Consider the following 72,089-nt stretch of genomic DNA (forward strand, 5'->3'; position numbering starts at 1 on the left):
ACACAAGGCACCAGGGTTCTATTCCAAATAGTCACTATCATTGACTTTGAAAAAGTAACACCTTTTTAAAGACTTAGTTTCTCTTCCTAATTTAATTCATGGTCTTGTTATTGAAGTGTCATTGAATTGAGTATTTCTAAGAGAGGACCATAGGATTTAACCTGTAGGAACATATTCACCATAATTATTGCCTGTAATTTTTCAAAGTCCTAGATCTGTCTACCAAGCTGTGGAATTTTGTTATTGATGCTAAGCTCAACAGTAGAAATATGAATGAAAGCGTAGTAAGCATATAAAACTCCTTATTACCTGGCTAGTGTAAGAGTAAAGAATTTCTGTGAACCTAAAGCCAGATATATATTTATATAATATATATGTGAAATGTATTATATATATCTGGAATTAAGTATAAAAATAGGTCCGTTTCTGCCCATATCCTCAGTCTGACTTCACATTTCCTTGTACATAACCTGTGATATTATTATTTAGGACTTACTATTCTTTGCTACTTGTATTCCTTACCACTATCTATGTGATAAACCTCTATTCATCTTTAATACACAAATTAAAAATTCTAGGTTGATATTAAGATATTTGAGTGACTGAAAGATTTACTAGTCTTATTCCTAACTGCCCAACAAGAGTAGTGTTTGAAACCAAAAAATAAGAAAAGAACATATTCTAAGGCCAGAAGTATTTTATATGACTTCTTATAACAACAGAGATAAGACAAAAATGTTAACAGCTGATTTGATATTAACCATCCTAAATAAATCTGTATAATTGGGACAAAATATTAACCAAGAATACTATTGAGCTTTTTAAATATCAGCAGATGCTCCAGCTTAATAAGTAAGTTCTTACTGGCCTCAGTGATTGCAAAAAAGCCAAAATCAATCAACACATTCTGAGCGTCTTAAAACACAGGGTGTAGGTAGATTTTTGCTGTTGATTATGTTCGAGCATGAATCTACAAACAATAACTAAAGCATGGGTTCTATGACAATACACTACAGCTGAAGTGAAGAGAAATAGTCTAGAAATAGTCATAAATACCTATGCATGAAAAAAGTAATAAGGGCATTTTCGCATTCCACAGGAATTAATATGTACTCAAGTTGCCATTCAAGTGTGAAAATATAAAAAAAGTTATGCTTAGATGTCCAAGATTTCAGTAAATGGAACAACCAGGTACTTGTACTGAGGAAGTTGATTGAAAATATTTTCAAAGGTCACCAGAAAACAAAATAACAACGCAAGAACGGGAAACTGCAGTTGAAAAATACTGGCAGTTATTCATAAAATCATCCTGAGTCTTTGACAGTCTTATATATCCAACTGTCAACTTGACACATCTACTTGGATTTTTAATTGACATCTCACACACAACATGGCCTAAACTAAATTCCTGAAATCCCCCTCAGAAAACTTCACTTATTGCCTTTGCCGTCTCAGTTAACAACAACTCCATCCTTCTAGTTGCTCAGGCCAAAAACCTTGGATTCATGCCTCAATTTACCTTATGCCCTTCATGTCATCCGTGAGAAAATCCTTTTGATTCTATGATGCTGTGATGTACCATCTGGATTCCCCTTCAGGACAGAAGCATTTATCCCCCCAGCTGCAATGAGCAGTGTTAATAGACAACCCTAATCTCTTACTCTTAAAAGAGGAGCCCTCCTTAAGAATTGTCTCCACTGATGGAGTTATCTTGCTCAAAGTCATTCTCACAGATCAATACAAGGGTATGCTTCCCTTGCTTCAACTCTGGACAACTTTACAGGGCCATCCCTCTCAGCTTCAGAGCTCCATTCAGTTGTATGAAGCTTTCATTGACACTGCATCACAGCCCAACCTCCCCTTCTGACAAATCCTGCTTCCTCTACTTCCTTCTGACAGATGTTGATGCCAAGAGCACTCCCTAAGAAAATTTTTGCACACTAACCTTCATCTTAGCGTCTGCTTCTTGGAGAACCCCACCATTGATAGTTGGGCCAGGAGTGGTCCGAGAGACCAAATACTAAGATAGGATCTTCAACTGTTCAGCTGGCAATGACGACTCCATCACTTTTGGTATGTAGAGCACACGTATTCCCTGGAACAGGTAACAGTGAAATTAAAAAAACTTTAACTATGGTTAACTGGGGTGGTATTCTAGTGAAAGGAAATGAATGAGTAGGTGTGATTGTGTATCAGGCATTTGAGAAAAGTGAAGGGAGTTGTTTTTATAAAGACAGTGGAGGGACTTCCCTGATGGCGGAGTGGTTAAGAATCCACCTGCCAATGCAGGGGACAAGGGTTCAGGCCCTGGTCCAGGAAGATCCCACATGCCGCGGAGCAACTAAGCCCTTGCACCACAACTAGTGAAGCCCGCGCACCCTAGAGCCTGTGCACTACAACTACTGAGCCCATGTGCTGCAACTACTGAAGCCCACACGCCTAGAGCCCGTGCTCTGCAACAAGAGAAGCCACTGCAACGAGAAGCTCATGCACCGCAGCGAAGAGTAGCCCCCACTCACCACAACTAGAGAAAGCCCACACGCAGCAATGAAGACCCAATGCAGCCATAAAATAATAATAATAAATAATAATAATAATTTTTTAAAAAGACAGTGGAAATAGATAATGTTAAATATAATTGACACTCGGAGAAAAGTTTTTAAAAGAGGCGTAGAGTGATTAATTGACAATTAAAAGCTAAGTGTGAAAACCAGAAAGCCTCTTGGGAAGCTTATAAAAAGGCTCCTTCCAGGACCTGGGGCCAGCCAGACTCAGGAACTACTCCTAAAACTATCAGAGCTCAAAGAAAGATTAAACCCAAAAAAGGGTAGGTCTGCAAAACCAAGATGAATGGATGAACAAAAGGCGATATATACATACAATGGAATACATTTGAGCAAAAGAAGAATGAAATCCTGATACATGTTACAACATGGATGAATCTTGAAAACATTATGCTAAGTGATAGAAGACAGTCACTAAGGACTATAGCTTGTTTTTTCAATTTATATGAGATTTTTAGGAAAAAACAAAAAAGACACTATAGATACAGAAAGTAGATGAGTAGTTAGTTGCCTGAGGCTGGGAGTGGGAGTGAGGATTGGCTGCAAAAGGGAAAATGGAAACTTTTTGATGTGATGGAAATGTTCTAAAAGCGGATGGTAGTGATAGATTCACAACTGCACAGATTTACCAAAAATGATTGAATTGAACACTTACAATAGGTGGCATCAATGATATGTTAATTATTCCTAAATGAATTTGTAAACAGTAGAAAATAAAATCCAAATAACAGAAAATCAAAATGAGAGAGAGACGTTAAGTGTTAATACTATACATGAATTTTTCTCTGACTACTTTTGGCTGTATTTAGTCATCCCTCCTCTTTGCTCTCATCTTTGATTCATCCATTCAAAAACATTTATTGAGAACTACTAAATATCAGTCTTATGCTAGTATCTGGAATGCAAGGAGAGCAGGATGTGATTTGCACTCTAAAGGCATTTACAGATTACTGTGGGAGACATTCAAGAAAATCATCCTGTATGGGACACTGTATGACATTCTCCGACACTGCTATCCACAGGAGCTAAAGGGGACAATGGGAGCGGTTTTCAGAAATACATATATTACACAATTTACCTGATTGAATATTTATTAAACATCTTGTACATTTCAGTCTATTATTGATGACACAAATATTATACTGGAACTTTAGTGTGGCAGTATCTGGGAATTATTTTAGAAGTAAAATTTGCTTTATTTTTCTTGAGACCATTCAGATGTGAGAATGACATGAGATAAGGCATTAGATTTGAGAAACAGTAAGCAAACTCCACATGGACATATTATTACCTAGGGAAGAGCTGTGTCATTTTATATACCCCCAAATATATTTATATATTTATGTATAATATCCACATATCCACAATACTGTAACATTTCATTTATTCTTGTTTCACACTTCTTAGATTTCATCTTTCTGGAACTCAGCAGGAACCAGGAGATAAATAAATAGTAGATGATCCAGATCATTCCAAACAAGGCTACCAGTTTACTGCACAATTATTGCCTCCTGTTTTACACCAGAGTCTTTAAATTACAGTCTTATTTATTTAATGCAAAAATTCCAACAAGCAACTCAGATAGTTTGCTTTTTGTTTAATTTTGATTCTCAGTGCCCAGCATATCAGAAACAGCAGACTATAAGTAGGCTATAAGTGCAGGAACTGTTTAGATACTAGTCCTATGACAGCAGCAGTGACAGAGGCACAAAATGGTAGAAAGGAAGGAAAATAAAGCAGAAAAGGAGAAAAACTGTTTTCCAGTATAGGTTGGAGATATGTGTTAATAACCAACATTTGCATAGTACTTTTCAAGTTCCAAATTATTTGCAAATGTGTTGCTCATTTAACTCTCACAACTGTCCTTTGAGGCAAGCCTCATTACCTTCATTTCACAATTGTTGATTTGAGCCTCAGATCACCAGATATTGCACAGCCAAAAATAGGAGCTCCAGGTCTAGGTCAAGTCCAAGATCAGTATTCTGCCCCCATACCCTAACGATGACCCACAAACTGTTATGAAAAGTTGAAAGTGGAGTCAATATTATATGCTTATAGAGCATAAAATCAACACTATATACTGATTTCTAAAACAATCTGTTCTGATTTCCACCTAAACAGGTATATGTAAGATATCTTAAAATTTCTGTTTTATTGAATAGCTCTTCTGCCATTATTAACAGCCAAGATACCATTACAGAAACTTGAAGTAGTTATTCATTATACCAAATAAAAACCATGATGCTGCCTTTTTTATCATCCAGTATTTTTACCTAATCTGGACATCTTGAATGGTCATTTCCATTTTAATAGAACTCCCTTTGGGGAATATCAATATGAGCTATAATTCATTTTCTTCATCTGCCATGGGAGTTTTTCTAATACAGAGTTTTGGTAATTGCTCTAGAAAACATGAAAATGAACTCTGTCACAATAGAAAGATAAGCATATATATGTTTTACTGTTAACTGTGTGATTAAAGATCATACACACAAACACACCACACATCCATAATAATAAGGATGTGGGATCTATATGTAAGCTGAAAAAAAATTGTGACATTTAAAATAGAACAAAATCTATTTTCCAATTTTCTTGCCTTTCTCTCCTCAGATTCTGAATTCTTCCTTCTGTCTCTATCAATTACAGATGCCATTAACTTAATCTATGCTAGAAATGCACCTCTATTTTCTCCAAGTTCCAGAAATTATAATATATACTGTTTTCCTTTTATATTCCTTAATATTCAACCCACCTCTTTCTTTCTCAATTGGTGAGCCACGTACATGGGAATTATTTTTATAGCTATGTTCTTCCAACTCCTACTTTTTTTTTTTTTGGCAAATATTGAATATATGGCTAAAAGTGGGAGACCTAGTGTACATTCATGAGAATCAAGGTATGACCACAATTTTTATGTTTTTTTTAAACAAGCAGTAAAAATTAAAATTTTACCCATATGGCTTTCTTTTGGATCCTCTTTACAGTGGGCAAAATGACTTAAAGATTATTATAATGACATTTTATGCAAATTACATTTTTACATTATCTTAATGTGCCTATAATGATAGCTACTAAGTACTCAGCTTGAAACAATTATACCACCTGCCCCTCAACACTAACTGAAATAAAAGAAGATCTTACCATTTCAAGTCAAAGATACACAGAAAGGACATTTTCTCTTTTCTCTCTTGATACAACTTGAAAATAACACATATTACAACAGTATATCATTTTCTCTTTCACTGAAACATCCTGTTACCCACCTTTTCCCTTGATACATACAGTGTTTTTTTTCTTTTTTTTGGTACGCGGGCCTCTCACTGTCGTGGCCTCTCCCATTGCAGAGCACAGGCTCTCGGGCGCGCAGGCTCAGCGGCCATGGCTCACGCCCAGCCGCTCCGCGGCATGTGGGATCCTCCCAGACCGGGGCACGAACCCGCGTCCCCTGCATCGGCAGGCGGACTCCCAACCACTGCGCCACCAGGGAAGCCCGTGGCTCACCAATTTCCTTCCAGTTGTAATGAGACCCACAGATTTGCTTTTTTTGACCCATACAGTATTCTAAAAAGTATAAAAAGAATTACTTGAGTAGGGCATTCACTCACCAGTTCATCTCAAGCCTCCCCATTCTCTATTGTGTTTGTGGTAGCTACAGGGATGCTCAGATATTCTCCAGGGATACCCTTCTCCCAGTATTCATGCCCACACTGTATCAGAGTTGCCTTGTATCACCAGTAGAATCCAGAAGAAGTAATGGTACAGCACTTCTGAGATTCAATTATAAAAGACTGTGGCATTTTCTCTCTTGAATCATTTGTTATGGGAGTAGCTAGCTGCCTTGTCGTGAAGACTCTCCATAGAAGCTCATGGAGTGACACACACACGGCAAGGAAGTGGAGTTGGCCAACAACCACACGAGTGAGCTTGGAAGCATATCTTCCTGCTTCGAATGACTGCAGCCCCAACCAACCTGATGAATGCAACCTCATGAGAGATCTTAAGACAAAACCACCTACTGAGGCCACTCCTGAATTCCTGACCCACAGAAACTATGAAATAATCCATACTATTGTTTCAAGTTACTAAGTTTGGGGGTAAATATATTATGCAGCAGTAGATAATGAGTACAATTTTACACCTAGAACATTCACCTGCGTAGTACTTAAAGGATTTTGAGAATGTAACCTTGTATTATTTAGGATAATTAATGTTAGTGGCCACAATACACAAATAGACCAAAGTCTGCTTCTTGCTCATGTCATAGTCCAATTCAGATCCATTGGTTCTGCCTGGTGACTTTCCCTCAAAAGTGCATTGTGGATCTGGATTTCTTTTTGAAAAAACCCACTACTAAAATTTATTCACTTTCAGCTGTACATGAGGGAGAGAGAGTGAACATGGAGAACCCATACCCGTCCTTAACTGCCTTGAACCATAAATAACACATCACTTCTCTCGCATCCTTATAGGTAAAAACTCAAGTATACAAGTCTAGCCAAAATGCAAAAGAGGAAGGTAAATGAAGTCACCTGGATCCAGGAAGAGGAAATATTTTACAGGTGACATTGTTTCTGCCACCTGGCTCCTGCTTTAGAGCCAAAGTAATGAAAAAGGGATGTTCAATACATTCAAAGAGAGATTTTGTGCTATTAAATACTCCTTCAATTTCTACTGTTTATGGTTTATTGACAGGGTCAGAATATTTTTTATCACTTTGTTCAATTATTTAAAGAAATTGATTTCAAGTTTGCCACTTACATAAGAGTAACTTTTAATGTTTCCTCAGAAACTACTTTGAATGAACTTTGAATATAGAAATGATTGCAATGTACCAGTTATCTTTTTCTGCACAACAAACAACTACAAAACCTCAGCGGCATACAGCAGTAAACACTCATTGTGCACACACTCCACTGGAAGTCAGCTAAGTAGCTCTGCCCATTTGACGGGCCTCACTCACGTGTTCTGAGGTGATCTGGTGGTCAACTGATCTAGGCTGACTTTGGCTGGGGCGTATTGGGTGACTTGGCTGTGCCCAAACGTCTCTCATCCTCCAGTAGACTAGGTCAGGAATGTTTTCATGGTAATAACAGAGGCACAAGAGAGTGCATAACCTAACGTGCAAGCTCATTTCAAGTCTCTGCTTAACATCACATATGCTAATATCCCTTAGGCCAAAGCAAGCTAAGAGCCAGGAGCCTACAAAAAACACAGAAAAGTGCATGGATATAGGCAGAGGTGAGGGATCAGGACGTTAATGTAATCAACCACAATATACGCATACACTGAACTATAAACAAATAAATAAATATAAGGAGCACACAATCTTCAGTAAAGGCAATCACTGTCTATCTCTAAAGATGGCACCACTGGAACGAATTGGATTTCTTCACATTCAGTTGCATACGTAATGAAACTCAGTATCTCAATTTGCCAAAATTGACCGCGAGTATGCTCTCATTTAAATCTAAGTAATAGGTCTGGTCAAAAAGACTACATTGATATTAAATTTGCCTTAATTAGAAAATAAATAATGAAAATTTTGTATGGACTTATGACTAAACAAAAATAAAATTTAAAGACATATTGGCTGTTAGATTTCCCAATAATATTAAGAATTTCTCCTCTTCATTTTTTGAAGTTTTTTCCCCCAGGAGAATTTTTTAAAGGAAATATAATATGTTCTGTCTCTTTTGGACGATGATAATCATTGGCAATGACACCACCTAATAAATCACTTAAGATGCTTTCTTTAATTAATCTGAGCTATTTTTATTGAGTGCACTATATTGCCATTTTTGCTAGTTGCTAGTTTTTCAATGACTAGCAAGAAAGATTCAGTCAGTCACAAAGTTTATAATCTAGTGGAAAGTATGAATAAGTCAATATTTGCCATTCAGTGCAATACACTGTAATTATACACAGATGTCTGTGGTGCTTAAGAAAGCAGGAGAGCAACCTAAGCCAGACACGAAGAAAATTTTCAAGAAGAGATTTAAATCTCAGTTCGAATCTGGTCATGAGTAGTCAGCTCATGAGAAGGATGTTGGTTTCTTCTGGGCAGTAAATATTGAGAAAAGAAAGATTTATAAAGACATTTAAAATGTATAATCAACCGACTAGGTGATTTATTGGAAACTGGGCATAAGGTAGAGAAAACAGTTAAGAAAAATGCATAATTTTATTATTAGGGTAACTGAATTTATCATTCAATAAGATAGAGAGACTTCTGAGGAACAGTTCTGATAGTAGCTGGATACAATCAGTTTGAGGCTTCTATAAGAAATACAAGTGAAAATATCTATAAGGCTACTAGCTTCTTGCCCCTGAAGATGAAGGCAAAGGCTGGAGGTAAACATTTGGAAATGTTAGTTTATATGTTAGCTATATGACAGATGGCCTATAAAGTCCTGGGAGTAGTGGAACTGCCAAAGAGAGGGTTGTCCACTTAAGCAAAGGAGATAGCCTAGAACTGAAACCCAAAGAACTCCGACATTCGAGGGACGGGCAGAATAAAATTCATCCACAAAAAAACCCCGAAAGGGAGCAACAAGAATTTATAGAAAGAAAACAGAATAATATGTTGTGATAAAAAACTGAAGGAAGAGTTTTTTAAAAGGAAAAGAAAATGATCAACATTTTGGAATGCTTATGTTTTATCAAATAAAATAAAGTTTGAAAAGTTGGCTTTATCAACAAGATAGCTGTTGATGTTCTTGACAAGAGTATTGGCAGGAGTGTGAATAGAGACTAGAATGTAGTTGACTGAAAAGAGATGGATTTTTTGAAGCAGATACTGCAAGTGTGTTTAACATGTTCAATAAAGAGAGACATGAAGAACATCTTGAGAACAAGGAGCTTTTTTAAAAAAAATTAATATGAGAAACTCAAATGTTTAAAAACACTACTGGTTTGTAGAGGAAAAGGTTAAAGACCCAAACGCTGAACTAAGTAAATCAGACAGCATCTTGCAGAGAAATGAGAGCAGATAGGAGGCAGAGCATAAATGTAGAAATTAACCATATTAAAGAGGATCACCAATTACATGGCATCAATAGTGAAATAGGAAAGCATTTGTGCGAGGACAAAGGTGATTTTATGATTAATGTGATTAATGGGGACACCTGAAAGCATTCCACTAAGAGTTATGTTGAAGAAAAAAGGTTTTCATGGTCTGTACTACTAATTAATATTGCTTTGGAGGTAATAACCGAAACAATTGGATAAGAGAAATGAATATGGCTTATAGAAAATACTCATAATGCTTTCGAGTGAAAAAAAGGGACCTTTTCCTATAGGATGGCAATGAACTTCTCAATAGCAACAAAGAAACTAGAAGAAAATGAAACAAAAAGTTTGAGGGACAGTTGTTGCAAACTATATTCAGCCCAACCTGTCAATCAAGGATAAAGAAAACAAAGATATTTTTGACATACAATAACTCATACCACTTTTCTCTCATGCTGTTTTTTGTTTTTTTTTTTTTTCGCGGTACGTGGGCCTCTCACTGTTGTGACCTCTCCCGTTGCGGAGCACAGGCTCCGGACACGCAGGCTCAGCGGCCATGGCTCACGGGCCCAGCCGCTCTGCGGCATGTGGGATCTTCCCGGACCAGGGCACGAACCCGTGTCCCCTGCATCAGCAGGCAGACTCTCAACCACTGTGCCACCAGGGAAGCCCTCTCATGTTCTATTTTTCAGGAAAGTATGTAAGTAAACTAAGTAAGAAAGAAACCAGTAAACAGAAAGCACAATAAATAATAATAATAATAATTCAAGAGAGAGAGACTAGGAAGTTATCTAACACTTTTGCCTATATAGAAAATAATATTGAAAAACATTTTACTGAGCTCGTGGAGTATTGAAGAAGGATTAGCAAAAGGTACTTTGAAAAATAAGCAAATGAAAAAATACTATGATAATATTATTTAAATGGTTCTGAGACTCAATTTCCAATGTGTGGAGGGGAGTTTTCTCACACAGCACCAGGTAATTCTCCAGATACCAGGTGGGTGTCCTACACTTCAATTTCAATTCCGACACTACCTACCCAGAGATAGCATGAGATTTCACAGGTTAAGGGTTCAGCCCTACAAGACTCCACCCTTCCTGACTTCACCTGCCACTCACAAACCGAGGTTGTTACCTGTTCTTGAGACCAACTGGCTATAGAGGTTCCCAAGACTCCCTCCTCAGGTTCAACTAATTGTGAGAGCAGCTCACAAAACTCAAGAGAAACATTTTACTTACTAGATCACTGGTTTATTATAAAAGGATATAACTCAGGAATGACCAGATGGAAGAGATACATAGGGTAAGGCATGGGGAGGGGGCATAGCTCTTCCATGCTCTTGCCAGGCCTACCTCTCTCCCTGAATTTTCATGTGTTCACCAACCCATAAGCTCTCTAAACCCCATCGTTTGGGGGTTTTATGGAGGCTTCACTACATAGGCAAGATTGATTAAATCATTGGACGTTGGCAATTATCACTAATATCAGAGAAATGCAAGTCAAAACTACAATGAGGTATCACCTCACACCAGTCAGAATGGCCATCATTAAAAAGTCTACAAATAATAAATGCTGGACAGGGTGTGGAGAAAAAGGAACCCTCCTACACTGTTGGCGGGAATATAAATTGGTACAGCCACTATGGAGAATGGTATAGAGGTTCCTTAAAAAACTAAAACCAGAGCTACCATGATTCAGCAATCCCACTCCTGAGCATATACACAGAGAAAACTCTAATTCGAAATGATACATGCACCCCAATGTTCATAGCAGCACTATTTACAATAGCCAAGACATGGAAGCAACCTAAATGTCCATGAACAGATGAATAAAAAAGAGATGGTATATATATATATATACAATGGAATATCCCTCAGCCATAAAAAGGAATGAAATAATGCCATTTGCAGCAACATGGATGGACCTAGAGGTTATCATACTAAGTGAAGTAAGTCAGATTGAGATAGACAAATATGATATGATATCACTTATATGTGGAATCTTTTAAAATGATACAAATGAACTTATTTACAAAACAGAAATAGCCTCACAGACATAGAAAACAAACTTATGGTTACCAAAGGGGATAGGAGGGGTGGCAGGAGAGATAAATTAGGAGATTGGGATTAACAGGGACACACTACTATATTTAAATAGGTAAACAACAAGGACCTACTGTATAGCACATGGAACTACGCTCACTATCTTGTAATAACCTATAATGGAAAAGAATCTGAAAAAGAATCTATACATATATGTGTAACTGAATCACTTTGCTGTACACTTGAAACCAACACAACATTGTAAATTAACTATACTTCAATAAAAAAAGAATAAAGAAAAAATAATCATTGGACTTTGGCAACTGATTCAATCTCTAGCCCCTCTCCCATTCTGGAGGTTGAAGAGAGGGACTGAAAGTTCCAACCCTCTAATCTTCCCTCCCTCGCCCCTCCCCACCATGTTGGTTCCCCTAGCAACCAGCCCCCATCCTTAAGTTACCTCAAGGCTTTTCAAAAGTCACCTGATTAACATAACAAAAGACATAAAAATCAATATTATCCCAGGGAATTCCAAGGGATTTAAGGGGTCTGTGCCAGGAGTGGGATCAAAGACCAAATATATTTCTTACAATAAATCACAATTATAAAATGAGATAATGGAGGCACAGGAGGCTGCCCTGAAAGACAACCAAGATAGAGGACTGAAGCTTGGTATTAATGGACAAAAGGGGTAATTCAAATGATCAATTAGAAACAAAAAGACTGTTCTTGATTATTGTGCTCTGAGGGTTAATTCCAACAGGCCTGGAACTGGCCTGAGATGTTTTGCTCAAGTATGGGATGCATCTGCATGGTACTGACCCAGGATCAATGAAATATAATGATTAATAGTACTGTTTTGTAACGTGGGTCCAAGGCAAGTTTCAGCATGTTTTGTGCCAGCTTGCCAGCACTGTTTATAAAGTGAGATTGATGGTTTGCCCCTGATTGATGGTTTACACCTGATAACAGCAGCAGTATTGATGGTTTGCACAAGGGCTCTGCCACTGGGGTTGGTCAGCTAGGATTAACATGACCAGAAAGCTGTAAGAAGCTCTGGCCAAGACTCCATCTTGAGATCACTGGTTGTATGCAAATGTTGATGATTCCTGGTCCAAAAAAAAAGCAGGACAATTGGAGCCTGCTTCCAACCTTTCAAAACTCTTGCTGTGAGGCAGCCTGTGGCTGTGATGCATATCCTAACTAAAACTCTGACTTACTGTTTCCTTCCCCTGCAATAAATGGTAGACTTGTAAATCTTGTCTTTTGGGATCTTGTGAGTCTTAAAAATTCAAACTTGTTTGACTGCCACCATTGACACAGTTATGGAGAAGTATATAATTAAACCTAATTCTGTGCATGTCTATTTGAGACATCCTATGGGGAGGATGGTAGTGATGGGGTAACTCCAAAACTGCAGTTCCTTTTTCTGACACAACTGCAGGGGTACTCTCTTGAATTGGAATAAAATCTCATTTTCTCAGTTTTCAAAAGATTTTCTCTCTGAACTCAGGGTGAGAATTGAAAATATCAACTATGTCCATCCATTGTAATTGAAGGTGTCCTGGACTGGCTGTTGTATTTGAGTATCATGTTAGTTTTCTGGTTCAACTGATCTGTATCTGCAGATATTGGTACAATTTACTTCTTTGTATCTTTGTATACATCTCAGGTCACTTTTGAACGTCTCAACTTATGTCTTTCTTATGGTCTCAAATATCTGTCGCCCCTCAGTATCCACAGGGGATTGACTCCAGGACCCTCCCGAGGATATCAAAATCTTCGAATGCTCAAGTCCCTTATATAATATGGCATAGTATTGGCATATAACTTATACACATCTTCCCATATACTTTAAATAATCTCTAGATTACTTATAATACCTAATACAATGTAAATGCTATGTAAATCGTTGTAAATACTATGTAAATAGTTGTCAGCACACAGCAAATTCATGTTTTGCTTTTTGGAAATTTCTGGAATTTTTTTCCTCAATAGTTTTGACTTTGGTTGAATACGCAGATACGCAGGACCAACTGCATCTTTTTCATCACCCTCAACATGTCCAAAGCCCCGCTGCAATACATTATGCTTTCAAGCATGTGGGTGCTCACCCAGTCTGTTCTTCCCTAGAGATCCAGTTCATCTGCACCTAGGCCATCTCTCAAAGATCCTAGTCTCAAATTATCAATGATTCTCCTTTTTCCACGAGAGTATCTCTTCTTTTAGCTGGGTCCATTCTTTCAGGAGGTGGATATAAAGTGTCCAAATTTCTATCTCTTTGCTAATGCCTCACACCCTGAAATGTATGGGTATACTTGTCCTTGATATTTATTTTTTATAGAAAAAAATCCTCATATTCTAACCCAGCACTAATCAACAAGTAAAATCATACAGTTATTTATCATCCTAGTGTGTAGACTTCAAGTTAGACATTCCTTGTCTGAAGATTTGCATAGTAGCACGGTTTAAACTGTGCACATTGGGAATTCCCTGGAGATCCAGTGGTTAGGACTCTGCGCTTCCACTGCAGCGGGCACGGGTTTGATCCCTGGTTCGGGAAACTAAGATACCACAAGCTGTGTGCCTCGGCCAAAAATAAAAAATTAAATTCAATTAAATTTAAAAATAAAATATAAAATAAAATAAACCGTGCACATCAGACAGCTTTTCTAGTGATGGTATGATAGAAAGCAAAAAGAGACCATTAAATAAAAGGATGCAATCAGATTAAATTTTATATATAAATTATTTTTCAGCAGTTTCCAGATTTTTTTTTTTAATGTGTAAGCATTTCGTTTTAATTATCCCTATTTGAAAGTTTTTATTTTGGAGAGCAGAAAACCATTTCATTATACATTCACTGCATTTCTCAAGGGCTTCCACAAGTATTATCAAATTTATGTTTCACTTACTCCAGGTGTATTGGTAGATGCATCACATCATCAATCTAGCTCACCTATTCTCCAAATCGTTCTACAATATTGACATGAATAGCACACTGTAACTTACCTAAGTAGATGGGGCAAATGTCTAGAAGCCCATGGTCTGGTTCTTCCAGGTGGCTAGAGCCTTGCATTAGACTCACCAGCCAATGGTAATGTCAGAGTCCAAATTTGTGTCCAATTTCATGGATTCAACACTTACAGGATTGAAGTAGCAAAATACCCAAGATTTCAGGAATATAATAGTTATTAAAAATTGAAGAGTCACTTGAAGATCTCTTTTCAAGTTTTTAACTTTGCATTCACAGTATGAAAGATAAATATCACTGCCATATCTGGCAAAGCTGACTATTCCTGTGCCATCTGCCAAAAAGTCTTGTCCAAAGACAAAATTTCAGGAGTCTCTCAGGGAAAGACAAATCATTGTTATGGCCATGATACAGAAGACATTTGAAGATTTCTTTGTTTTTAAGCACTTAAGAATGCCCCTGTGGACTTCCCTGGTGGTCCAGTGGTTAAGACTCCGTGCTTCCACTGCAGGAGGCATGGGTTCAATCACTGGTCAGGGAAGTTCCGCACGTCGTGTGGTGTGGCCAAAAAAAAAAAAAAAATGCCCCATATGAATTTGTAGGTTTTGTGTGTTGTCACAGAATCTAAAGTAACACTAAGTTTGCAGAAACAGGAAACTTTTCTACAAGTTTTACTGGCAGGCCACAGAAAAGTAATTCACGGTAGCCCTTGAGCTCTTTAACATGTTCTTCTCTGATAATTCTGGTGTTCCCTAGAGTTCCAATGGGCTGCATATAAATTTTACATTTCTTCATAGAGATTATTGATAAACTGTTCAAAGTCTTCAGGAGAGGTGCTCAGAATGGGAGGCAATCCAATCTGAGTGTGAATGCAAGGTAATGGGTCCAAAGAGATCATTCTCTGGCTGAAAGTCTTTCTTCATAGCTGTTCCCCACCTTCTCAGTTCTTATACTACAACATAAGCACTGGAATCTTTGAGATGAAGGCTGTTTGTAATGTCTGTTCAGAGTTATGCATTGTTTGCATAATGACAGGAATGTTCCATTCATACCGTGTTCCTATGCAGAGGTTTCTTTTTCTTTTTTCCAATTTTTTAAAAAATTGTGCTAAAATTCACATAACAGAAAATTTACCATCTGAACCATTTTTAAGCATATAGTTCCGTGGTATTAAGTATATTCATGTAGTTGTACAATGATCACCAACATCCATCTTTGGAACTCTTCTTGTCTTGTAAAACTGAAACTCTGCACCCATTAAACAATGTTTTCAACCCTTCAGTTTGGAGAGACTGAATATACAAATAGGCAATGGCCAGGCCATACATAAAAATAAAGCTCTGACTCCCAACCTGCAGCAACCAGCCCAGGAAATCAACTCATTATCTATAGTAACCAGCCCAGGAAGCCAGCCTGCTGTCTATTTGTCAGACTTGTAGGCATTCAGATCATTATCTCTGTCCAGTCAGGGAGGGCATACCTGAAGCCTTCCCCTTTTTCTACTATAAAGTGTTCCCACTCATCTGCCTGCTTTTGAATCTTTGCCAAAACTCTAGTGACAGTGGCTGACTCCCCTGCTATAGCAAGCTCTGACTAAATAGCCTTTGAATGTTCTCATTTGGTTGGTATTTGTTATTTCTACAGCTTGAATGGGTTAAACAGCTGCTCTATCACAAGGTTTACAAGGACCAGCGCATTGAAATGTGTTCATAGAAGTGATATGGAGGGTGCCTTCACCTGCCACTAGGCCAGAAGAGAGCCCATCCACTGCCAGATTTTTTTTTTAAATCAAGTTGTTACCTTTGAACATCATTAGAGTTCCTCCAGGGCCTACATGTGGAAGCGAGCCATAAAAAAATAAAAAGAGAGAGGAAAATAGGAAGAAAAGAAGAAAGAATATATGAAAGACAGAGAGAGAGAGAAAGGGAGGGAGGGAGAAAAAAAGGAGGGAGGAAGGAAGGAAGGAGGAAAGAAGGAAAGGAGGAAGGAAGGAAAGGAGGGAGGGAGGGAGGAAGGAAGGGAGGAGAAGCTTGTTGGATCCTGAATGGTGATTTTGCAGAACAAGCATTGACAGCCAGTTGGCCTTTTGAATTAGAAAACTGCCTAGGTATCAGAATTTTTAGTAACAGAACATTAACTTTTAGACATAAACTCTAATCTGTGCCTTGAAAAATGAAAAGTTAGTATCATAATGCACATTTATTTAGCTTTTTTCCCAGGCTAGCAAGTTACTTCAATTGTATTTTCAGTGTACTGGAATTGGTAGGAACTTTTGTGATGTCAGCTTAGAAACTGATTGCTCTTGTTTCCCAAAAAAAAAGAAGGAAAAAAATATTAAAAAGCCTTGAAACCAATCTGCCAACTACATGGAAAGTCTCATTATAATTTTCAATAATAAAACCCTGCTTGGGGTGAAATTTCAATTAGAGATTAAAATAAAACAAAATCATCCAAAACTCAATAATATAGTGATGGAAAATGAATTGCAGATAGGTCCATTCTCACTACTAGAATATGAAGATAAAAATGAATTTAGGAATTAACAGGCCTTTTTGAAATGTTGCTTCTTAATTTAAAAACTGTATATAACTTGATTCTTTTCCTTTTAAATATTTCCCTAAAAGAAGATGGGGAAATGATGAAGTAAATGCCCATGTACAATTCTCACTTTCCCCCAAAATTAGTGACAACAATGAGAAATAGAGACTAAAACGTCATTTATAACTAAAACAGGAAAAGGCTCTGATCATCATGTTGGGAAATGCCAAATATAATACAATTTGGTCCCAGTTGAAAGAGGACATTGGGAGCGGACACAAAATTGTTGAGAAAATCTAGCAGATTTTGTTCTGAAGGATCCTGCTGGGCATCTCCAATATTGAAGGGCCTGAGGCTGTTTGGCTTATAAGGCTTCTTTCCCAACCACATATGAACAGTAAGAGCAGCAGAGTGGGTAAAAACACAAGGCTGATCAGTACTAGCTTTTGAAGTATGGAAACAAAACTACTTGGCACCTGTAAACCAGACATGAATTTTCTTTGAAAAATATGTGTCCACTACCACAATAAGTTTCTATTACATACCCAGAAGAATGGCTAAAATTAAAAGAATGACAAAACCAAATATAGATGGGGGTGTGAGCAACCGTAACTTGCATGCATTGTTGGTGGGGGTGTGAAATGTTATAATCAAAATTTCTGGCAATTTGTTATAAAAATAACCATATATCATCTATCATATAGCACAGCTCTTCTTTTCCCAGGTATTTAACACAGAGAAATGAAAACATATGTTCACAATAAGATCTAAAAATTGTTCACAGTAGTTTTATTTGTAATAGCCAAAACTCAAAACATCTTGGGTGTCCGTCAATTGGAGGATGGACAAACTGTGGTATGTCCAGGTAATACAAGAGACTACTGCTTAGCTCTAAAAAGGAATAATTTAATGAAACACTCAACAGTATGGATGGATCTCAAAATTATTATGCTGAGTGAAAGAGGCCTTAAACAAAAGAGTGCACACTCTTTCCCATATTATATTCTGTCCTGTATTCGTAAGTGGTGTAATATATGCTCCACTATTCAACTTACATAAAATTTTAGGACACGTAAAACTAATGTACAGAGAAAAATATCAAAACATTATCTCTGGCAGAAGATCTAAACAGACACTTCTCCAAAGAAGACATATAGATGGCCAAAAATCACATGAAAAGACACTCAACATCACTAATTATTAGAGAAAAGCAAATCAAAATTACAATGAGGTATCACCTCACACTGGTCAGAATGACCATCATCAAAAAGTCTACAAACAATAAATGCTGGAGAGGGTGTGGAGAAAAGGGAACCCTCCTACACTGTTGGTGGGAATGTAAATTGGTACAACCATTATGGAAACCAGTATGGAGGTTCCTTAAAAAACTAAAAATACAACTGTCATATTATACAGCAATCCCACTCCTGGGCATATATCCAGAGAAAACCCTAATTCAAAAAGATACATGTGGGCTTCCCTGGTGGCGCACTGGTTGAGAGTCTGCCTGCCGATGCAGGGGACACGGGTTCGTGCCCCGGTCTGGTAAGATCCCACATGCCATGAAGCGGCTAGGCCCATGAGCCATGGCTGCTGAGCCTGCGCGACTGGAACCTGTGCTCCGCAACGGGAGAGGCCACAACAGTGAGAGGCCTGCATACCGCAAAAAAAAAAAAAAAAAGATACATGCACCCCAACGTTCACAGCAGCACTATTTACAATAGCCAAGACGTGGAAGCAACCTAAGTGTCTATCAACAGAGGAATGGATAAAGAAGATGGGGTAAAAAGATGTGGTACAAAGATGTGGTACATATATACAATGGAATATTACTCAGCCATAAAAAGGAACGAAATTGGGTCATTTGTAGAGACTGTCATACAGAGTGAAGTAAGTCAGAAAGAGAAAAACAAATATCATATATTAACGCATATATGTGGAATCTAGAAAAATGGTACAGTTTAACCAGTTTGCAAGGCAGAAATAGAGACATAGATGTAGAAAACAAATGTATGAACACCAAGGGGGAAAGGAGGGTGAAATGAATTGGGAGATTGGGATTGACATATATACATTAATATGTATACCTGCTGTATAGCACAGGGAACTCCACTTCTCTGTACAGTAGAAACTAACACAACATTGTAAAACAACTATACCCCAATTAAAAAAAAATATTTTTAAATTAGAAAGTAGCCTATTCAAAGAAAAAAAAAGACTTGCAGTCAATTAAAAATAGCTGGACATAAAAAGAGATCAAAGAAGGCAACCAAAAAAAAAAAAAAAAGAACCAGAAATGACAGAAAATATAAACAGAAGCACTAATGAAAGAGATAATGATGTTTCAATTGTGAACTTTATATTCACATCTATTTCATTTTATATTGAAGATTTAAGTTCCTAATTTGCATCATTCTAAATAATTAAAAAAAAAAGATGTGGTACTTACATACAATGGAATATTACTCAGCCATAAAAAAGAGTGAAATAATGCCATTTGTAGCAACATGGATGGACCTAGAGATTATTGTACTAAGTGAAGTAAGTCAGACAAAGATAAATATCATATGAAAACACTTACATGTGGAATCTAAAATATATGATACAAATGAACTCATTTACAAAACAGAAATAGACTCACAGATGTAGAAAACAAACTTATGGTTACCAGGAGGGAAAGGAGCGGGGAGCGACAGATTGGGAGATTGGGATTGAATATACACACTACTGTATATAAAATAGATAACTAATAAGGGCCTACTGTATAACACAGGGAACTCTACTCAATACTCTGTAATGACCTATATGGGAAAAGAATCTTAAAAAGAGTAGATATATGTATATGTATAACTGATTCACTTTGCTGTACACCTGAAACTAACTCAACACTGTAAACCAACTATACTCCAATTAAAAAAAAAAATTATATCTGGGAGTGTAAAGGCCAGGGTTTTCTAGGAAGGGGCATGAAGGAACTTATTGTGGTTTCGTGATATTTTATGTCTCAGTAGAAGACTGGGTTACACAGGTATATGCACTTGTCAAAATTCACCAGATGTGTATTTAAAACAAATTTCACATCAAAAGAGAAAACTTGTTAAAAAAAGAAGCAACAGGTCCCAAAAAGGAGTCACTTGTGCTAAGCCCCACATCAGGAAACGAAGACTTAATACCTAACCTAACTGCAGTTTCAACCTTTCCCAGGAATGTAACCTAAACCTGTCAGTCTGGAATTTTCTGGTCAGCACTAGTGAGGTAATCCCCCTAAGACCTTGCGGACTAAAGAATGTTGCTTACCATCCAGCTCTATAAGGATTGAGTCATTAGCTACTGCAGTCACTAACCTTTAACACACCCTGAAAGGAGTTCAAGGTGGAAATCAGGAATGACACACTGTGTGCTCTAGGAAAACTGTTAGAACAGCCCTTCAGATAGATATTTTCAGAAGAAATTTTTTTTTTTTTTTTTTTTTTTTTTGCCGTACGCGGGCCTCTCACTGCTGTGGCCTCTCCCGTTGCGGAGCACAGGCTCCGGACGCGCAGGCTCAGCACGGGCCCAGCCGCTCCGCGGCATGTGGGATCTTCCCGGACCGGGGCACGAACCCGTGTCCCCTGCATCGGCAGACGGACTCGCAACCACTGCGCCACCAGGGAAGCCCAGAAGAAATTTTTTTATGAACCTGGATTGTTGTATCTTCTCATACTTAGAAAAGCACTAAACCCATTAACTAAGATATCTGTTCCTGTGACTAGCAGCAATTTTCTACCGAGATGTGTGCTTGGTTGCACACACCCCATTCACCAGAATCACATATATACTGACCTCCCCTCTTACCTCTTCAGAACAGTTTCTCAGAGCTATCTGAGTGGGTGCCATCCAGGCTACAGTCCTCAGTGAGACACTGAATAAACTCCACTCACGCTTTTACACTGTGCGACTCTTTTAAGTCAACAACCCTTTCTATCCCCCAAAGAAAAACTAAGTAATCGGCTTTTCCCTGTCCCTGTCTATGAAAGCCTTCCATTTTGCACAGCTCCTTGGAGCTCCTTTCTATTTGCTGAATGCGATGCTGCCTGATTCATGAATTATTGAATAAAGTCAGTTTGATCTTTACATTTACTGAGTTGAATTTTCATTTTTCATGCATGGCAAACAAATTTCACTTTAGTTAAGGATATACCTGCTGAAGTAGTTAGACAACCAAGTACTAATATCTGAATATCAATTTGAAATGCATAAAAATTAAGATGGATTAATCGTGTAGACAGATGAATTGTTAGATGTGTAATTTTAAAAGTATAATTAAATGTTAATATTATAGTCTTGGGAATATGGACGTTCACAGTAAAATCCTTTAAACTTTGCTTTAGGTTTAAAATTTTTCATAATATAATTTGTAAAATATTCAGACAGAAAACATAGGAAGACAAAGACCCCAGTAGCAAGGAACCAGGTAGCGAATTTTCTTTTCACTGACCTTGAATAACTTAACAGCTAAACATGGAAAATAAATTATCAGCTTCCAATTTCTGAGCTCAGATTTAAAGGTTTTGATCTCAAAAATTGTTTGCACCACCTGGAAGAGGTGTCAACCAAATGCCACCCACATTTGTGTGGAATCCAGTTGGGTACAGTAAACAAAATGATTGCCCTCTGCTCCCCCTCCCTCCAAAACAACAACAACAACAAACACCATAGAAAAAAAAAAAACAGAGAGAGAAGATTTTTATTTTTATGTTTCTGGTGTAGGGGAGCAGAATTTGCCAACCTAATATATGTCTATTTGGTGTATTAATTGTTTTAAGCTGGTTATTTTCTGAGAAACAGCAGACAGAGGAATTACTCTGAAAACCAAGGAGTAGTTGCCCTTTTGTATAAAACATTTACATTTGTAAGGGAAATCACCATTTGTAAGTATGTCTCCCTCTCTGTACCTGGAAGAGGATGACTAAATGTCAGAAACTCTTATCAATGGAGAAGGCAATGACTTAAATCTGGTTCACAATCACCCTTGTTTATCATACTTTTCCTGGTAATCTCCCACAACTATCCCCATCCTCAGCATTCTCTTTTGTTTGTATCTGAGGATGGTATTTAAGGTGAGGGTTTTGGCCATTTTGGCAAGTTACTCAGTTTTTCTGGGTCTCTCCCATGTATATATGTTGTTAAATTTTGTTTCATTTTCTCCTGTTAATCTGTCTCATGTCAATTTAATTCTTAGACCAGCCATAAGAACCTAGAAGGGTAGAGGAAAATTTCTTCCTCCCTGACACTGGATTCCACAAAATAGACAGGGATGAGTTAATAATTAAATGAGAGAGAAAGTATAGGGGAGAAAAAATAATTTTTCCTGAGATCCCCCTGTGAAAAAGACATATTTACAGGAGAAAAACAAACAGAAGTTTAATAGCATAGATACTTCATATATACGTGGGAAATACCCAGGGAAAGTGAGTAACTCCCCCAAATGGCCTAAGCCATAACCTTAAATACCATCGCAAGCAAAGATGTTGGGGGAGGGGTGCTGTTAACGGGACACTATCGGGAAACCCACAGTAACAAGTAACAATGGTAAGCTTGATATGCAGATTTAAGTCCTTGACTTTTCCACTGATAATAATTTATAGAGATTTAATCATCCTTCTCTTCCATTACAGACAGGGAGGACACCCTTACAAATGGAGATTTCCCTTATACATGTAAATATTTCTTATAAAAGGATAACTTCTACTTGGCTTTCAGAGTTTCACAAGTGACTGCTGTTTTTTAAAAATAACAAGGTCAAAATAACCCTTAGCCAAAGAAGCATGTTTTGTGGTGGCAAACTCTGCTTCCCTTCAAGAGCAACTGGTAAATTATGAAAATCAATTTAAGAATAAAGACAATAATATTGCAAAACTTTAAAAGCATAAATCAGTAGTATCAAAACTATTATTAAGGGGCTTCCCTGGTGGCACAGTAGTTAAGAATCCACCTGCCAATGCAGGGGACACGAGTTTGAGCCCTAGTCTGGAAGATCTCACATGCCGCGGAGCAACTAAGCCTGTGTGCCACAACTACTGAGCCTGCGCTCTAGACCCCACGTGCCACAACTACTGAAGCCCCCATGCCTAGAGCCTGTGCTCCGCAACAAAAGAAGCCACTGCAGTGAGAAGCCTGTGCACCACAACGAAGAGTAGCCCCCACTTGCCTCAACTAGAGAAAGCCTGTGTGCAGCAACAAAGACCCAACACAGCCAAAATAGATAAATAAATTTAAAAAAAAGATGTTAAAAAAACCTATTATTAAAAAAATAGAAAAATCAGTGATATTTAAGGTATACTAGAGAAAATTCCATGGAATTTGAGAAGGACAAAAATGTGAATATTCCTAGAGAAAGGATGATAGGAAAATAAGTATGCTTAAAGAAAAAACTAAGACAAATGGAAAATTTTTCTTTTAATTACACAGATATACTGGAAAAACTTTTTTTAAATCAAGAAAAACATAAATATGCACAATTGAAAGTCTTAACACTTAAAAAGATTATTTAATAAACATTAACTATACCCAAAACCTATATTATGAAGTTATACATTTCCGATATTAAGAACTGAATACTATAATCACATAAAGAGAATCATATTAACCACAGGAAGGAGAGAAAAAAGGCTGCATTAACTTTAATTCTCTCTTCTACAACTGTAACTGTTAGATGCCAATGAAGTAATTTCTACAGCAGAATCAAAACAAGAAAGATTTTTATGAGAAAATTCTATTTTGACTAGTCTTTCAGAAAATAAGAGAACAGAAAAACAATCTTGAATTGCAAGGATACAAGCAAATTGTCACTTTTGTACCATGAAGAGCATAGTTTTAAAGAAAGCCTCACAATTAAAATGAATATCAATTGTGTATATAAGAAGGAATGGCTAACTTAATTTAAACAAGAATTCATTCTTAACATCTGGAAACAAGGGATATCAAACAGGATGTATTCATCCTAATTCTTTTTAAAAAAAAATCTGTGAGATAAAAATACAAAAATTACAATTTACATAATTTAGAGCACAGCAATAGAAAACAAAACAAAGGAAACTTAAAGTCACAAAATAAAATAAATGGGCCTTTCAAAAGAAAGACCAGTCCTATCAGTTTTGACAATAAACACAAAGGGGATACAATTTATATATAAAATTAATATGACTTTCAAGGTCAAGGAAAAAAAACAACGCAAAAAATTAAAAAGGTGAACATATATTGTCTCAGTGATTGCCTTGAAAGAACTGACTATAAATGAAAACAATAAAGACACACCATGCCAATGAAACAAAAAGATACAGTATTAACACCCACAATAATTTCAAGGCAGAATTATTAAGTGGGACAATGAAATTACTTTATGATGATAAAGGTCATTTAACATTATATTTATAAAATAAAGCACTTGTAAAAACAAGAAGAAATTGACAGAAACATTAAATTTTTATGTGATTTTTATACCAATATCTCAATTCTTGATAGATCATAATTTAAAAAACCAAAAATATAAAGATTTAAGTAATATTAAAAACAAAACTATAGGGCTTCCCTGGTGGCGCAGTGGTTGAGAGTCCGCCTGCCGATGCAGGGGACATGGGTTTGTGCCCCGGTCCGGGAAGACCCCAAATGCCCCGGAGAGGCTGGGCCCGTGAGCCATGGCCGCTGAGCCTGCGCGTCCGGAGCCTGTGCTCCGCAACGGGAGAGGCCACAACAGTGAGAGGCCTGCATACCAAAGGAAAGAAAACAAAAAAACAAAAAAAACAAAACTATGAGAAAGATTTACATTTAAACTTAATGCCCAATGAAATTAGAATAAATTATTTTTACTTTTTTTTTTTTTTTTTTTTTTGTGCTGTACGCGGGCCTCTCACTGTTGTGGCCTCTCCCGTTGTGGAGCACAGGCTCCGGACGCACAGGCTCAGCGGCCATGGCTCACGGGCCTAGCCGCTCCGCGGCATGTGGGATCTTCCCAGACCGGGGCACGAACCCGCGTCCCCTGCATCGGCAGGCGGACTCTCAACCACTGCGCCACCAGGGAAGCCCTATTTTTACTTTTAAGACACAGAATTCAACTGAGTGAACTTGAAGATCTATTTTTCTTTATTCAACAATTCATGAATCAGGCAGCATCCAATTTAGCAAGTAGAAAAGCACTTCAAGGAACTGTACAAAATGGCAGAAAGGGGGTGAAACTGGGAAGTAAAAAACAAAAGAATTCTTTCAGGCAAGGTCACCTTCCTTTGAGGGAAGGTTGGGGTGGGGGAGGGGGAGTATCATGCAGATTACCTCACTAGTTTTGATCAGGATACTCCAGACTGATTGGTCAAAAATTCCACCCTTGAGAGAGGCTGAAACTGTAATTAGTTTAAATTAAGTTGTGGTCTGCTGATGTGAGGCTTAGCACAAGTGACTCCATTTTGAGCCTGTTTCTTTTTTAAACATCAGATATCAAAGATATATGTACCGAAACAAATGACCATATCATAGGTCCAAAGACAACTGCAATGAATTCCAAAATGTAAACATGAAGCAGATAAAACTTTGTGGTCACACCGGTATCAAAAGCTCAACAAGCATGAAAAGATAAAACAAACCAAAGATACAGGATCCTAAATAAATAGGTTAAAGAAAATGTCAAAACTTCCATTGAAGAATATCCCCAAAATAGTGGGAATAAGAACACATAGTAACATCTAAGAGGATGTTCTATATAGAGAACAACTGAGTCCGTCTAATAAGAATAAAGAAACTACAAAACAAATTAATAAAATTTCACTTTAAAATGTTAGAAAATAAACAAAATGAATATAAAGAAATCAGAAGGAAAGTATTTATACAGATTTAACCCCTATAAAAGTAGAAATCTTCTCTTTACGACATACAAAACAGTAGCATTGAAAAATAATTCCCAAGCAACATGCATAAATTAGCCTAATCAAACAAGCTTAATCAAAGGAAGGAAGCAAGACCACATTAAACTAAACCTTATAAACTGCTAATATACTGGCAAGCCCAGTCTAGAGTTTTCCATTATCCCAACTTTACTAACATTTTCAATAACCTTTAAAGGAGAACCAGAGTAAGTCGGAAGCAAGAAGTGAATGGATATTAGCTGTTCCTGTATATTAATTTTTAGTCATTGAAAATCTAAATTTCCCTAAGGGTGTCATTATCATCATTATTTTGCATCAACTCCTTATCAAAGAATATAGTTTTAGTTTTATTGTTGACCACCAAGATGGGGGAGGAGGAGGGGAGTGGAAAAAATTTTTGTTAAAAGATAAATCTCCCTTCCTCTCCCCTCTCCCTCTTTGTTTTGGAATCCATTTCCTAAGAAACCCGTTTAACATTAAGCTATGGTCGATGCCTGCCCACTTCTGGCAGGCTAGGAAAAGAGTCATCGCACTTACAGGGGTAATTGACCCAAGTCATCAGGAGGAGGTCGGATTACTTTGTGTCTTAGAGATGTGGAAAGACCAGTAAAGACAACCACGATATTCCTCAGTTAGTCTCTTATTGACTTTCATGGAGAAGAAAAAGCACCTTAGCGTAGGGATATATTGGGGTGGGTGAGGGACTATAAACAGTGCAGAGAAGATAAAAGCACAATGCCTGAGAGATAATTTGAGGTTTTTCCCATGTATAATGGAGAAAGGCATCACTTGCTTTCTTTGGTATGGGAAGGATGGCAGCTGACTCTTGAGATATGGTTAGAAAATACAGAAAATCAGATGAAAGAAAAAATATCATTTTCCCACCCTGACAAAATATTTGTGCCTTGATACATTTTTCTCTGTATCTCTAATGAATATCATTTATAATCAATTGGATATAAATTATTACTTTTATTATAACAGTTATTTCTAAAAATATGGGAAATTATAATGATGATGAAAAACCATCACACAAAATCCCACCATCCAGATATAATGACACATCATTTTAGTGCATTTCTTTATTATCCTTATTACTGCATATTTTTATATAGTTTACATTATTCATACTGGATTTTTAAAAAGAGTTAACTTGGGAACATTCATAAACCCTACATTGAAGTTTTTAAATGGTAGGGACAAAAATAAAGTAAAAAAAAAAAAGGCTCAACTTATCCAATATAATATTTACAGTCGCAGACAATCATTATATGTCTCTAACAAGAGTGAGGCTAGGGACTTACCTGGTGGCACAGTGGTTAAGAATCTGCCTGCCAGTGCAGGGGATATGGGTTCGATCCCTAGTCCGGGAAGATCTCACATGCCATGGAGCAACTAAGCCCATGTGCCACAACTACTGAGCCTGTGCTCTAGAGCTCATGTGCCACAACTACTGAAGCCTGCACACGCTAGAGCCCGTGAGCTGCAACTACTGAGCCTGCATGCTGCAATTACTGAAGCCTGCGTGCCTAGAGCCCGTGCTCTGCAACAAGAGAAGCCACTGCAATGAGAAGCCCGCGCACCGCAACCAAGAGTAGCCCCCGCTCGCTGCAACTAGAGAAAGCCTGCATGCAGCAACGAAGACCCAATGCAGACACACGCACACACACACAAAAAGAGTGAGGCTATTATAATTTTCTATTCAAGTGTGCTCTTGTGGATAGAGAGAAAACTCATTTTGGGCGCAATTTCATCCAGCAAGGTCTCCAAAACAGTTTAGTCATTGTTACCAATTACTGGTTTAGGACAGCAAAAGTAATTAGTTTATGTCATCCTCAAAAATGACAAGATTTTCCCACGAAATTGTGAGATGAAAGACACATGAGACATTAAGCAAAATAAAACAAACAAATAAAAAACCTTCTAGTACTAGACCAATCCTGTAATTATTGTCAGGAGAAAACTTCAGCAGGCATTGAAAAACATGCACTTTGAGCAGCAGAACCCATTTGGCAATAAATCATCCAGAGATATATTGCATTCAGGGCATTCAGCCTGTTCAGGAAAGTCAATTTATGTCATGATTTAACTAGTATAGAATTTAGTATTAATTAATTTTGGAAAAAGTCTTCAAGTGGTATTTTGAAGAAAGATGCATGGGCAGTATATTTTCTAAACTCTTTACGCTTCAAGGATTAAACTATTTGTGTCCATGAATGAAAAACAATTGATCTTAGATCTTAACCTGAGATTCTTAGGTTACCATATTTTCCCCCTAGGAAGTCTAAAAGTATGAATTCACTGTCTTTTGGTACTTCACATTGAAAAAAAGTCTAAAGGCAGTTTTGTTTTCATTCTTTTCTAGATAATCTTTCTCTCTCCCTCTTCCTGGAAGTTATAGACTTTTACACTTAACTTTGTAATGTATCTTATTTGACAAAGTATCTAGACGTAGTTCTCCTTACACTGATTTTGCTAGTGTTCAGCAACTGTTTTGATGTTCACCCTCAGGTTGCTTTTTGTTGTTATTGTTGTTCAAGAAGCAACTTCTCATCATTTGTTACACTGATCAATTGGTAATTATTTCTTTGTCTTTTGTCTCTTCACCTATTTCTGTATTTTGTATTTACGTTACCCACCCTTGTCATAACAACCATCTCTGCATATAATAATCTCTTTGTCTTTTTCTTGATGTTTTATAACTTCTCAAGCAACTCATGTATAATAGAGCGTTGCGATTACAATCTGGTTTTACTTCTCATTAACACTACCTTGGTTCATATTGCCTAATTCATAGATTGTCGTGAAAATTAAATAATACAGCAAATATAAAGCAAAAAGGCTTATCACTGAACAAATGTGAACATGCACAATATTGCATATTCTGTTTTTTATTTTTTCCAGAATGGATTTGTAAACTGCTACTCAATTTTATTTGCCCTGCAATCTTTTCTTATTTCTAATTTCACTTGTTTCACCTACTTTTATCTACCACTTCTTTCAGCTACTTTTGTCTTTTCATTAGAGCATGGTGAAACCTGGCTTTCTAACACTTTAGCACATAATATTTGTCTTCTTGTATTCTTTCTGACTATCAGGTATTTCTGACATGTTGGTTGGATTAATGTGGGCTATTTTTTCCTGATGTATGCTCTTTGATCTTTCAGGATCTGTTTCCTTTATTCATGAGAATATCCTTACAGATCACCTATCTTTACTTTCCCCCACAGAGAGGCGTTGGATTAGGGACAAAGAATTGATATTTAATTCTTCCAGAAACTCTTCTTCCAAAGAGACTAAGCTGCTACTCTTCAGCTCACTTCTCTAATAGGAACAGGGAGACAAATTAACAAAAAATTCTCCTATAAATAGTTACAGCTATTACATGCTAGAGTAGTGGTGCTCGGTCAGTGGTGATTTGGCCCCCCCACAGACCATTTAGCAGTGTTTGTAGACATTTTTGGTCATTTCAACTGGGTGGAGATGGGTGGTTCTTTCATTTAGTGGGTAAAGGCCAGAGATACTACTAAACTTCCTACAACATAGAGAAGAACACCACACAAGAAATAATTTTCTGACTCCAAATGTCAGTAGTGCTGAGGAAGAGAAGCCCTGTTCTTGAGCTTATGGCTCCCTCCTACCTTAATTATTTTAAGGAGAAATTTCAGGGGTTTAAGATACTTGTGCCTGAGTAAGAACTATGACTCCACGAAGATTATTTTTTTCCTCAGGAAATTTTCAGTCTGATTGTGCAGTTTCTGACAACAATTCACAGTCCATTTCAAACTGTCAAGACCTTTTGATCAAGCACTTTGTTGAAATCTTCAACAGAGACAGGGTTTGAGATCAAAGTTCACTTTATTTTAAATAAAATTTCTGTGATGTATCAGAAAATTATGCAGGATGTCCTCAAAGAACTGAAATGCCAGTTTGGCTGCTGAAAACATTTCGAAAGTGACAAATAACATTTGATGTCAGACATGATAACCTAAGGAAAAAAAGTAAAGTCTTCTCTGAACTTGTTCTTTTTGAACAGCTGAAGTTTGAAAAAGAATAGCTAGGCTTTTATCTGCTAAATAGACATAAAAGCTTTTTAACCAAGCAATGAAGAGAGAAAACTATTAAATGATAACTAAAATATATTTACTGAAATCATTGGAGACAAGTCAAAATAATTGCTGCTTTAAAAAAAAAAAATGCTCTTCCTCTATCCTTTCAAACATTAGTTCAAATGATTCAGCATTAATCTAAGCAAAGCAAGCCCAAAGGGACAGAAGGAAAGAATAATAACATGAGGAAAGCACAAGGCTATGTCAGAATCTATATGGTTTTAGAGACAATTAATTTAGTGAAATAAACACTGGAATCATGAATCATGTAGATATAGCTAGAGACAAAAAAACCCAAAAACCTAGTAACATCACACTAAAAATAGCTAGCTATTACAGTACAGTATCCTAATCTAACAGGCAGACACACCATAAACTTTAATGGAGTCATTTGGTGATTGTACCTTTTGTCTCCCTAAAACTTTAAGTGTATCATATCTACCATCATTAACTTTAATGGAAAAATCCACAAGGGTCTGGGGTATAAGAATAGAAATTATTTGGGGATAACAGGAAAACCACGTGTAGGCAGAAAATTATGTTAACTATTAGAGTATAATTTTATATTTAAGAACAAAAATAAATAATTGACATAATGCTATCTATAAAAAGAAAAATTGGAAAAAATCACTTTAGCAGACAGAAATACTTGAAATAGTCATTAACTAGGAAGAATGTGTATAATGGATTGTGAAGGTTTAAGTAAATCAGAATTAGCCATGTATTGGAATATCCAGCATTATAGGTGTGACAATTCTTCCCAAACTGATCTGTAGCACCATTAAATTTACAATAAAAATCCCAGTAGGTTTTAATTTGGTTTTCTTTCTTTTTTTTCCTAAGTGGAAATGAACCAGCTGATTCTAAAATTTATATGGAAAAAAACCCCAAATCAATCTTAACAAACTGGGAGAAGTTATTGTATATCAACACTTATGATAGAGCTGAAGTATTTATGACAGCATAGTATTGGTGAACAAATAGACTAATATATTGGATTATATTCATACACTGAGTGAACACAATGAATGTGACCAAACTGACGCTCCTTCTGTCATCAAGGATGAATCTCACAAAAATAATGTTGAGCAAAACCACCCACCCACAGAAGGATACATACTGGACAGTTCCATTATTTCAAGTTCAAAAATAAGGAAAACTAATCTATACTGTTAAGTCACGATAGTGGTAACCAATGGTAAGGAAGAAATTATAGAGATTGGTATTGACATATACACACTACTATATATAAAATAGATAACTAAGAAGAACCTACCGTATAGCACAAGGAACTCTACTCAATACTCTGTAATGACCTATATGGGAATAGAGTCTAAAAAAGAGTGGATATATGTATATGTATAACTGAATCACTTTGCTGTACAACAGAAACTAATACAACATTGTAAATCAACTATACGCCAATAAAAAGTAATTAAAAAAAAGAAGTTATAGAGATTAGGGTGAGACAAAAAGGGGGAATTAATAATATTTCTTTTTTTTTTTAGAATGGGTGATGGTCACATAAGGATAATCACTGTGATAATTTACTGATATGTATAGTCAGGAATTGTGAATGTGTCCTTAAGAATTTTACATTTAAGTTAAAAAAAATAAAATAAAGGGCCTCTGATGGCCTTTAAGGAACAATTTGTTTTAGTTGCAAATGCATCAAACATTAAAAAAAAAAAAAGCAGTTCATAATGTTGCTCAAAAAATCCTTATTGATCATCACTGGATGCTGCTAGGGCACAATTTCATTGCTCTGAAAATTCATAAGTAGAAGGAAATTATCCAAATTTATCCTCCATTTCCCATACAAACTCTATGTCAGAGTAATCAAATACTTGATGAGGGAAGTTCTTTGTAAGGGAATTTTAGCTAATAAATACAGAAAGAAGGAGAGTATTATAAAATTACAATTTTAAAATCCAATGAAATAATGGAAGTAGTCAGTAAACTTCAATGGATGCTCAATCCTTCAGGTAAGGTTCTGATGGAGAAATTTATACCTGAGGGATAACACTGATACCACACGAACCCAGTGATTAGTCTTACTATAACTAACAGTTGGACAACCCTACATTATATGTCTACTGATAAGATATAGTAGGAAATACACAGTACCTCCAAAAGATATGTTGTTAAAATATTGTTCCCGAATATAAGAAAGCCCATAGATCTATCTGAAGTTTACAGGAAATATGGGGGGGTAATATGTAGAATAGAAAGAAAAAGCATACCATGAGAAAAGAAAAGTAAAACTTAGAATATAGGTCTTTTTACAGAACAAATGACCTGGTTTAGCCAATAAGTCAATGGCATTTTTTTTAAAAAAGTGAGGACAGTGTTATGGAATAAGACTTTAGAGACCTAGTAACCAAATGTATGAAATTTATTTGAATCCTAATTTAAAAGAAAAAGAAATTTTAAATTGTCTTTGAGGTAATCAGGGAAATAAATATGGATTGAGTTGTAGTTGATTTAAGAAATAATCGTTAATTATGTTTAAGTATGATAATGGGATGGTGAATGTATTATTGTAAATGCCCTGATCAGTTAGGGATGCCAACTGAAAATGCTGTAGTTGAAATGACATGATATCTTTGTTTTACTTTTAACTTCTCCAAAAACTGTTTACTTACACACATACACACACACACATCATACATGTGGGCACTGATTTCCACAAAGTGTCACCTGACAACCTGTTAATACAGCAACACTAAGTTTGTCCAAAATCATTTTGGTAAGGGAGAACGCCATGTTGAAAAACTCTTACCAGTGTCTCAGGCTCAAGTGGTTTAAAGCAGGGAACTGAATGAAATTGGACAAAGATCATAATATAATAATTTAGGACTAGTGGACACAGTAAGGTAGCAAGGGTCTTAAAGCAAGTATTCATAAGGAAATTGTTATTTAATAAGTGAGATGTTTGCCCAGATGAACAGATTATTATCTTTGATAAACTGATTTGTAGGGATTTCCTGAGGCAAACAGTACAGTTATTTTAATAAATTTACAGTCTTATCTTTCCAAAGCAAAGTTTTCCTGGAAAGAAAATAAAACAACTAAGTCATGTTGATATAGATGGTCTTAGTTCTCAATAAATAGAGAAACAAGATTTGCAAAATGTTGATAACTGTTGAGGCTACATATGGTACAAAGAGTCAGTTAATTTTACTTTTCTCTATAGCTCTGTATTCATCTGAAAATTCCCATATTAGAAAGCTTTTAAGAGTGGTAATGTTGAGATCCTCTTCTTTCATAAAATCTAAGGAAGCCACTTGGATATGGAGGAACATTTGGAAAACTAAGAACTGGTTACAAAGGATCAGGCAAAAAAGAGACTGGATAAACAACAGGAATAATAGGAAATGTACTAATGTGGTGGTTAGAAAATAGTTATCTGACCTGGATGCTTTTGTATTAAAACACCTGCACATTGGTATTTTAGCTAATACTTAATATATACCAGCTATTCTTTTAAATGCATAATATACCTTATGTCGCCTGATCCTCACACAAACTTTGTGAGATACGAATTCTTAGTAGCAGCACTTTACAGTTGACTTTTATTAAGACTTGACAAGGTCCAGTTAATATGTCTGAGGACAGAAAGCTAGAAACAGGTAGCATAAGATTCCAAGACCGCCTCTTCTGCTTTCAAAAACTGAAAGCTAAAGTGCTGCAATAACCTAGTTTAACTTAACAAGATGGAACGGAGGGTTTTTTCCTAAATTATTATTTTCACTTTTTAGGGTATAGAAACCTCATACTTCATACGGAAGCCAGGGTTTCTGTATGTGTCCAGCATACATGAAAAGAAAAGACTGAGCTCAAGACCTATCTAAAGAGAAAAGAAGTAACTCCCCATAAATAGTGTTTATGCTAATGCTCAAGTTGGACAAACACATTGCAGCTGTATTTCAGTTACAGTCTTGATAAATGGATAAAGGCCCCTGACTTTGAACCACCAGTACTTAGAAGCACCTGAGAATGTGGTCATTTGTCAACATTACTGCTTGCTTTGGTTTTAGAAACACAAGCAATGTGCTCATGCGCTGACGGTACTGCATACAAAATGTGCCATCTATCATCATCATCAACAAATATTTACGGAGTTCTCACTGTATGTGTGCTGGTTTCAGAAGTTGCAATGGGGATTTATATGGCATAGAGAAACCATCCTACTGTGTTTTCCCTTCCTTTCTCTTTCAGCCGTATGTAATGTTTCTATAAGAACTGTGAATGTTAAAAAAATATACTTACCCATCAGAAAACTGATAATTTTACAAAACTGAAAATACCTTTTTGTTCCCTGTTATAATTTATATTGAGTTCAAGATATTCCATGGTCATGATTCTTTTGCAAACAAGGTGGGGTCTTAAAATATGAACTAAATGGGTGATCAACCAGGCATTAGATTGGAGATCATCACACTCTGTTTTGCCTTTGGGAAAAATGGAAAGAAATATAAAAGATGAAGCCATAAAAAGGAATGAAATAATGACATTTGCAGCTACATGGATGGACCTAGAGATTATCATACTAAGCGAAGTAAGTCAGAAAGAGAAAGACAAACACCATACGATATCACTTACACGTGGAATCTAAAATATGACGCAAATGAACTTATCTATGAAACAGAAACAGAACTCACAGACATAGAGAACAGACTTGTGGTTGCCAAGAGGGAGGGGGTGGGGGGGTCGGATTGGGAGTTTGGGACTAGCAGATGCAAATTATTACATATAGAATGACTAAACAACAAGATCCTACTGTATAGCACAGGGAACCATATTCAATATCCTGTAATACACCATATGGAAAAGAATATGAAAAACAATATACATGTGTGACTGAATCACTTTGCTGTACACCAGAAGCTAACACAAGTAAATCAACTATACTTCAATTAAAAAAAAAAAGAAATACAAGAGATGTTTTCATTTGAAGATATTGACAACTATAGCATACTGTTTTGAGTAGACATCCAAAGGAAGACGCTTGTTTGTTTTCATATGGTACTTAATCTGTAAACATTTCCTGAATCAATACTTAGTTAGTTCTGCTACGGTTTAGATATCACAACCCTATTAATTAAGCAAGTATTATTATTATTGTTATTATTTTTTTTTTTTTGCGGTACGCAGGCCTCTCACTGTTGTGACCTCTCCCGTTGCGGAGCATAGGCTCCGGACGCGCAGGCTCAGCGGCCATGGCTCACAGGCCTAGCCGCTCTGCGGCACGTGGGATCTTCCCGGACCAGGGCACGAACCCGTGTCCCCTGCATCGGCAGGTGGACTCTCAACCACTGTGCCACCAGGGAAGCCCAAGCAAATATTATTTTTACCTGATGTAATCCCTATACAAGCAAATGACAAAGGTGTTTTAATTTTATTGTGCAAAGGAGAAAATTGTAATAGTATTTGTATAAAATATGTTGTAATTCATCTACCTTTGAGCAGAATTGGTGTTGGACAAAAAAAGATATATAATTGGGTTACTAGGCAATATATGCTAACTAATAGCTTTAGTTTTTAAAAAGTCATTAGCAATTCACTTCCCTCACTGTAGTTTAACTTAATGACTGTCAACTCATACTAACACTTGAAATTGGAGAGAGTGGATCACAAGTTTTAATGTTATTTATTTCAAGACACTGTTGACTGCAACTTAATAATTGTCTTCCATGCCTTAGTAGAAAGATGCAGTATGAACACCACCAAATTAAAGATTCATGTTGATTATAATACTGTTTCTAAAATAGAAAAGCTAAAATATACAAAAATATGACATATGGGGATCCTACCAACATTTCTTCTTTTGGGTAAGGTCAGGGATTAGAAGGAAAATATCCATAGGCTGTTGGCTTTTGAAACCTACTTCTGGTTAAGGAGAGTACAGCAGAGAAAAATCAGCAATATCTACACTTGCACCGAAAGATAAGTAATAATAATAGCTAATATTTATTGAGCTCTTAACATGTACCAGTCATTTTTCTAAGTGCCTTCCATTCATATTCTCATCTAACCTATAATCATATGGGGTAGGTACTATTTTTTTCCTGGTACACAGATAAGGAATTCTGAAGTTCAAGTGCTAGTAAGTGGAGGAGCCAGAAAGTAAGTAAAAACATGCAACTCCAGACACTGTGTTTTTGGTCACTACGCTCTATTTCCTTACATATCAGCAAAGTGGTACCTTCAAATCATACAGCAACAAACACACTGCCTGAGTAGGCAAGGACCAACATACTATGAGAAAATCAAGTATTTATTTTTCCCAGCATTTGGTTATGAAAAGATTTGAAAGAATTATACAATGAACTCTCAAATGTGTACCACCTAGATCCTACAAATAACATTTTGCTGTATTTGCATTATCATATTTTTACCCAGCCATCAGTCCATACATACATCTTATTTTATTTTTAATCCCTTTTACTGTAAATTCAGGCCTTTGATTTTTTTAATATAAATTTATTTATGTATTTATTTATTTAGTTAGTTAGTTAGTTATTGGCTGCATTGGGTTTTCATTGTGGTGCACAGGCTTCTCATTGCAGTGGCTTATCTTGTTGTGGAGCGTGGGCTCTAGGCGCGTGGGCTTCAGTAGTTGTGGCACACGGGCTCAGTAGTTGTGGTGCATGGGCTTAGTAGCTCCACGGCATGTGGGATCATCCCAGACCAGGGCTCGAACCCGTGTTCTCTGCATTGGCAGGCGGATTCTTAACCACTGCACCACCCGGGAAGTTCCAGGCCTTTGATTTTGTTAACTATAATAGTGCAGAAAAATGGAAGTCGTGTTTAGAGACAATGTTAGAGAGCTAATTTGTTATTTTTTAAAAAATCATACCAATTGTTTAAAAACAATCAGGCACTTGTTTTTAATTATCTATTTAATACTGGCTGATTAACTTCTAAATCTGTATTTTGCCTCCAAATATGCAGTTGTAAGGATTTAATGAGAAAAAAGATATATCATACTTTCTACTCTACCTTGCACAGAGTAAGTAGGTATTCAATAAAGAACAGGCAAAATAACGAAGCGAATGGGAAAATGCAAAAGCAACTAAGCTTATACTGCTCTGAATCAGTTAACATATTGGAGGGCTTAGGATAAGATAGCAAAAGATAATCCTCCAACCAGGGAGAAGAGAGTATTGTTCAGATATTTTATATCTGTATCTAGAACTGTTTGAAAAATGTTAGGCTGTTAGAACTAATCAAGTAAAATAAAGATGAAAATAAAGATCAGAAGCTATTTAGAATAAAGAGAGATGAAAGTACAAGGGATTGCAGAAATATTATCAGATGAGTATGTTTACCTAGCTCTCCATGAAAACAAAAGCATTTCTTCAAGAAGCTGAGTTAATGTAGTCCAAGTGCATTGCTCTTTGGGGATCTAAATTGGAACACCCAGAATAACCAATTATCTCTTAAACTGTCACTACAGCGTGGATTTTGTGAACAGTACTTTTCTCAAGTCCTTAGGGACATTAAGGGAAAGTTATACCTGTACCTAAAATGCAAATAAACAATTACTTACTGCAAATACTTCAGTGCTCCAGATAAGCAGGTAATAAATATAACTTCCTCTTGTGAAAATTGAGGCACTTAACACATTTCTTATTCCAAAATTTACCATATCCTAACACAGAAAAATGTCACAAATATGAATATAGGCAAAATCAACAATATCCTTAAAATAAATTTGGATTTTCGTCCACGTAGGTGTAATCAACCACAATACCACAGCATAAGACAGAAGGGAAAGATTAAAAAAAGTCAATTTAGCCTAAGTTCAAAAAGCAAGTGAAGAAATTCACTTAATTGAGAATAAAATCATAGAGTATCAAAACCATCTGATTTAGTGTTGGAGGGTAGAAAAGAAAAGAATATTGCCCTAATGTGGGTCTATCTGAATGAACTGGGCACAAACTACACCCTTAAACATCTTAGTGATGGAACTGCTTGCAATCTTTATTTCAATGCTTAAGAATGCTGGCCCAGTGGTTTCAATATAAGCATAGCTATTGTCAAGCTATTCTTCTGTAACAAACTTTGGTAAGAGTAAACTGAAATCTGCTCCTTAGGTCATTACCGTTCTGGGATATCAAGAGCCAACCCAAATCAATGGGATGATGAGAACCATTAACTATCATATCAACAGTCCTGAAGTCTGATCTTGATACATGTAGTAATAGATAGTTTGTTTTTACACTTTTGTCCATGAATGATAAATAGTAAATTATTTATGTAAAGAAAGGCTAATCATAACTGTATACATAACATTAATTTGATATTGTTCTTATGAATAAAATTCCAAATAAACAGAACGAAATGTCCTTTGAAATGGAATATAATTAAATGCCTCTGGTAACTTTAAACAGGCATTTATATTAATCCAAATATTAAAAATTATATTAATCCCAATACAAAATATATTCCCACATCTGCCTATCTTTCATTAGGAAGTATAGAGTGTACATCTGTCCTGATAAACATTCCAAAGTGCCGATCCAGATAACCAGCATGGATGCATTCATAAACCTGGCAGAGTCCCAGTTCCAAGTGGTTTTATATTATGAAAAGTATAAAATGTTTAGGTAGATTTTGCTTCTACACTTACATACATTAAAAAGATGGTCTTTAAAAATGTTTATTTTGTGAGGCAATAGGAGAAAAAAAATTTATCTCCAAATATTGATGTTACATGTTTTGACCAACAATGCTCTATTATTATATTGATCTTATCAAAAAATAACTCTAATCTAAAACATAGAAAATGAAATGAAATGAAAATATGTAGGACACTGAGAAAATCTAATCTCTCCTTCTGTTGAAATTCAGCCTCTGTTATGTACCTGTTTTCAGACAGAGGAAGTAAATTCACAGTATTACAAAGACTCTACTATCTTCTTGTATAAATATAAAATTTGGAGAATGTTTCCAGAAATTTCCCAGGTGGCTTCAATCATGATGAAAGTTTCTCTAACTATATTGAGAGAGAGAGAGAGAGAAAAAAGAGAATACATAATATAAGAAACCTAATCTAATCTAACCAGGCCAAGTATAAGAATAAAAATGGATCTTAACTACACTAAAAATGAAAACAAAAGTTATGATTTTACCAAATCATCCATCAAAACTGAGTAGACACACCAAGAGACCTAGGAACCAGAGACTTCATCAAGCTATAGGAAACACGGTCTGAGAAGTTTCTGGCAATTAATAGTGAGAATCTGGACTGGCTACTTGAGTGTTAGGGGATTTGCCAGTAGGCAGTAGGCAGAAAGATAAGCAAGCAGGCAGCCTGCCCACGTAATCAGCAATGTCCACTGGAGGGCAGCCAGTGGATGTTCTGGCAGGAAAACGGTGTTAGTGAAATCTGTTGACTGGTAATCAATAGAAGTACTAAAAGGCAATGCTCAACATGGTGGAGGCTTGGCTTAAGGTAGTTCCAAAGCAATTAAAGGGACTCAGTACTAAAATGTCTGCTCAGAGATGGGGAAATGACAAAGATCTAGTGAATTAACTAGAGTAAGAAGATAAAGCCTTTGCCAAGTATATAGCCAAGAGCCAGTTATTAGAAATAAGAGCAGAATCAGCATCAAAGGTGAACTTGAAGCTGATCAATAGAATCATTAACTGAGACAGTAAGAAACCCTCCAATAGAAAGGAGATTATTCCAGAGGGGGATATTGATTTGAGCCTGAGTTTTAAAATTAAGTGTCCCCAAATCAGGGACCTTGACAGATGAAAGATCAAGAAACCAGGTCATTTATTACTATCTTCTGCAAAATTAAGATGAAGTATGATGATTCTTAGAATACGATTGTAATGTAAGCCAGGGTGCACTGAAAACAATGGTATCATTAGGTATACTGCCCACAATAGTACTTTCCTATTTAATTCCTTACTGAAAAGTTTTCCTGCTGCATAATAAGAAAAATTTCCATTATTCAGCACCTAGGAGTCTGTTCCAGTCAGGGTTCTCTTTCTAAGGCAACAGAAGCTTACTCAAAGTAACTTCAGCCGAATGTAAATTTATTGGAAGAATAGCTGCAGCTTACAGAATCGATAGGAAAGCTTAAGAACCAAGCTCAGAAGATGACTAGAAAACAAAGGGATCTGAGTAATGGAGACACAATCAACGCCATGCTACAGAAACTGCCAGGATATGATACTAACTTGGCATCATTTTCCCGGACTTAGATGTTGTCAGCATGCCATCAAGGGCGTTACTAAATTCTCAACCACCCTTCCATCACCACACCATCTCCTTAGATTCAAATTCCCGAAGGGGAGTACATGATTGGCTAAAAGTAAAGCAGGCTTACACTCCAGCTTCCAGAAGGTGGTTTTCCTCTTACCCACTCTCAGTCTCAGACAACCACTGGTCTGTTCTTGGTCATTATAGATTACTTTGATGTTTTCTGGAATTTCATATAAATGAAATCATATGCACTCTTTTCCATGGCTCCTTTTGCACAGCATAATGTCTTTTAAAACTTTCCATGTTGTTGCATGTACTGGTAATTTCTTCCCTTTTATTGATGAGTAGAATTCCATAAACACAAAAATTTGATCATTTATTCACTGACTGATGGGCTTTGAGTTGCTTCCAGATTTTTGCTAATATGCAAAAAAGCTGCTATAAACATTCATACAGAAATATTTGTGTGGACATATGTCTTAATTTCTCTTGGGTCAAAAACTTGGAGTGCAACGGCTGGATTATATGGTAAGGGTATTTTTGACTTTGTGAGAAACTGCCAAGCTATTTTCCAAAGTGGTTATGCTCTTTGCATTCCCACTGGCAATATATGAGGGTTGCAATTGCTCCACATACTAACACTAGGTCTATTCTATCTCTTTAATTAGCCATTCCAGTGGGTGTGTAGTAATAATTTGTTGTGGTTTTCATTTGCATTTCTCTGATGACTAATGACCCTGGTGGTCTTCTCTTCTGTTTATTGGTCCATTTGTATATTTTCTCTCGTGTAGTGTCCCTTCAATCTGCCTGGGCCAGATTGCATTTTCCATAAACAGCCACAACAGTATCTTCTATCCCACATGATTTTCTTACATTGTGATTGTAACACACGGACCAGCAAGCGATAAGGTCTATATGTCCCTCTTTGAATTTGGGCAATCTTGTAACTTCTCGGGATATGTCATTAAAGTTCACACAAGATGACACCATTTCCACCTAGTTCTCTCGGGATGCTTGCTCTTGGAATTCAATCACCACGCAGTGAGGAAACAAAGAATCACATGAAGAAGCCCCGTGTAGGAGCTCTGGTGAAGAGCCCCTTCTGAGGTCCCAGGCAAAAGCCACCATTAAACACCAGACTAGTGAATGAATAAACTTTAGATGATTCCAGCCTCCAGCTGTGGATTTACCTTGCAAGTAAGGTCTCTGACATTACAGAAGAGAGACATGCTGACCCTAAGGAGCCCTTTCCAAATCCCTGCACCTCAGAATCCATGACCATAATAAAATAGCTGTCACTTTGCACCATGAACTTTAGGATGGTTTTCTTTGCAGTAATATTCAATACATAAGTAAAACACAGGCTTTGAGATGCCACCAAGTATTTAAAGAGTCCGTGAAGAGAAACACAGTTTAGATTGATTTTTTTCTTTTTCTAAAAGGCATTTTTTGTTTCTTAGTATATAGGTACAATTAAATCTTTGAGAATCTGAGCTTTTCCCTAAAGTTTGACCATGCTAAATATATACATATACATAATTTTTATATAGAACTCTCACTTCAAGTGTTACTTGGCCATTATTCTGTCATTATCATTTGTTTCATCGACTTTCAGAAGGCTGATAAAGTTCAAGTAGACGTCTATTATGAGGTGATGAAACGTAAATGTCACTAGCATTTATTGACTTCTCATAAACTTTTTCACAGCTCTGATTTTCCTATAGTCACATTTGTAGGTGTGGAAGAACAAAACAAGAAAACCAAATCAAACAAACAAGAAACATGCTGAATTTTATTTTTATTAACTCAGAACAGATGCCAAGGTAATGGGAGCCCCAAATCACTACTCATCCAGGCAGGTCAGCACACAACCATAAGTACCTCAGTAATTCAGGGTTACACATGTGCTTGTATTCAAAATCCAGGACAGTAAGATTAAGAAGACGTATATTTGGATATATTTAGGTTGGCTTAAAATATCTTGATAACCATGGATTAATGGATATGAGTTCAGCTAATCAGCATCTCTAAACTTATCATCACACATCTGAATAGTCTTGTATTTTTCCACTAAAGTTTTATGAACTTTAGTTAGAAGTAGATACCTTCTGAGTATTTGCATACGATAAAGTGCTGGAGATAACGAGTTAAGACAAACTTTCATCCTTCAAAAATCTCAAAATAGTGAAATGATACATTTTTCTTTTGCCTAAACTTTATTTGCAATCACTAAGAGGTTTAGCATACTTTTCAGAATAAAACTTTTTTTTGAAAAGTCAATGTACGTGATCCACATTAACATTATAATGTTACAAATTTATAAACTAATGTATTTGCAGTTACTTGCTTAAATATAGAATGCACTGTCCATTTTAGAACTTTATATATAAATTATTATGTAGTAAGACAGTCTAGTTATGCATTTACACATCCTTCCTCTTTTTCATGAATTCATCAACTACAATTATCTTTAATGAGATGATACAACTTTTTCTCAAATGACACTGGTCAATAAAAACACTGATAATATATTAAAAAGATATATAACATATACAAAGTAAAGCTGACATTTGAGTTAATATGAAATATTTGAAATATGAAAATAGCTTTAGCTCAGAGTTAAAAAACAGATACTATCTCATTATGTATCAGAATATATGTATAATTAGGAATATTACAATAGTTTCTAATGAGACTACTATGTGTCCATTTCATTCCTTTATTAATGGAAGTGGACTTGCTTGTAGAGTTCCTCTGTTTTTTTGGAGAACTTAATCCCAGCTTACCCAAAAGGCAAACTAAATGTTTACAGCAGCAGAAAAATATACACAGTGATTTTGGTTAGTGTTCTATTAAGAATTTTCAATAAAACACCAACTTTGTAATCAAAGGAAAAAGCAGAACTCTGTTATACTTGCTTACACTTGTTTTATGGCTTAATGCATTTTTTAATATATTATTACATATTAAGGGTGTACCATTAACTTTTTAGTATGCGGGCCTTCTCATTACTTTAATCTGATCAAGATGGAGCTTTACGAATATCACAATTTCATGACATTGTGATGTTTTCAGATTTGTTTTTAGATCTATTAGAAAAAGAAATGTGATGAAAAATGGTAAGATTTTATAATCTAATTCTGAAGATAAAAATAAAATTCTTAGCACTGTGTTTGTTCCCGATCACATACATGGCTTCTCCTCTGAATCCTTCAGGTTTTACTTTGAGTTGAATAGATGGCAAATTGGAAAAGGTTTATTTCAATCTTTCCATTATCCTGTTTGTGGCAATTGATGCATTCTAAGATATATAATCTTTTAAAAATAGCCCTTTAAGCTTTATTTTTTGTGTCCCATTTAATTGTTCTTCAGCACCTAAATATTGACCAGTAAGTCCAGGAATGAGAAACTAGGGAACTAGTGATGGGTCATGTGACTTTGATGAATGAGGGCTTAGGAGCCCAGATATAAACTGTCAACTTCTCATATATTGGCAAAATAAGTTTTGTAAATGAAAACCAATACTCTGAACTTTATATACCAAAGGCTTCTCCTGCCTGGGCTATGAAATGTTCCTTCACGTACCATACTTGATTAAAAAACTTAAATATATAAAGCATCCAGGCAGGATTTTTCATTCCTCAAATTTTGAGGGTGCTTATTAACTCTATGGATAAGGTCCAGGTTGCTTGGACCAAATGATAAATTTGTCTTATTTCTAAATATCTGCTCGTTTATTATCACAAAGCAAAGGTCCATTGGCTTAACAGACAAGCATACCATTTAAATACATATTCAAAATTTATTCTCCAAATGCAACATTGATGGTCTCTGGTCAATATTTCTTTACGTGACCACACTGTGAAAACAACTTATAAAATTTGTGCTGTTTTTATTTAATTTTAAATTTGTTTAAATTAAGTGACACACACATATATCTTGTAAAAATGAAAACTTTATATATAAAAAAAATTGCCTCGATCTCATCAAAATTCCAGTCCTCTCCCCAAAGTATCTACTGCTATCAATTTGGTATTTATACTTTTAGATCTCTTTCTAGAGACTTAAATACATTTATTAAAATAGCTACAAGACAAACAGGTTTTTTACGTTTTACAGGAAAATTAAATAATATGATTTATGTCAATCTGCAATTTTTCCCATTCAATTTGTATTGAAGCTATTGATATTCTGTAGTATGAAATATATCTCATTTATGTACAGGGTTACAGTGATCCAAGATATCTAAATGTAAGTCTTTAGCAACTTCTATGCTAGTTGTCATTTAAGTAGTTTATTGTTTTAAGCTTTTAGAAAAACACTGTTAGGAAGATTCTTGTATATGCCGCTTGGTGCACTTGTACAATGATTTCTTTAAGATAATATTATGTGCCAAGCACTGTGCTATGTGAGAAAGGTGTTATTATTATCTTTTCATTGCACTGAAGGTAAAAAGTGACTTGCCTAAGTTCACACAGCTAGTAAGTGCTAGATCTGGGAGTTTCACACATCCTATCTAGCATCAGGAGCAGTGTTCTTAATAACTACTCTCTATTCCTTGCTTTTAAACAAAATAACTACTGGCTCAAACTCTATTCACATTTAAATTTTAATATATGCTGTCCATTTGCCTCCAGAAAGGCAACAGCCATTTACATCTACACTAAGAGGGACATTTTTATTGATATTTCCCTGGCATATCCTTCCAAAGGTGGAAATTGTTTGTTTGTTTGTTCTTAGAAGGAAACAATGTAAATATTTTTTTTTTGCTGTACACGGGCCTCTCACCGCTGTGGCCTCTCCCGTTGCAGAGCACAGGCTCCAGATGCGCAGGCTCACGGGCCTAGCCGCTCCGCTCACGGGGCACGAACCCGCGTCCCCTGCATTGGCAGGCGGACTCCCAACCACTGCGCCGCCAGGGAAGCCCCAGTGTAAATATTTTAATAAAAACAATCCCACAGCATTTACTGTCATCTGGTAATAACATAAAGGTGAGCAAAACAATATGAATAAATGCCTTAACTACACTTCTAACGAAGGACACCTAGAAAAACTGTATTGCCTTCTCAACAATTTCTCACTTCATTGATCATTTCTAGTCGAAGACACTTTGGAGCAGAGTAATGTTATCTCCTTTTAGCATGATCCGACTCAGCTGTTTTCTTGACTTTGTTTTAGAATGAATCTCTTCTGCATCATCTAATACGAGGTTCATATACCCATCAAAACCAATGATACAGCCCTCTATCCGCATATTCACTTGCTCATAAAGCCACACCTGAATCCGAGATCTAATTTGCAAGTATCTGAAGATGAGATTGATGGGCTGCACCATCACCTTCTGCACCTTCTGCACCTTCTGCACCTTCTGCACCTTCTGCACCTTCTGGCCCCGGTACGCCATGGTGGAAGCTCACAAAGACCTCACTATCCTGCACACCCTGGAAATCGGTTTTAAGTAAAACAGTAATGGGGAACTCAATATAGATCTTCAGTTACTGATGATGATTAGAACCTGTGCCTTAATGCTATTGTGAGAGAAGGCTGAGTAGGTACTGCCTCTGGAGGAACAGATTGTAGTGTCCTATAAAGCGAACAGGAATGCGTTCATTCTCACCCACCACACATCTCTTTAACTATGCTTTTATGACTTTATAACAGTTTGAATAAACTATCCGGGTAGTTCTGTATTCTCATTTGTCCTGCTTCTGGTACAGAAAATAGAAGGATGAGCAGTCTCTCACAGACTGAAAAGATAATTCTGTTGTCATAGATGTATATATTTTGTTGTAATATATATGTGAGTGACTGTAACAGAAAACTGGATCCACTTCCTAATTACTGTCAGAAATAATGATTCCTGATTAACTATCCCTAAATCAAAACCACCATTCTGGTTAGACGCCCTCCATCATTTCACTAGCTCACAGAAAAAGTCTATTAAAAAATTTTTTTTAAAAAAGGGGAAACTTAGTTACCTAGTAATATATATTGCCCATGGTTAAAATATCCTTGGGTGTTTGACGTTTTCTGAATGGTAGAGTTTGGCGTTTTGTTATTTGGAAATAAATCATTTGTACTCCTGCTATAAAAGGAATCTCGGTTAAAAACCTAAGTTAAAATTTAACCTATCAGCTTAAGATAAAAATTTAACCAAACAGTAATGATGCTTTTCTCCTCTTTTTCTATTTTCTGAATCACTCTGTATAACAGAGGTTATATTTCCCTGAAAAAATAACTAATATATTCCCAGTGCTTTATTTGAATGGTTCATTTTGATTGATTCACTTTTAAGTTTTTTCTGTTTTTATTCTGAATTTCTTTTTTAAGTTAAACTGCTAAGCTATACTTTTATACACAGTTTTTCATTTTTAACCTTTTTGTCAAATGTATGGGCATAGTTTTCCATGGTATTCTTAATATTTTAAATGTCCATTATATCTCAGGTTACTAACTCTTCCGTGGGTTGAGCCATTCGTCTGGCTCTTTTATATAGCTTCTATTTCTTTGCTGATAATTTCTTTGTTTCATTTGTTTTAAGCATTGCTCATTGAAGCATTTTTATGATAACTGCTTTAAAATCCTTGTGAGATACTGCCTACATCTGAGTCATCTTGGCACCAGCATCTACCTTTTACCATTCAGGTGGTAATTTTACTGGTTCTTGGTGTGACTAGTGATTAGCAATTGTATCCTGGATATTTTGACTATTATGTTAGGAGATTCTGGTTCCTATTTAAATCTTCGATTTTAGCAGGTAGTCACCCTGTGTAGGTTTAGCCTGTAGGTCTTGACCTACTTTTGACGGTTGTGGATCCAACGACAACTTAATTTTCAGAACCTCTGCAGTGCACCTTTGCAGTGCTATTCTAATCGACTCCTTTTATGAAGTATACCACTAAGATATCACTCTGAAAACCTGGGTGTTATTCCACATTACAGTTCAGTTCTTGATCCCTTAGGTGTGATCATTTGGGTCATTTTCACATGTGGGTTGCTCAAGGATCTGCCCAGGGCTTCCTCTGTAAGTTTAAAGAATCTCTTTCTCCTGCTTCTTCCTCTCTTCGAGATTCTCCAACTCTCTAGTTAAGAAGGTGAAGGGCTGCCCCTGCCACCACCAGGAGAACAGTGAGAAGTCCTGACTCCTCACTCAGTCTCCACTGACCCCACAGGGGAAGGGAGTCGGGAGGGGCACTCATGGTGTTTGCTTGGGGGTGGGCAGTTATTTGTCAAAAAATTTCTATCATCCTAGGCTGCCCCTTTCCTCACATTTTGGCTGAGAAATCAGGTTTTTCTTTGGGCTTTTTTGGGTATGTGCCCGTTTGGTGTTCCATATTACACATTAATCCAATGCCCAGTCAGGATATATAAAATATTTATTTAAAAAAAGAAAAGAAAAAGTAAGAAAAGAAAAACACAGAGAACTTGCCATCATGTCATTCCTCAGGACCAGACATTCCCCACCCAGTATGCTCTCTTCTTTCCACCTTTCAGAGTCCTCTTACGATTGTGTTATAATTAGTCCAGGGTCTTCAGCTGTATTTACCAGGGAGGAGCAGAGAGAAATGAGTCTATTCCATTCTATCTGTAACCAGTAGCCCAGTACATAACCTTTTGAGTCGTGTTTTTTCACTTAGCATAAGGCTTTTGAGTTTCAATCGTGTTGTAGTAATTCTAGCTTCAGGTTCAAAAATTAGTAATTTAAACCTCTGTGGCGTAAGACCACTCTCTTATTGTTGTATTTTTGTTCTTTACTCTTTGCTGATACTTTGGGAGTAGACTTTTTTTTTTGAGATTGGCTTTAAATTGCAAAAATATTTGAGTTTTTTTGAATATCTTTCATCCGACACTTCTATGTGCTTGTAATTGCTAGTGGTGGGGGTAGATGGGGGTCAAAGCAGATTTGCATCAGTTCAATCTGCTAAGATTGTAAGCTGCATCCAATCCTCTTTGTAATAAAGCAAAATATACATAAATAAGCAATTTAAAATATGTAGTTTGAGGTACACAACCCCTGCAGTACACACTGTAGCATGTCTGTAGTATCAGACAGCTAAAAGACGACAGACATTATCTGTCACTGTTTGAAGTCTGAAGATGAAGACAATTTGTGAATACTAAGGTTTGTTCAGTGGCTTAGATAAAAGAGACTGGTAATAATAGTTTTGTATTAAAACATGTATAATATTGCAAACTAATATTTAAGCTATTTGAAATAGAAATATGATTCTTGTTAATATACTCACATCCAGATACTTGCATTTGGATATTCCAGTAAAATTAACAGTGTTGGCTTATACTCAAACATCCACATTTGGAAGAATTCAGTTTCTCAAGCCAAATAGTTTAGCTATTTCCCAGTTATTCATTCAGGAAGATGATATAATAAGTGAGCATATTTCAAAAGCAACATCTTTGGGGGGGCTTGGAAAAGTGTGTGTGCACGTGTTTTTACATGCCTATATTTTTTGCATATTATATAATGTATTTAAAGTGCTTAGTACGGGACTTTTTCTTCTAGATTATTATGATGATAGTATAAAAATAGCAATTGATCTATTTACTACAACAGCTCTTCCTAAGAGCGAGTTTAGATTTTGAATGAGAAATTATCAAGTAACTATGTTTCCAGAATGATATCCTGTGATTCTATAATCACTGATCACTAAAATGCCTCTCCATACAAACCATCTCCAAGGAGTGGGTTTGGGGTATGGGAAAAGCACATGTGTTAGCGTTCTAGGTAACTATCTGATATATAACTAACTCCCAGGGAAAAAAGAAGAGGGAGGAAGAAGAAAATGAAGTGTTAAGACATAGCCTACAATCACGTTTCTTACAACAGTTGTCTCTATACAGCTACAATGCCTAAGCCCTAAGATACATATTCCCAAAATTTTATATTTTAGAAAGTTTTACTTTCCTACCATCTTCTTTGCCACCAGCAGCTATTGCATGTCATGACTTAATTCTGACAAGTTAGGTGAGCAAATTCTAAATTTTATATCAAGGCCGAGAACAGGTAGTTTTGTTAAAATAGTTTCCCATTGGCACTCACATACAGTCTATATTTATTCTTTTTCTTTTTTTTGGTGAGAAAAACTAGATAGATAGATAGATAGATAGATAGATAGATAGATAGATGTAGATAGATAGAAGATAGATAGATAGATAGGGAGTATTATTTACAAAAGCCCTATATGGTCACACAAGTTTTAAATTTTTTTCATCACATACCTGCACACATGTTAAATCACCCCCCGCACCACACACACACATAACCAGAGTATGAAGAAACGACAAAATTCTATTTTAAAAGTATTCTATTAGAAGGTATTCGTTTTCCTCAGGTTTGCTCCAATCGTTTTCTACATATTACCAAATCAGCACTTTGTAACCCCATTAAATTAATTTTGCTAAATCAAAATCAACATTTTGTGAAACTTTAAAAGGTTTATAGTAAGTGGAATATTTTTGCAAATTCTTATAAAATATCTATTATAAGTATATAATATGAATAGATATTATTAACATTTTAATTGCCTAAAATATAATTTACTAGATTCTCTGATCTTTTTCCTTCCCCCCATTACTTATGCTCACACTGCTATGCACATATTCCCCTCCCAGTGAAAACATAAAAGTCCACGCAAAACATCATTTCATTTATTAAGCTTTACCTAATCACTTCCCTAAGAATATAGCACCCATCTCTCTGTTTCCATAGTAATTTCTTCTTGTTGCTCTTGAAGTTATTGATTTTCTGATTGGCTGTCCCCCACTACGTTGTGATCTGCCTGCTGGTAAGTACATTTTCTCCTTTGTATCTTCAAAACCTTACATAGTGCCACACAGAGTAGGTGTTCAGTAAATGTTTTCTCAACAGACTCAAATTAATATTTCAATATTAATGCAAATTCAAAAATGCTAACACACATATACAGGCATTATATATGATTAGGAAAAATAAAGCCCTCTATTTCATCTTCCCCAGTTGTTTATTTGCAGCTTATGTTTGAATGGGAATATTTTCCTAGACTTCTAAAACAAATGAGATTTTATTTTATTTTTTAAATTTATTTATTTATTTTTGGCTGCATTGGGTCTTCGTTGCTGTGCACAGGCTTTCTCTAGTTGCGGTGAGCAGGGGCTACTCTTCATTATGGTGCGTGGGCTTCTCGTTGCAGTGGCTTCTCTTGTTGAGGAGCACGGGTTCTAGGGTGTGCAGGCTTCATAGTTGTGGCACGCAAGCTCAGTAGTTGTGGCACGCGGGCTCAGCTGCTCTGCGTCATGTGGGATCTTCCCGGACCAGGGATCGAATCCGTGTCCCCTGCATTGGCAGGAGGATTCTTAACCACTGCGCCACCAGGGAAGTCCACAAATGAGATTTTAATTATACATGATAGCAGACTATTATGTGAAGGGATTTTCATTTCACTGACTTTATTCTTTCCTTATCTTAATGGGATATTTTTGAGAAATTTATTTTCCCTTTACCTATGCCTAAAATGTTATTTTAAAGTCATATTAGCTCTACCTCACAAACTTGGATGTATGAAAGACATTTATGGGCATCCTTTGAGGTGGTGCAAATTAGATGTATAATTTTAGAATACTGAAACTAAAAATTTCAAAGTACTCGTAACCTGACATTAAGGTATCATTATTCTAAGATTTAAATTTTACATGAAATTAGATTTTTGTGAAGTGAATGAAGGTAAGACAATTTAGTGTTCTACTAATAGCTAGACAATAATGTTTCTCTTCCTTATAGCAGTCATTATGTTTGGAATACAACTTTGAGTTGTAATTTCATATATATTTTTAAATGAAGTATACAAAATATTGAGAAATTAGTTTGCAAATATTATATGGGATGTTCTATGAACACAAACTTTGACTCTCACAACTATTCTATAATGTAGATACCATTTCACAGATGAGGAAACTGATGTCACAAAGATTAAACAGCTGGATATCTTTATCATAGGACATCTTTATTCTAAATTTTCTTAATATTTCTACTTCCTTTGTGAATTTTTTTAAAAGAGTTTAAATAGCTTCTGATTTCCCAATAAATAATAGTTAACTTAATAAATAGGCATACTTAACGTTCCATTTGTTATTGTTAATATCACTATAGCGATTATCAAAAATCGAAGCAAGCAAGGAAATGTAGTATATTAGCTGCTTCTAATATAAGGCCAGGAAGACTATAGCCGAAGTTATAAGATTTTAAAATATCACCATGATATCACTAGCTGAATTCTGAAAACTATGGAACTAGTTTAAGCAGAGAGAGGCAGTGATTGTTGAGAGCAGAGATGCTGCAGCCAAAAGTCCTGGGTAAAAATTCTGCTCTTAAAAAAAAAAAAATCTGTTTTAGCTCTTACTAGCTTGTCAAGTTACTTGACCTTTCTCTGTTCCAATCTGTTGTGAGGATTAAGCGAGGACATATATATATAATTTAGAATGGTACATGACACATAGTGAGCACTATAAACAAGCTGCTGTCTGTCATTTCCTTTTTATTTGACAAGCTTGAGTAGCTCACGCTCTGTTCTCCCTATTCCCGTCATTATGGCTTTTAGAGAACACTGTACTTCTCCTTGCCAGTAATTTTCAGAATTGTAGTCAATAGATTCTGCCATGGAAAGTAAGCTAATTTTCCCTACAACTGGTATAAATAGAAAATAATAACATATTCAAGAATCTTTGGTTTCATCACTTGACCACTGCTTTTCTCCCTCTACACAATTTTCCCATGGGTAAATTTTCCAGTCTCTACTATACGCTGATCTATAGTAGAGATAGATAGAGTATACATCTATCACCACCATCTGTATTTTGATCACATTCAAATCTCTTTCTCCAGCAACAAGCTGTCTTCATAATTTCAACTGAAATATCCAACTGTCTAATGGCCATATACAACCAGATACACGAAATACATCCAAAACATGTTCTTTTCTTTCTGTTGAGGTATAGTTAATATACAATATTATATAAGTTTCAAGTGTACAACATATTGATTCACAATTTTTAAAACATGTTCATATTGTAATCTCATTTTATGGGGTAATATTCAAAGTTCTTAACATAATATATGACACGTCGTGATCTAGTTCTTGTCTCTCCCAGCCCTCCCTTCCTCATACTGAATTGCTTGTGGTGCTTTGGCATAAGACACACCAGTTCTCGTTCCTGCTCCTATGGTCCTAGAATGCCCTTCAAGCTTAACACCATCTGACCTCTCTAACTTTTAATTTCAGACCCAGTTGGGCTATTTTATTTTCCTGAAACCTTCAAAACTCCATTGGACATTATTAGTATGCATTTCCATTTTCCCAGATCTCTCTCTCTCTCTCTCTCTCTCTCTCTCACACACACACACACATATACACATATGTGAGTTAAACACAAGGCACCAAGGTGTACCTGATGGACCCATCTTGCACCTTATGGTAATGGGAGAAGGCACAAAAAAGAAAGAAGAGCCCATTTCTTTCAAAGCACAATTACATCACTAATTCATTATTATTGCTCAGTTAATGGGATGGGCCATTAGATTAGCAATCCCTACTCAGTTAGTAAATACATGAAAAGCTAAGAAATTGTGAATGATGAAAGTTACTTGATAAAAGAGTTAAAGAAACCCCACCCACTTACCCAACATACCTAAGTAAACTGTTGCTTTCAGGGGTGATGGACAGTCCCAACTACAAATGCAAAAAGGAAAAAATCTCAGGCTTTCACAAAAACTAGTTGATCATCAACTGCCAAAAATACTGAAGTGATCACTGAAGCTGTTTACATTCTGCTCCTCTTCTCCTTTCAGGCACATGTTTTAGGTTGGCACTTCCATATACACTTTAAAGTTGAGTGTGGCCATGCGACTTGCTTTAGCCAATTAAAAATCAGGGGAAGAGACGTCTCTTTTTTTTTTTTTTTTTTTTTTTTTTTTTTTTTGCGGTACGCGGGCCTCTCACTGTTGTGGCCTCTCCCGTTGCGGAGCAACAGGCTCCGGACGCGCAGGCTCAGTGGCCATGGCTCACGGGCCCAGCCGCTCCGCGGCATGTGGGATCCTCCCACACCGGGGCACGAACCCGTGTCCCCTGCATCGGCAGGCGGACTCTCAACCACTGCGCCACCAGGGAAGCCCGAGACGTCTCTTTAAGTGGGATCTTTACAAGCCATTACATGATTTCCCACAATCCCTCATTTTGAGAGATGATGGAAACATTTCACTTTGGAGCTTCCATCAGCCTATGTCCCTGAATGACTATGATATGCAGATTCTCTGCTAAACAACATTTGAATCAGGCATAAGACATATAAACTCTTGTGTTGAGCCTCTGAGGTTCTAACTTCTCCTTCCTAATTTAATGCAAATACTGTCTGTGGATAATATGACATCATGTATTATACATCTCATGAACTCTTTTGATAGCTTTTTAAAAAATTGTTTCTATATCAGTTTAGCTTGCTTTGAGGGAGTTATCTATAATAGTATTGACATGATTTTTAAAATCATATTTTGTTATGTCTCACTTATGTGTTATACATTTATCAATTCCTACATGAATCTCTCAAAGCTGGGCAGTTTTATCGTCAGTTGAATAGAAGAAATTTCCTGTGAGATAAAAATATTTGAAGACCAGTTTCCAATCTTTTCTTGATTCCTAAAATACAATCAACTGAAATTGTTAGTATGAGGCAAAAAACCCAACTTATCCATCCACATTTTGTTCTTGAATTTGTGTGAATGTAGCACGTGGGGTAGTATAAGGGAGAAAAATATTCAAAGTAGATGTAAGAAAAATGAATAATTATGTATATAAGATATATTTTTAAGATATTAGATTGATATGAGTTTCTATATATAACCAATCCATCATGGTCTCTAAAAAATCCTTTTTTTATCTCGCTAAGAAAGAAATAGCTCAATTATATTTTCTAAAAGGCAATCTAGAGTATTTCAAGTATGTGGGATGCTTCCTAATTTTCTTTAATTTGTAAGGAAGAATTAACATGTAAATAGGTAATTAAGAAAAGGCATAAAAGGCTATGATAGAAACTAATATATTTAGAATAAGAATAAAAGTTTATTTTCCTATTTCTTGCAGCACTGAGAAGTAACTAGGACAGAACATTTATATACCTGAGAATAAGCCCTAAGGCTGTGAATCCTGTAAGCTCTGTTTCCTTATAGCTTATGATTTCCTCCTTAAAACAGTGAAACAAATTAAGTGATCCCTTCAAAATCTGGGTGAGAGTGAATGTATACTTGATGTATAACAAATGTCATTATATTGAGAGGCAGATGTACGGAGCTGGCTGTGCTCATTCACTTACTGTAGGTCTTGCTTCCACATGTCAGTTTTGTGAAGCTTGTAATTCAAATCTGTCATTCAGCTGTATTTAAATTTACTACATGTCATGGATCCTCAGATAGCCAAACCATGACTATTAAATATATTAAATGCTTATGTATGACCCAAGATAACAGTATAATACTTGTGGTTTATTCAGAGAATAAGAGATAGTTCAGTGTGATTACAGAATTGATGGAAATTGTGGGGAATATCATAAATAATGATAGAAAGGAAGTTTGGGACCAAATTGTAATGGATGTGGAATGTTATGATGGTCCCATTATTTAATAGATGGGGTCAATTCTTTTTAGTTTATATTATTTTGTGTCTGTTTGATTTTCACTATAGAAGTGGTATAATGTTCCAGCACGGTGTGAGAAATGGACTACTTGAGTGTGGAGAAACTGGAGGCAGAGATACTAGGCTAAGCTCAAAACTAAACTATGGAGAAAATGTGAAAAGGGTTACTTCTAAGGAATTGACTTGGGAGGGACATGCAGAAATTGCCTGCAGGTGATGGAAATGTTTCATATCTTGATAGGGATTTGCATCTGTTTAATATCTTGAGCAGTTGGTTACAGAGTGTACGCTTTTGTCAAAACTCATGGCACAGCACACTCAAGATTGGTTCATCACTGTGTGTGAAGTTTGCCTCTAAGAATAAAATGTCTGAAAACAAACATTGAACTCAAGAAAAAGATACGCATGCTGATGTGTGTAGGGGTAAAATGCATCAAAGAGTAAGATGGATTGATAGATGGATGGCTACAGGGATGGACAGAAATGATATGAGGTAAAGCAAATATAGCAAGATGTTAGCAATTGCAGAATTCAAGTGGTAGTTATCTGGATATTCACTATGCAAGTATTTCAAATTTTCTGTTTGGCAATTTTCATACTCAAACGTTGAGAAAAAATAAACCAGATCAAATTGTGCAAAATACTTTGCAAGTGGTAACAAGAACCACATTCTTCCCAGAAATTCATTTAAAAAAATAGTTAATGGAAACGCAAGTCTGAAAAAGGTCATACTATTGTAATAATAAACAGGGGCTCCATTACAATCTCGGAAATTTCTGTGATGATAAATATATATTTTCTGAAAAAGACATAGCTAACGTAACACAATGAATAATGTATACATTTTTCTGTATGAGATATACATTTCATACAAAAAGTAGAACAATTTCCTAGTTGAGCTGGACTAAATATTAATTGTTCACATTCTTCATAGAGTGGGGGTGGGGGATAGAACATAGCAGCTTCTGATTATTCTAAAAGCACAAAATGATCTCAATGGAAAAATCAAAACGTACAGAAAGGTAACGTATAGGCGAAATAAGATCAATCCTGTCAGAAATACAAAAGGAAAAGAAAGATTCAGGGGGTTTCAATGTGGTCCTAATTTCTTTGTTTTAAGTAATTCCTTTGGAATATTCTATCAGTTTCTTTATCCTGGCTGGGTAAGTAGAAGGCCTTTAAAAATGTCCTCATGCCTTAGAAAATATAATGTCTGATCATTTGGTTGGTTTATCAGAACATTCTTACAATCTTTTTTGCTAAAAAATGTGTGTATATGTTATTGCATTTACTAAAAGAATGCTGTTTGAAACCAAACCAATTTAGAAACTGGTGTTCTTTAGAGTTAATGCTCATTTTCTGCAAACATTATAAATATGAAATACTAAGCAAATCCGAACCATTGACTATCACTCAAAATGAATTTATTAAGTAAGTATTAGCATTACTGAAGGGATTATTAAAAAGTAATTATTGAAAAATGTTACATTTATAAATTGATTCTCATCATGTTTTTGGTTTATTTAGACTGAAATATTTACATTTTAAAGTTTTGGCATTATGCTGATCTTTGGAAAACAAATTCATTGTAACTGTTGCTAATATTGAAAATGTAGAATGTGTATGAATTATACCATACTTCACATATATTGTATCATATTGTTGTAGTCCTAATAGTATTACTACCACTCTACTTGGGTTTATCTGGAATGGATTCAGATATTTCAGGTAGAATTAAAAAAAATTAGCTTTGACCTTCCTCATTCTAGTCTCTGAAAAGCTGAAATGTTTCATCTGGTGATTTTAAGCTGCTGATCCTCTTTCAAAAATCCCAAAAGAAACATGGCAAAATTACATCGTACTAGCTTTCCACTTCACCACCTCATCAGAAACTGAAACAGAACATTAGGAGTTCAGCCAGGAGTTGCCATCCAAACGCCATACTTTCTGTATGCTGACTCAACTCCGGCATTAATTATGGGTGCATATGATGGTTACTGATATATCTTGGGAACATCCAGAAATTGCTTGAGAAAATATAGTAAATTATCCTTGTCAAATATAGAACAGGTACTCAAATCTTTCTGAAAGGGAAAATGAAAGTGAATTAAGGAGAAACATCCTCTAATCAGACTCAGATTTAACTTTCAAGTATGTAGTGCAGCTATATACTGTAAAAAATTAACTTTGAATATTTGATAATTTTGTTTCATTGGAACTTTAACATACATATCACTTTTGATTTAAGAAATATGTTTAACAGTCAAAGTTAGTTCACTTCTTTCAAATAATCTCAGCTGTTAAGTATATTAGATTTGAGTTTTATAGGGTGGAATAATCTCCAGTAAAAGTGAATATAAATATATACTATAAAGAACATTTCATTTAAAATGCCAAGCGAAGCAAAATTAGCAGCAGAGCATTAGCTATAACTATTTCCTTATTACTGACAGGTCAAGGACAAGTGGGCTAAGGAGAGAGAAGAAATGCAGCCACAGCATAATTTCCATATCTACAAGTTCCTTTTCTTTTCCGTTCCGTTTCTGTTCCATTTTTTTGTTGTTGTTAACAGGTCCTATTTCTCTCTTCATTATATTGATTCCTTTATTTTCTGTCATGTTTATAATAACTTTTAAAATTCTTTGTTAATATTATTGTATCTGTCAATTCTGGGTCATTTCAACTGAATTTTTTCCTGGTTATAAGTCATATTTTCCAACTACATGTTTAGTAATTATTGATTGGACAGTGGACATTATAAATGTTGATGTTGTCTAGATTTTGTTGTTTTCCTTGAAAAAAATATTGAGTTTCATTTTGGACAATTATGTACTTGCATATCAGCATTTTCTTGTTGAGAGTTTTTTCTAAGCTTTGTTAGGGCTTCTTAAAGATAGCTAAGCTAGGTTACCTTTTATTCTAGGGGTAGTACAACCTTCCTCCTATAATGTGGCCTTTCTGGGGTCTCTACTGAATTCTCAGGGTAATCAGTAAGGCTACTCTACGTTGGTTATATTCCAGGCCCATGTGAACTGCGAGGACTGCTTAGTTTATAGATCTCTGAGAGCTGTGTTTTGCCCAACCTTGTCAAGTCTCCCCTTATGCATGTGACACTTATTCAGCCAAATGTTCCATACGACCCCAATTCAGATATACAGGACTCATTCAGTGCAGAATTCTCTCTGCTCTGGTACTCTGCAGCCACCTCAGCTCTCCAAACTTTTGTCTCTGTCTCTTATGCCTGAGAAGTCCGCTATGCTCAGTGAAGTCTAGTAAATGCCTGGGACTGAAATTGGGGGCTACTGGAGGGCTCACCTTGTTCTTTTCCTTCCCTCTGGGATCCTGCACTAGCAGTTGTTTAAGTCTGAAAAGGGTTGTTCCACATATTTTGTGCATTTTTCTAGTTATTCATGGTGGGGCGGTAGGGGTGCAATTTTATTATCAGTTGTTCTGCCATGATCATAAATGGAAATGCTTCATTTGTGATTCTTAAAACTCCCGATTCAGATGTGCATTCAAAATTGAGTCCTATGTTCTAATTGACATTTGTCAACTTAACAGGATACATATGAATGAATTCACTATAACAGAATATACATTCATTTAAAAATGTATCTATAACATTCAAATTACCTATATTTTCATTAAAAAATTATATAGGCTTTTTCCACTTGAAACTCCACTACTCCTTAGTTCATTATGTCCTCTGTTCAATTAATTTATTATATATTACACTGGTAATCTTGTTTCTATCTGAGTATCAATTTTTAGTTATAAACATATACTTTTCATGTATCACTGAAGAGCTTGAAAATAATTACTATATAAAATTTTGTTCTGATTTTATGCCAATGGAATTTTGCCTTGGGAAATATGGGCATGAGAATCTACCCTCTAAACCAGCAGGTTGACAAGACCTAAAACCAAATATGGCCCATTGTCTGATTTTATAAATAAAAGACTTTTTTGGGATTTGTTTGTTTGGTTTTTTTTTTTGGAATAGAGCCACACTCATCCATTTATGTATGATCTATGGCTGCTTTCATTCTACCACAGCAGAGTGAGTAGTTGAGACAGAGACTAGATGGTCCTCAAAGTGTAAAATACTTATTACTGAGCTCTTTACAGAAAAAATTTGCCAACCTCTGCTCTAAACTCATATATTTGAGTACTGGTCCTGTTCAATAGATTGTCAACTACTGATTCTACAAATATCATACTTTCATTTATTATTTAGAACACATGCACAGTAAGCATGGGAGGGATAGTCTCGGTCCAGTTTCCTTTAACTCCCTTAGTTTCAGGGAAGCACTCTGGGAGGGGGATACAAGTGTGAAAGAAGATTGAAAGTAACAATGAAATCACTCACTGGGTGTTTGGAGCAGACATTCAACTTTTTCCAGTATTCTTCCTGTAAACTACTTCTTCATTGTGGGCACAGCTAGTACTTACCAAGTTAACAAGGTTTATTCGTACACGTTTAAGAGAATACATACATAAACATCATACTGTATTATATTTATAAATGGTGCTTGTAAAATACCTCAAAATTAAATACAAATACAACAAAGATGAAACATACTAATAAAAAAAGGCAATGATCAAAGCTAAATGATAGGCTGCAAGTAGGATTTGACTTAGAGGTAAAAGAGCTTCTAGAATGTGTTAAGACCACAACGTGCTGAACAGAAACCAGATTTAAGGACTACTCTAAAGCAATGTCACAAATATCAAAAGCATAACTGCCTACAACATGTGTACTGTGTTACCACAGTTTTTTTTTCTTTTTTACCTATGTTTCTCTGCAAGAAATACTGAACTATGGAAAAAATTAAAATGAACAAAATATATTTTAATTAAAATGAGTTTAAAATAAACCCAAATTCTGTAGAGCATTGAAAAGCTTTCAGTAAATAAATGTTGTTTTATTTCTCTTCCTCCTGCTGGCATTTTAGAAATTCAAATTTATATCTTTGGTAATATTAAAATGAGAACATATCTGATTGACAACAAATTAAATCGTATGGTAAAAGGCTTTCAAATATCCTTGTGATAATGAGCCTAATAAAGTAATCAGGTCACTGGTATGAATCTAAAATTACAATTTATCTTAAGAAATTATAAATATATGTTCATTGTATATTTGCATTTTAATATAGTTAATTATTATTATATTCCTTTTATCTCAATTGAGTGATTCAATGTACCCGGTACTGCACTATGCTCTTTGCAGGTACGGTCTTATAAAAATTCATTACCCATCATTGATATGTAGTTGATTTCAAGTCTTAGAGCAATTGCTATAAGCATACCCAATTGGCTCATTGATAGAATCTGCTGTGTGCCTGGCAATGGGGTCAGTGATGGAGATATACCATTTAGCAAGACATATGTATTAACTAACCTCATGGAGCTTAGAATCTATATAGTTTTATTGCTCTCAAGGCAGTGGGGACCTCCATTCTCACTCTTTAACACACTTTCCAAGGGTCCTGTTAGGAAGGGAAGCAGTGATAGTAACAGCGACCTCTTGTCTACTCTGCCATCACACTTCATTGTTAGTCTCCCTTAATACTGGTCCCAAGATGCTGAGAAATGAAAATTCGTCCTCTTTTTAATAAGACTTGGCACACTGTACACCTTAAATTTGCACAAGATTATATGTCAATTATATCTCAATAAAGCTGCAGGGGAAAAGAACTTAGGACTCCCCTGAATCAGTAAAGGGAATTTTTCTTTCAGATTTACATCTCTGTGACTTAATTACAAACTCTCAACTATGAAGTGAAATATAAGAAGACTGCAAAATGCTCACTTTTATAATAATGTGAAGTATTGATATTTGGGAAAATGAAAAAGTTAACGTTTTTGTCCTGCTAATCTCTATCCTTCAGTGAGGTTACTTAGATGTGACAACAGTGAACTAATAACGTATCAGTTCTTTCAGTCCAAATATATTATTTCTCACAAAAATATATCTTCATTACAAACCCTTTCTGAAACTTTTCTACATTTAAATAAAGGGATGGTTTGGTTCCAAGAATCACTGTCTCTCTCGGAAGCCCATCAAATACAGAATAATGCCAATGGAGGTTTATCAATAAATAAATTAATCAGTAGGTTTGGATTTATTTTATGGTTAAAAATACTTCTATTACAGATGAACTCTGTTTCTTAGAAAATTCCTTTTGATTACTGCATTATCTATTATTTTTTTTTTTTTTTTTTTTTTTTTTTTTTTCTGAGGTATGCAGGCCTCTCACTGTTGTGGCCTCTCCCGTTGCGGAGCACAGGCTCCGGACGCGCAGGCTCAGCAGCCATGGCCCACGGGCCCAGCCGCTCCGCGGCATGTGGGTTTCTCCCGGACCGGGGCACGAACCCGCGTCCCCTGCACTGGCAGGCAGACTCTCAACCACTGCGCCACCAGGGGAGCCCTGCATTATCTATTATGATGGTCTTAGGAACATAAACACTTTTCCTTTTCTTTTTCTTTACATTAGGTTTCTCTAACATTACAATCCACAAAATTCTCAGAAAGAAAAGCAGATTGGATTGAAAACTAAAATTGCACAGCTACTGCAACCTTTAACTGAAGGTGAGGTAGTTGAACGCAATTTCTGCTGAAGGGCTCACTGGTGACCTATAAAACAATGGCATAACCATTATTTCTATGACTCCCTCCATTTTAAGAAAATAGAATTTTCAGCATCTATTATCAGCAATTTATATAAAGTTTTCCCTGAAATCCTTTCCACTATTTCTTCTTCAAAGGTAAAGATACTGTGAGAAAGAAGGTGATGCTTGTAATTTTAAAAGAATCTAATGTAAATCTAGACTTTCATCCCACTGTAACAGTCAAATGCAAGCGTCCAGTCATATATATTATATAATGATTTAAATTTTTCCTCGTGAAATACAACATATTATCATTGCAGATAAACTGGTTTAAGGGGCTATATTGTCATTAGACACAAATAGCAAATTAAATATATTTTCCAGTATCATATATTGCTTATTACCCAATGAAATATATAAATTTAATTAATAATGGAGTTAGGGTTATATTTGTTGAATTGGAACAACAAGAAAAAGGGAACAGGGTTACTGTTCTATCTTCACAAAGTTTTCTGAGTCATGATAAGAGTTCTTACAAGATTAACTTTGAGGCTAAAAATTTCAACATAATTTATAAAATATTTCACATTAAGCTTACATTCCTTAACATAACCTGATTTTTCTACTCATCTGAAAGAGTCAATCCAGTTTTACAAGCTCTCTACCATCACACTCCCCTGACAGAATAATTATTTACACTGGCTTTCATTCAAGGGCATACAGTTTATTGCTCTATTTATATATACTATTTTAAATACTACTTGATTTCGGATTTAGAGTGATGGTGTTTTGTATTTTAGAACAGAGAGATTTCAGATTTAGATAGAAATTTTATTCTGTCACATACCAAACTGTCTTCAAAGACAACTGTGAGGAATAATGAGATAACATTTTTAGTTCATGCTACTTGAATTTTGTGTATTTGGAATACTCGTGAACAAGGCAAATTCACACAATTGATAAACGATAACTAACATTCTTTGGGTGTAGGAGATAACTGCAAATCCCATTTCTCAGAAAACTTTGAAAAATATGTTTTATAAAAAGAAAAAAGAAAAAATTACTACAAATAATATGATTACTGGGACTTCCCTGGTGGCACAGTGGTTAAGAATCTGCCTACCAATGCAGGGGACACAGGTACGATCCCTGGACCAGGAAGCTCCCACATGCCGCGGAGCAACTAAGCCCGTGTGCCACAACTACTGAGCCTGTGCTCTAGAGTCCGCGAGCCACAACTACTGAGCCCGCGTGCCACAACTACTGAAGCCCGTGTGCCCTAGAGTCCATGCGCCGCAACTACTGAGCCTGTGTGCTGCGACTACTGAAGCCTGCGCGCCTAGAGCCCCTGCTCTGCAACAAGAGAAGGCACTGCAATGAGAAGCCCACGTACCACAACGAAGAGTAGCTCCCACCTGCCACAACTAGAGAAAACCCGTGCACAGTAACGAAGACCCAACGCAGCCAAAAAATAAAATAAAATAAAATAAAATGATTACCAAAATGGATAAACAAACAGTTTATGTAAAGGACAAGACCTCTGAAACAAAGTCACCCATGCTAAAACTCTTGCTGAACATTAATTTATAAGTTCAAATGACCTTAAATTTCTAAATCTTTGAAAGGTATTACTTACATAATTTCAAGAAGAATTGATATTTTATATTTTAATCCTACACCTGCTATTGACAGTTTCAGCAAGTTTCTATACAATGTTATAATGTAGTACTAAATGATTCTATTTGTCAATATTCTACCGAATTACCAAATAGAAAATTAATAAATATTTAGTACATTGCCCGAGTAAAGATAAGCATGTACAATATTTTTTTCCTCAAAGAAGGAAGAAAAGAACTCATTTAGTTATATAAGACTAGTGACAAAAGATAAAATAGTGTGTGGTTTGCTGAGATATAAGTTCAGAGGAGAAATGCTGGCTTTATAAATCATATACTAAAACAACTCCGCGAAAGATGGGGACGGGGAGGGAGGGAGAGAAAATATTCTTTTCATTTAAACCTTTCCTGGACAAAGAAATCCTCTTTGAAAATCTCTTCTATTTTATTTACATGCATATGGAAAACAGAAGATCATTTTTTGCCACTATTATTGAGATGGAAAAATTGTTGACACTTTTCATTAGTTGAATAAACTCCTCTATTTAGAAACCAAGGAACTCATAATGATAAAAAGATAATAAACAGCACTTGATTTCTTTTGACATATTCTGCATGCTAACTTTTATTCATTCCAATATATCAAATTGAGGAACAAGGCAATAAAACAGATTTAACAAAATCAAACCAAAGTTTTCTAGGATATGTGATTGGGAAAAAAATGTTTCCCCAACCCAGGCTCCTTTATTGTGTATATAAACATATATGCATACTGTCCATTGAACATCACAATTAAAATCATGAGTCCTGGGCATTACAAGAATTACAAGTAAATATGGATTCAGATTTGGGTATTTTTAATATATTCTAATTAAATGAAAAATCATACTCTTTAGACATTCATTGAATTCTTCAAGTATTCATTTATTCAACCAACTAAATAACCAATATGTTTTGAGTATCTACTATGTGCCAAAAGCAGTACAAGGTGCAAGGGAAACACTGATAGATAAGACATTCTGTTGCCTGTCTATATGCTGAGCCTAACAGGTCTCAATATGGTTTCTGCCAAAATAGTTACTGTTGTAGAATAGTAGTATTTTGCCAAAATATCCTCACCCTAACCCTATTACTCCTTGGCATATACGAAATGTGACAATATGTTCTAAAAAGAGTCATAAATCAGAGATCCCATGGTTGCTATAGCCCCCTTAATTCCTGTCTCTGTGTAGGTGGTTCTAGGGATTTTGAGGCTGATCAAGGAAAAAGGTAAGACCACAATAAGGTGGCACACACAAGCTTTACTCGGACGACGCTTTGACAGGTTTGCATGTGGCGGAAGCCCCCCCACAGCATGAGACTGTCCAGAGGCTACGGCGCAGGGGACATGTTTTGGAAGATGGGCAAGAAAACTCCTGAGGGAGAAGGGGTTCAAAGAGGGGTCTTACGTATCACTCAGTCACAAGGCAGAGTCTCTGGGTCACAGACCTTCAAAGGGCAGATCGCAGTCTTTATAATCCTGGGGTTTATCTTATCTATGGCCAGCAGATATTGGGCACAGTTTCAGAGGGTATGCAAAGCAGGCAAGATATAATTGGCTAAAAATCTGCTTATTTGATAGCTAGTGGGAAGCAGCCGCATAGCACAGGGAGATCAGCTCGGTGCTTTGTGACCACCTAGAGGGGTGGGGCAGGGAGGGTAGGAGGGAGGGAGACGCAAGAGGGAAGAGATATGGGAACATATGTATATGTATAACTGATTCACTTTGTTATACAGCAGAAACTAACACACCATTGTAAAGCAATTATACTCCAATAAAGATGTAAAAAAAAAAATCTGCTTATTTGGGCTATGCTTAAAACAACTGAACGTGCAAAATTTTTAGTTCAGTGCTGGTGGGCTTTTGAGCTGATGGGTCTCAGCCTACTGTCAAACAGTAAAAAACCTAAGGGCCAATATACAGAGGTCATCTTTGGCTCATTCATATAACCTGCTAAATAACTGCTAATGTGAGTTTCTCTCTGTAAGGTTACAGTCAGTAGATGTGTGCATAGTTATTTTATTTACGATTCCTTTACACTCTACTGTGTACTTTCTGTGGTTCAACTGCACATTCCTCAGAAACCCATCTGGACATGACAATTAATTCATTTACACATGCATTCATTCAGCAGAAATGTGTAGTTATATGTATATGAATATAAGTATACAAGGCACTTTTCCAGATGACGTGATAAAAGAAGACAAGAGAACACAAAAACAGGTCCCTAGCTCTCATGGAATCTGCGTGTTGACCAAAATAAAACAAATGACCAAATGTATTAAAAATTAGATGCTGATAAATAATTCAAAGATGGGTGACTGACAGGGATCACCTGGGGTGATACTCCAGAGTTATGGTCAGAGGTGTAGTCTCTGAAGGTGCGACTTAAGCTGAGAGGAAAAATGATAAAAAGAAGCAAGAGGTGAAACATTTCATATTCTGAAGCAATGCACTTCTATGAATGATAATAAAGTATATACCAAAAATGATGTAACTGGATTAACACTGAAGACATGAACCAAAATTTTTCTTTTAAAAAAGGAAGATTAACTCAGCAGAAAGAACACAGCAATAATCTTAGGTCTACTCTGATTAAATATGTGGCTGTTAATTTTCTTACTGCCTCGTTTACACCCAGGGAATTTATAAAAACTGAAAGAAATAACTATTTTAAATTCAAAGGCACTTTAAAATTGGTAAAGCAGGTTCCTGAACCTCATCTCTGCCACTCCAGCCCTCTACCAGCTTAAGGAACCATAGCAAACACCCAACCTACCTTCATTGTTATCAAGCAGGGTGGCATATAGCAAAGCCTCATAGGAGTGGTCATCAAGTGTTTTAGCAGAGGGGATCAAGCATCATTACCCTGAAATTCATTAGAGCTTCTGAAGACTACACAAAACAATACACTGACCTGGTATATCACCATTTCTATCCAGGTCTGGTAAAATACATGAATTTAGGTACAACTGTGGTCAAGTTCACCAGAAGCTGAAGATGGTTTACACACAAATGGCATGCAATGGGGACTTAGAGGAAAGGTTGTCAAGTACCATGAGGAGAGGAGTAAGAATTTTATGAACCTGTAACATTCTTTCAGGAACATTAGAAACCGCCAAGACACCAATTCATGACTCAAAGACAATCCATTATTCCTGACCTAAAAAGTAGTTGTAATAAGTGACTTTCATTGCAAAGTTCAGCAGAAACTGCAGGTACTGAGTAGAGGTAGATGAGTCTGTGCTAAACCATTATACTGCAGCACTCAAAGGCTGGCATATTTACAATGCTAACCTACAGGACATCCAATTTCTTGATTATCTTTTGTCTATAGGACATATGGGACAATGACTAAAGGCAGCCTAGAATAAGGTGAGAAACAAACAAACAAACATCTGGGGTTAACACAATAGCTGCATTCTAAACCAGGAAACGTAACTGCCATGAGGGCAAAAGGCATTCAGTGAGGCTTGCAAGAGGATTCAAGCACTTTAGGAGAAGATAACTCCCCACAGAAATAATCTTTTTTACGTATGACAACAGTGCCCAAATAAGCAATACCTGATAGACCATGCATTCTTGCCAGGACTAGTGATGTTCATCACTCAAAGGATATTATGGCCAATTTCAGCAGGAGCAGGATGTGGTAAACGCAGTTGGAATGATTCTGGGGAAGCAAGTACACTGCATTCCCAGATTTGCACCCTTATTATAATTACACAGGGAATTCCCTGAAGAGTGTGTGTGGATAGCCAACATCACATGCTGGATTCCAGCTACAACCAGGTATGCATGGGGTGAATTCAGCATGAGTAGTTTTGGGGCAAAGCAATTTTCAGAAATCTAAGAATGGCTACATTAATGCCATCAAACGCATGCAGTGGGAAGTGTGTTCACAGGCAACAGCATTTGCCACACAATTACCACAATCGGCCTTGGGAGGAATGAATACAGAAGAGATGAATCTGGAGAAACCAATGACAGACATGCTAAGAACGACAAGCTAATTGCCAGCATGGGGATTTCACACATGAAACACTTTGAGAGGAGGAGAATCACTTTAATGAACTTGAGATACTTTCAGTAACATTAGGAGCCACGTGGGAACATACGTGAGAGATCATTACACAGTATTAGAAGAGAATCACCCTAGTGGGTATATGAATTGTTCGGGCCAGCATCAAACCCCTGAAGGCCATATACGGATAGCTGATACACCAACCAATTTTTCTAGGGCTGGTGAAGTACATGAACTCAATGCCGATTATGGTCAAACTCAGCAGAAAACGAAGGTGGTCAACTCAGGAGGGGCAGTTCTGGGCAAACCACTAGGCCTACAAAGAACAGCAACTTCATTTTCCTTACACAGGGAGTATCGCTCTGAGTGGAGTGAACACAGGGGGAGGCATCCAGATGGAAATGTATCCAATCTAGTCTATCCTGGCAAAATAAGTGCCATCTAGCGAAGAAGCAGGCAGTGGGGTCACAGAAGAGAGATCACCAAGCTCTTTGAGGAGACAACTATGAGGTTCGTAAGTATAATATTCTTTCAGGCACTAAAACCAAAACCAAACAAACAAAACAAACTCTGAGAAGGCAGTACATTGACTACAGACCATCAATTATTTCGACCTGGAAAGCAAGTGTACTTCCACAAATGTGGTGCAAAGTCCCCCAGACACTGAAGTTGGTGAATAAAATAAATGGTTCTGTGGAAAACAAATCAACTGTGCTCTACAAATTGCTTTACATTATCCTCACTAAAGGAACATCCACTTGGTTCTCTGTTCATGTTCTATAGCACATGCTAGACAATGACTCTAAGCCACCCTTAGTGGAGTAAACACAGGGCAAGTTATAATGGAGTTAACCAATACCCTTCATTGCGATACTGGAGTCATCACTGTCTTTAGGCCTGTGTCATTAGTGAGAGCTTTGTTCACAGACTATATCATTTGTTAGAAATTTCCTACATTGGCCTACATAGGCATAAGCACAGAAAAAAACACCTTGTAAATCAATGACTGACATACTAAACCTGGCCACTTATTATCACCAAGACATGTGGCAACAATTTTATTCATGTTCTCATCCTATTGCACAACTGGATGACTGAAAAACCATTTCTGAGTGGGTAAAATACAAGAGGAGTAATTCTCAGTGTCAGCCAATGAATTTCACCACCTCCATAATTTCCATAATGCAGGTATACAAGCTATAAAAATTTAAGAGTACAAATGAATCACTTTGAGAGGAAGGTAATCGACTCTGTGACCATGACATACTTTTAGCAATGTTAGGCATCACTGAACAATCTATACATGAAATGACAGACAAGAAAATCTTGTCTACCATGGTGAGTTGCGTGAACACATGGTGAAATCTTCTGATAGGAACCTATCTTTACTATTTACATGAGAAAGCTACATTGTCTTTGTGGGAGGAATATTTACGGGAATATACGAAAGAATTCATCTCCCCGTATAAGTACAGAAATAGACACAAGAACATAAAAACATTTTAGACTGAAAACCAACCTATAAAGTAGTTACAACTTGACTAGCTCAGCTTTCCTGCCTGGCTAGTGAAAAACGTGAATTTTATACCTATTACTGGCAAGTTCAACAGAAAATGAATTTGGGTAAACAGCAAGTGGATCTGGGGAAACCATTGCTGAGCATTCAGAGGATGGCAACTTAATTTCTTTACTCGGGAATAACCTCTAGGATGGGTGCTCACATTCCACAGTAATATGGGACAATGACAATAGGAGGCTCTGAGTGACCAAATACAAGTTAAATAATTCTCATAGGAGTAGTTCAGTAGTTTTGAGCCTGAATCTCAGATTTTCTTCCACTTGTTGGCAAGCAACGAAAATTTTAAAAAGCACAGGGGAAGCACTTTAAAGGAAGTGAGTCACCTCCATCACTGTGTCAGGACTCACAATGTAAAGAACCAATGAAGCACCACCATTTGAACTAAAAGACAGGACAATCTTGATAGGCTGGGGAGTGCAGCAAACACAAGCTGAACACCTCTGGCATGAACCTACCCATATCATTCTGAGAAAGGCATTGCCATTAACCCCTGAGGAAGGTTTCATACTATGCAAACACAAGTGAGAGTCCATGGCCCAGTACTAAAGGAAGACAATCAGTCTCAGGGGCATAACTTGGATCAGATCAGAAATCAGTCACTGAGTTACATATAAATTGCCTTGGTACAACAAGTTTTCTCCTAAGGACATGAGAAAAATGAAATCAGTGCCCCAAATGGGCAAGGTCAGCAGATACTGAAAGCGGCTAACACAGGGTGAGGCTAAATAATACAGGTTCTGGAGGCTGAAAATTAAGTGTCATCCTGCAAAAGGACAGTAAATGAGGTCATACAGGAGAGTTCACCAATGACCCAAAGGAGAACAGAAGATGTCACATTTACATAATATTCTCTCAGGTACCACAGAAACCCTTTTAGGGACAATACATTGAACACAGACCCCCAATTTTTTCAAACCTAGAAAGCAATTGTAACAAGAACCCTGTGGTACAAAAGTCACCAGAAACTGAAGGTCATGAAGGCAAGGAGTGATTCTGAGTGAAACCAATCCATTGGGTAATACAACTTGCTCCAAATTATCCTCACCTGGTGGACAGACTTAACTTGGAACAGCAAGTTTTCCCCCCAAAGAGATGAGGAAAATGAAAGCAATGCCAATAATGGGCTAGTTTAGCAGATACAGAAGGTAGTCAGCACAGGGTGAGTGGTTCTGGACTAAATAATACAGGTTCTGGATGCTGTAAATTAAGTGTCATCCTGCAAAGGCACAATAAATGGGGTCATTGGACTCTCATTGTTGAATGAGAGATCACCAATGACCCAAAGGAGAAGAGAAGAACTCTCATTTACATAATATTCTTTCCTGCACCAAAGAAAACCCTTCAGGAGCAATCCATTGAACACAGACCACCTCTCACCCACCAATTCTTTCAAACCTAGAAAGTAACTATAATAAGCATGCTGTGGTACAAATGCCACTGGAAACTGAAGGTCATGAAAGCACTGGGTGATTCTAAGTGAAACCAATATACTGCATAAAACATCTGGGTCCAAATAATCCTCATCTGGGAGAAACTTCCTCGGTACAATACGTTTCTCGCAGGAAAATGAAATCAGAGCCCACAATGGGCAAGACCAGCAGATACCGAAGGTGGCAACCACAGGGTGAGTGGTTCCAGTGCAACCACTGCCCAGCATTCAAACATCACCGAATTCACATTCCTTTTACAATGTATGGTTCTAGTATGTGTTCATATGTAGAATCACATTTTTTTTTTAAATGGCTGTTAAAGCCGTCAGTGCGGTGACCCACGAAATGTCATTCCAATAGAAAAGAACGCAAGGGAATCCACATCCTATAAATTGTATTCCTTCAAAGGGACATTAAATGGGGCAATAGAGGAGAGTTCAACAATGTCTCAAATTAGAACAGAACAACTCTCATTCACACAATATTCTTTACCAGAGAATCCCATTTAGGAGCAGTACATTGAACACAGACACTGGATTCTTTCAAACCTAGAAAGCAATGGCCGTCAGAATATGAAGGTAATGAAGGCAGGAAGTGATTCTGAGCTAAACCAGTACACTGGGTGCTAAAACTTGCTCCAAATTATCCTCCTCATGTGGGGAAAACCTGCCTTGGTACAACACATTTTCTCCCAAGTAGATGAGGAAAAGGAAATCAGTACCCACCATGGGTAAGTTCAGCAGATACCGAAGATAGTAAACAGGGGATGATTCTGGCAATAATACAGGTTCTGTACCCTGTAAATTAAGTGACATCCTGCAAAGGGACGTAAATAGGGTCAGAGAAGAGAGTTCAACAATGACCCAAAAGAGAACAGAAGAAGTCTCATTTACATAATATTCTTTCCTGCACCCCCAGAAAATGATTCATGAGCATTAGATTGAACAGAGACACCAGATACTTTCCAACCTAGACCGCGAATGCAACAAGCACCCTGTGGTGCAAAGCCACCAGAAACGAAAGTTCATGAAGGCAGGCAGTGACTCTGAGTTAAACCAATCCACTGGGTACAACTTGCTCCAAATTATCCTACTTATCTGGGGGAAACTTGCCTTGGTACAACAAGTTTCCTCCCAGGGAGAAGAGGAAAATGAAATCAGTACCCACCACGGGTAAGTTCAGCAGACACCAAAGGTAGGAAACACAGGGTGAGTGATTACGGCAATAATACAGGTTCTGAACCCTGTAAAATAAGTGACATGCTGCAAAGGGATGTAATTAGGATTATAAAAGAGAGTTCCCCAGTGACCCAAAGGAGAAGAGAAGAACTCTCATTTACATAATATTCTTTCTTGTACCAGAGAATCCCCTTTAGGACCAATACATTGAACACAGACCCCGGATTCTTTCAAACCTAGAGAGCAAATGTAACAAGCACCCTGTGGTGCAAAGGCCACCAGAGACTGAAGGTCATGAAGGCAGGAGTGACTCTGAGTTAAACCAATCCACTGGGTACTACAACTTGCTCCAAAGTATCCTCCTCTTGTGGGGGAAAGCTGCCTTGTTACAACAAGTTTTCTCCCAAGGAGATGAGGAAAATGATATCAGTGCCCAAAACGGGTAAGCTTAGCAGATACCGAAGGTGGTAAACACAGGGTGAGTGGTTCTGGGGCATCCATTGCCCAGCCTTCATACATCAGCAAATTCATATTCCTTTTACATTGTATGTTTTCTAGTATGTGTTCACTTGTTG

At 36.4% G+C, this 72,089-nt stretch overlaps 1 protein-coding gene and 1 pseudogene across 1 annotated transcript; both read right to left on the minus strand.

Annotated features, from left to right (window-relative positions):
- Positions 1–14,579: 14,579 nt before the first annotated feature.
- Positions 14,580–32,901, minus strand: LOC136142024 (archaemetzincin-2-like; annotated as a pseudogene).
- Positions 32,902–45,455: 12,554 nt separating this feature from the next.
- On the minus strand, positions 45,456–45,764 carry LOC136142026 (small nuclear ribonucleoprotein E-like). Its single transcript, XM_065900131.1, has one exon. It carries the CDS (start codon positions 45,762–45,764, stop codon positions 45,456–45,458), a length of 309 nt encoding a protein of 102 aa, XP_065756203.1.
- Positions 45,765–72,089: the final 26,325 nt, after the last annotated feature.

Source organism: Phocoena phocoena, chromosome X (assembly GCF_963924675.1).
Source record: "Phocoena phocoena chromosome X, mPhoPho1.1, whole genome shotgun sequence".
Classification (NCBI taxonomy): domain Eukaryota; kingdom Metazoa; phylum Chordata; class Mammalia; order Artiodactyla; family Phocoenidae; genus Phocoena; species Phocoena phocoena.

What these genes read in the sequence shown, in the direction of transcription:
- LOC136142026 (XM_065900131.1), bottom strand. Translation starts at nt 45,764, where the DNA reads ATGGCGTACCGGGGCCAGAAGGTGCAGAAGGTGCAGAAGGTGCAGAAG.